The sequence below is a fragment of the Suncus etruscus genome, chromosome 1 (assembly GCF_024139225.1).
Source record: "Suncus etruscus isolate mSunEtr1 chromosome 1, mSunEtr1.pri.cur, whole genome shotgun sequence".
Classification (NCBI taxonomy): Eukaryota; Metazoa; Chordata; class Mammalia; order Eulipotyphla; family Soricidae; genus Suncus; species Suncus etruscus.
In genome coordinates this window covers 84,227,790-84,299,878 of record NC_064848.1, presented here as the reverse complement: position 1 = coordinate 84,299,878, position 72,089 = coordinate 84,227,790, and the positions used below count along the sequence as shown (strand labels likewise).

General features: G+C 40.6%; 1 protein-coding gene and 1 pseudogene across 2 annotated transcripts; both read right to left on the bottom strand.

Moving 5' to 3' along the window:
• Window positions 1-13,458: 13,458 nt before the first annotated feature.
• UGCG (UDP-glucose ceramide glucosyltransferase) lies at window positions 13,459-55,179 on the bottom strand. 2 transcript variants are annotated; one of them, XM_049784755.1, is made up of 9 exons: window positions 55,013-55,179; window positions 35,198-35,339; window positions 31,416-31,518; window positions 30,879-30,980; window positions 27,623-27,732; window positions 22,283-22,461; window positions 19,179-19,265; window positions 17,951-18,140; window positions 13,459-16,036 (listed from the first exon to the last, which is right to left on the bottom strand). In XM_049784755.1, the coding sequence occupies exons 1-9, from the start codon at window positions 55,108-55,110 to the stop codon at window positions 15,866-15,868; spliced, it is 1,182 nt and encodes a 393-aa protein (XP_049640712.1). In that variant the 5' UTR covers window positions 55,111-55,179; the 3' UTR covers window positions 13,459-15,865. The 2 variants fall into 2 exon arrangements, with proteins under 2 accessions (XP_049640712.1, XP_049640704.1); XM_049784747.1 differs by having other exon boundaries at window positions 27,623-27,735; window positions 55,013-55,176.
• Window positions 40,328-40,486, bottom strand: LOC126032641 (uncharacterized; annotated as a pseudogene).
• Window positions 55,180-72,089: the final 16,910 nt, after the last annotated feature.

Sequence of the window (72,089 nt, the reverse complement as noted above, 5' to 3'; positions counted from 1 at the left end):
TGACCACAGCCTAACCCTTGAAACATTACCATAACTCAAAACTTTTATTGGTACCTTGGTTTTTTTTTTTTTTTAATCTTAACCATTCCTTTTAATCCTTACATCAAACCTGAGAATGAGGGGCTGAAGTGGTGGCATAGCAGTGGGGTGTTTGCCTTGCACGAGGTTGACCTAGGAGAGACAGTGGTTCTTGATCCCCCAAGCCAGGAGAGATTTCTGAGCACATAGCCAGGAGTAACCCCTGAGTGTTACCAGGTGTGGCCCAAAAACCAAAAAACAAATAAACAAGCAGACAAACAAAAAGCCTGAGAATGAAATAACATCATTATCTACTGAGGCACAAAGACATAATCTAGAAAGCAAGTGTTGATTCTGGCAATAAAACTGACAACCCTGATTCCACTATCTGCACCCTTAACCCGTCTTTAATTGGCAGTGGATATACTCAGACATGTTTGTTTGCTCATTAATTAACTCAGTAAAATGGATTTCATGTCCTAAGTTAAGTGCTTGGGGCACAAAGTCAAGTATGGTGACTGGCCCTCTCTGCCTTTGGCATTCCTAATCTAATGATGATCCCAAACAATTAAAAGGACAATTAAACAATTAGTCTTATGTACTAGGCAGAATGGAAGTGGAGACATAGACTTGGGGTGTGGGGTATATGAGCTTGGGAAACCAAGTCACAAAGGAAATGAATCTGGTCAAAGTCCCAATGGCAGAGTCGCTGTTAGTTACAAGAATTCAGTTGAAGAAGCAACAGGTGTGAAGGCCCCAGAGCAGGAAAGAGAAGACACAGGAGAATTGCAGGTGTTTGTCAGGAGGAATGCTTTTAAGTAGGCTAGGACAGAGGTAAATGCCGAGAGGCCGACAGGGTTCTGGCTAAAGTAGCCTTTCTAGCATAGGAGATGTTCAGGCTTCCTCTTTTCTTTTTTCTTTTCTTTTCTTTTGTTTTGTTTTCTTTCTTTTGTTTTCTTTTCTTTCTTCCCTCCCTCCCTCCCTCCATCCCTCCCTCCCTCCCTCCCTTCCTACCTTCCTTCCTTCCTCCCTCCCTCCCTTCCTTCCTTCCTTCCTTCCTTCCTTCCTTCCTTCCTTCCTTCCTTCCTTCCTTCCTTCCTTCCTCCCTCCCTCCCTCCTTTCCTACCTTCCTCCCTCCCTCCTTTCCTACCTTCCTCCCTCCCTCCCTCCCTCCCTCCCTCCCTCCCTCCCTCCTCTTCCTCCTTCCTTCCTTCCTTCCTTCCTTCCTTCCTTCCTTCCTTCCTTCCTTCCTTCCTTCCTTCCTTCCTTCCTTCCTTCCTTCCTTCCTTCTTCCTTCGTCATATCCAGAGTACTCAGGGCTCACTCCTGGCTCTGGATTCAGGATTACTTCTGACAGGCTCAGAAGACCTAAAGCAGAGCTATGAATTGAACCTACGTCATCTGCGTTCAAAGCAATCACACTACCTCTTGTACTGTCTCTCTGACTCCAAGGCTCAGAATTTAGGGGGGTATTAAAGACGAGTTTTCTTTCTAAAAGAAAGAGACTGGTGGTCACTGACAGGATGGCCTTGACTGCAGCATTTATAATAAGATCACAGATCAATTCACACAGGGCCTGCAAATGTCCTTTCCAACATCATATGTAGCCACAAAGTTTAAAAAGCAGTATGAAAATACTACGTGCATGTCTATGGTGTAGATGACTATGCTGAATTAAAAATTGTAGATATTTTTTAACTAGTTTGTATCAGTGAAATCAAAAGAACTGCGGCTCAGGTGAACAAATATTTTCAAGCCATCAAAGAATAAATAGTTCTTAGTTAAATTAAAAAAAAATTAACTGGAGCAAAAGCAAAAAGGAGAAAAGTAACCTCATTGCTGGTATACCCTCACTCTAATGCCAACTCTCATAAAATATTAGCAAATGAAGTTCAGAAATGTATGGAAGAATACATAAAGGCCAATTAAGCTTTTACTGTAGAGGTGAGAATGGAGTTAAATGCTGAAACTACTTCAAAGTTAAAAATGATTCTGCTTTAAAAAATACAGCAGGTAACTCACATTTGGGAAGACTACTCTTTAATCTGGAGACTTGCATTTAGCTTCTAAAGGCCATTTAGTCAGATGCTATCAGTTATTTCTATTCCTATCTCTTGGTCTTGGAGAAACACCCTAAATACAAAGGTTTTAGCAGTGTTCTGTTTGGTATGAAATTAGTTTCTGATGGTTCAAAGAAGATATGAAATAAACAATAAGAAAGCATTAAAATGGGGGCCGGCGAGATAGCATGGAGGTAAGGCGTTTGCCTTCCATGCAGAAGGACAGTGGTTCAAATCCCGGTATTCCATATGGTCCCCCATGCCTGCCAGGGGCGATTTCTGAGCATAAAGCCAGGGTAATCCCTGAGTGTGCTGGGTGTGACCCAAAAACAAAAAACAAAAAAAAAAAAAAACAAAAAAAAAAAAGAAAGCATTAAAATGGTTAAGAAAGGAAGAAATTTCAGAGAGAAAGCTCAGGGTCAGTCAGGAGGACATTTCCTTTTTCCTTTTTGTTTGTTTTTTAAAAAAAATACTACAAGTCCAGAGCTTGTAGTTGGTATGCTTCAAGGGTGGAGGCACCCTGTATCTCTTAGGCCAAGGGAATTTCCTTTATAATTTCTCCAATATTAACTATGCCTGTGCAAACAAAAACAAAAACAAAACCCTTGCCTCACTAGCCACCCCACCTTTTTTCTTTTTCTTTCTTTTTTTCTTCTTTTAGATTTATATTTATAGCTTCTAGACAGGGGTTCCCTCTCACTTTCTTCTTCTTCTTCTTCTTCTTCTTCTTCTTCTTCTTCTTCTTCTTCTTCTTCTTCTTCTTCTTCTTCTTCTTCTTCTTCTTCTTCCTTTTTTTAACAGAACAATAGAACATAAATCATTTTATTCAGCCTCATATTTCTATGTTTTCCTATAAATCGAGAAAAATAGAATGGTACCAGGGAAAAGCATCTCATGAGTATTGAGTGGAAATAAAAAATTATCAGACCTGTGGCCGGAGAGATAGCATGGAGGTAGGGCATTTGCCTTGCATGCAGAAGGACAGTGGTTTGAATCCCGGCACCCCATATGGTCCCCCCCCCGCCCCCCAGCCTGCCAGGAGCAATTTCTAAGCATAGAGCCAGGAGTAACCCCTAAACACTGCCGGGTCTGTCCCAAACTCCCCCCACCCCAAATGATCAGACCTAAATACCCAACCCAAAATCAAGAACAATAGAATCAAGAGGCCCAAACTAGGGGCTGGAGAGATAGCATGGAGGTAAGGTGTTTGCCTTTCATGCAGGAGGTCATCGGTTCGGATCCCAGCGCCCCATATGGTCCCCTGTGCCTGCCAGGAGCAATTTCTGAGCCTGGAGCCAGAAATAACCCCTGAGCACTGCCGGGTGTGACCCAAAAACCACAAAAAAAAAAAAAAAAAAAAAAAAAAGAGGCCCAAACTACGACAAAATATACACAAAAGGGACTTGTTACACTAGCAATCCAGGGGGCTAAGGAGTGGAGGTATGGAATGCATGCTGGGAACAATGTCAGAGGAAGGTCAAAACTGGTGGTGGGAATTGCCCTAATTCACTGTCACTATGTACCTTAAATATAACCGTCAAAGACTTGTAAAAAATATTTTTAATTGAATTACCATGAGAGACAGTTACAAAGTTGTTCATGGTTGAGTTTCATACTATATCCAAAACCCAGCTCTTCACTAGTGCACATTTCCTGCCACCAATGTCCTATTTTCCTCCCACCCTCCCCCTGCCTGCCTCTGTGACAGATGTTTTTTGTCCCCACTCCCTTCTTTTTTTCCCTTTTGGACCCTGTGGTTTGAGATACTGTTACTGCAGAGGCATCATGCATACCACTTTATCTCTTTTTGTCATCCAGTTCTTGTCCAGAGTGACCATGTTCAACTATCATTGTCATAGTGGCCTCTTCTCTGCCCTAATTTAATTGCATGTCTCCACTATTTGTAGCAAGCTTCCCAACATACTATCTTGTTTTCTTACATCCTCCAAATGAATGGAGTGCATGTCTTAGATTCACATGACCTTGAGTTCAGTCTCACATATTGTAGGTATTGTATGTTCCCCTGAACATATTGATTCATGGCCTACTGCTGATGAGAGCAACACTGTAGCACCAGGTTTAAAGCATTAATCTATTCAGTCCTGAGCACTGCTTAGTAACACACACACACACACACACACACACACACACACACACACACACACACTCTCTCACACTCACACCAGTTTGGGGTGCTAAGAGATTAGAATAAAGGGGAATCTGTCTAACACACACCCTTAGCAAAATCTACACCAGTGAATACAGAACCCGACCTAAGTTTTACTAGAGTGTAAGTGGATCTGAATTCACCCTGGGGAGGAGCTGTGTGGTGGGAGAGCAGGTAGCAGAAATGAGAAGTACCTTTGGCACAGACCTTTGGCAGGCTGAGAACAGACGTCATTTATGGGCTTCTAAGATACTAAAGAGCAAGGAGGAAGTGGTGTGCTGAGTACACAAGTTCTCCATAACTCCAGTTTTGTTTTCCCTTTAACTGAATAAGGAAGCAAAAGATTAGATGCTGCCAGGAATCTGCATGAGGGGAGTCATTCTTGCTCTGCCTATATGGCTAGAAGAAGTCCTTCTCATCAGGATAGCAATTGTTCAAGAGCTCTGGCTGAGACTTGCTTGGCCAAACCAACCGACTCAGCTCTGCCCAGTCCACCATGGTGGGTTTGTAAGCAGATCAGGCCTCCCAAAGCAGAGAGCAAGAGACCTATGTCTAAACCTGTGACCAGGCTTATACCCAAGCTCTGGTGTAGAGATCTTCAATGTATCACTCAGAATTTCCCAGTATTTTTGACTGGAAGCTTATTTTCACAAGATGGTTGGGTCACTGCTATCCTTGGCCTCACACAAGCCTGATTTTTCTGGTCATTTCTGCCCAGTCTTCAAAACTAGTGAAAATAAATCTAGCTGCCCAGGAAAACTGTTCAGACTTGACACAGACCCTTCATAGGGTGGCAGGAATGTGTCCTCTTGATCATCTTTCAGACCTGCTTACAGGTAGGACTCAAGTATATAGGGGCACACATAAGTTGGCTTGTCGACAATAGAGACCCACTTGATCTTGGTGCCATAGATTTAGCCAAACAATTGAAGCATCACCTCATGCACTGGTCACTATCTAGGTCTGCTAACTTTGGCTCTCTACTTAGAAATAAGCCACTGCATCCCCATTGGTACCTACAAAGAACATCTTGTTGAACAGCTGACCAGGTACCACATAGTCACACTTCTCAGTTGCAACTCAAGCTGTTTAAGACTTTGCCTCCAAATCAGTTATCAAATATCAGCAAGTGTAAACCCTGGGTCAGAGCCCAGGCTAGCTAACCCTCAGATTTTTAGCAGCTACAGGGCACATGAGACCACAGATCTCCAACAGACACATTTAGAGTCACAAACACCATCCTGATTTTGTAGGCATAAGCCCTTGACTGTTTATACCTCGATTGGATCTTTACCTCAGTCTTCAAGTAGCAACAGCATAATGACAAAATGGATGAATTCACCACAACAAAGAATGGGAATAAAAGCCCAGAAAGGTTTTTAAACATAACAGAATTTCCTAAACCTTTCAAGGAAAACTGCAAAGCAACAATCTTATTACTGTTTAATGACCTGAGGAAATCATTGTTATGAGACCATCAATAAGTTCAGAGCCCACTGGTTGCTCTGAATAATCGTCTGTTATTCCCATCCATGTCCTGCTCTTAGTGCTTTAGAGTAGACTCTGTGCAAGCTTCTTCAGTTGCTATGGACTCTGGCTAACCTTCATCAGTCCCTCCCAACTTTTGTTTTTCTTTAATTTATTGCATCAGATCACTGGCATGCTCCATTAAGTCAGACACAGTTGGACACAGATCCCAAAATTACCAACAAGGGCAGTAAATTGAAAAAGTGGGAGAATGGAAGAGATGTCTCCGCTAATAGTAAGAGTGATTAAAGAAAATGGGAGCTGGAGGCAGACAAAGTGGTAGATGAAGAAGAGGAACAAGGCAGGGAAATAAAGAGGAGGAAGAAGATGATGATGAAAAAGAAGAAATAGAATGAAGATGACACAAAGAGGCAGAGACAGTTATGGGAAGCTCTAGGTAATGAAAATGTTGATGTGAGCACCAGGAAGCAAAAAAGATCCATGAGGATGACCAGACAGCAAAGAAAGGAGAAGTCACTCTTAAAAAGCCACTCCAGGCCACTGTAGTTTGGATCTTTGCATAGATCGTCATTCACCCTACCCCCACCCACACACCCAGATCAGCTTCACCACATGGAGTGCCACTAGGTACCACTCACCCAACCAAAACCACATGGGAATTTGCAACAGGGGAGGGAAAAAAGGGCCAAGGCTCTGCTTTATTTTTCCCCCTTAAATGTACTTTAATTTTGTGGGTAATACATTTTTTAAAACATTTAATTATTACCATTTGGGTTACATGTTGACAATAATGTTAATACTTATGTTTTTGAGGTATGTGTAACTGTGCTACCTCACTTTACCAGCAACATGCCCAAGACCCTGTACCACTTAAGTCCAAATGATCTTCAGTTCACCTCATCATTCCACTTACAGCACTCTCCACCTTACTTGGCACGCTTAGTACTGCAGTGCAGGACCAAGGCTTTTTTTGACATTTAACACCTTCCATTTCCTTGCCTGGTTTCTCTATCTACCACAAATAAGTGAGATCATCTAGTATTTGCTTTTCTTCCTCTGACTTACTCCACTTAACATGGTACCTTCTAGTTCCATCCATGCTACAATGAATTGCATTTACTTTTTTGTGACTGCAAGTATTCCCTTGTGTAAATAAGTTATTCATTCATGTCTCATGGTACAATTTGGTTGTTTTCATATCCTGACTATTGTACTAAGTCCTACAATAAACAAAGGTACACACATGCTTGTGTGCATCTTTTTTTGTTGTTTCTTTGGGGTGAGACAGCAGTGCTTAGGGTTTACTCCTGGCTCTGTGCTGAGATCAACTCTGGTGGTGTTTGGGGCCTCATATGGGAGAAAAGAAGATTGAACTCAGGTCAACGTCTTGCAAGGGAGGCCCCGTCTATTGTACTCTTTCATATACATTTTTGAGTCATATTTTATATATATAAATATAATATATATTATATATCACTCCAGTTCCTGGAGGGGCCAGAGTGATAGCACAGCATAAAGGTGTTTGCCTTGCATGTAGCTGACCCAGGATGGACCGTGGTTTGATCGCCGGCATCCCATATGGTCCCCCAAGCCAGGAGTGATTTCTGTGCACATAGCCAGGAGTAACCCCTGAGCGTCACCTGGTGTGGCCCCAAAACCAAAAAAAAAAAAACCAAACAAACAAAAAAAGAAGTCGCTATTGGCTTGGGGGGGCACTATGGGATGCCGGGGGGATCGAACCATGGTCTGTCCTAGGCTGGCATGGGCAAGGCAGATGTCTTACCGTGTGTGCCACTGCTCTGGCCCACCTTTTCTAATTTTTTTCTTAGAATTATTTTCTTATTGCTGAGCTTTGTGAGTGATTCATATATTTTGGATCTTAGTCCATCATCTAATGCATTGTGTGCAAGTATCTTTTCCCATTCAGAAGGATCTCCTCTGAATTTAGCCTCAGTTTTTTTTTTTTTTTTTTTTTTTATGGGGGTAAGGGTTGCTTTTGGACCATGCCTGGTGGTATTCAGGGCTAATTCTCTCTCTCTCTCTCTCTCTCTCTCTCTCTCTCTCTCTCTCTCTCTCTCTCTCTCTCTCTCTCTCTCTCGTAATCAAATCTTTTATCAAAGAATAATTGACCTATACAATGGGGTTTGTCACTAGATAATCTATCCTGACCAAATAGTCTGTAAGTCTATCTTTGTTCCCAGTACCATGCTGTTTTGATCACTATGGCTTTGTAGTAGAGCTTCAAATTAGGTAATGAAATGCCTCCCAGTTTCTTGCTTTTTCAGTTTTCATTTGGCTATCCGAGGTCTTTTATGGTTCAAAAAAACTTTATAATTGATTTTTCTAAGTCCTTAAAGAATTTTGTCTGAATTTGCATAGGGACTGCATTGAATCTATATAGTTTAGGTAAGATGGTCATTTAATAATATTGATTCTTCCAATCCTTGAAAATGGAATGCGCTTCCATTTCCTTGTCTTCTTCAATTTTTTTAAGTGTTTTGAAGTTTTTGTGCTATAGGTTTCTCACCTTCCTTGTTAGGTTGATTCCTGATAGATTTGGACACTATTTTAAATGGAATAGATTTTTTGATCTTTCTCCTCTGAGTTGTTATTTATATAAAAGAATGCATCTGTCTTTTTAATCCAACTTTTTATGCAACTTTGTATCCAGCCACTTTGTTATATTGGTTTATTGTTGCTAGGAGCTTTTCTGTGGACTCTTTAGGGTCTTTGATGTATATCATGTCATCTGCAAATATAGTTTGGCTTCCTCTTTTTCAATTTGGATTTCTTTGATTTCCTTCTCTTACCTGATTGCTATTGCTAGAACTTCTACTACTATGTTGAATAGGGCTTATTCTTGACTCTGAGCTCAGGAATGATGGGCTCAAAGGACTACATGGAATGCTGGGGATTGAACCTGGATAATCAAATGCAAGGTAAGAGTCTTACCAACTGCACTATATCATTCTGGCTCCAGAATGTTTTTTTTTTATTTTAACTATGTAAAAATTTTTTTTTTTTTTTTGGTTTTTGGGCCACACCCTGTGATGCTCAGGGATTACTCCTGGCTATGTGCTCAGAAGTTGCTCCTGGCTTCTTGGGGGACCATATGGGACGCCGGGGGATCGAACCGTGGTCCGTCCTAGGCTAGCGCAGGCAAGGCAGGCACCTTACCTCCAGCGCCACCGCCCGGCCCCTATGTAAAATATTTTTAATTTGATGTAATTCAATTTATTTTTTGCAAATGGAGTCAAGTCATTGACACCTCTGAGGTCCATATACTATACATGTCTGCCTATATTTTCTCAGTGTGTCTTATGTATTCTAATCTAATCTTAAGCAGAGAGAAATGTTCCACCTTATTTTCTTGGTTCTATCATGCCTTCTTGGCACTCAAGAAATTAGGAAGAATCTGAAAAGAAGAAAACAATTAAAAACAGGCAAGAGTATTTGTATTTGGCCAGAGAGATAGCACAGCGGTAGGGCCTTGGCCTTGCAAGCGGCCAACCAGGACCTATGTTGGTTAGAATCCCAGCATCCCATATGGTCCTTGGTGCTTGCCAGGAACAATTTCTGAGCACAGAGCCAGGAGTAACCCGAGTGGCGCCAGGTGTGATCCAAAAACCAAAAAAAAAAAAAAAAAAAAAAAAGAAAGAAAGAAAGAAAACAAAAGAAACAAACAAAGAAAGACAGAAAGAAATAAAGAAATAAACTACGATAGTAAGAAAGATATATAGAAAGATAGAAAGAAAGAAAGAAAGAAAGAAAGAGAGAAAGAGAGAAAAAGAAAGAAAGAAAGAAAGAAAGAAAAGAAAGAAAGAAAGAAAGGAGTTCAAGGACTGGCTTTTTAACATGTAAGTCCTCACTTGTTTTTTATATAGCTCACAAGCTGAGAGGAGTCTTTCTTTTCTTTTCTTTTCTTTTCTTTTCTTTTCTTTTCTTTTCTTTCTTCTCTTCTCTTCTTCCTCCTCCTCCTTCTTCCTCTTTTTCTGGGTCACACCTGGTAATGCTCAGAGGTTACTCCTGGCTCTGCGCTCAGAAATCACTCCTGGCTTGGGGGACCATATGGGATGTTGGGGATCAAATTTGCACCCATCTGGATCAGCCACATGCAAGACAAACGCCCTATTACTGTGCTATCACTTCGCCCCTGAGAGCAGTCTTTCTAAATTAACATTTCCAATCAATTTGATGGTAAGGAACATTCACTTACTATCCTTACTAAGCACAATAATATTACAAAAATAATTTTATTTTTCATTAGTATACTTGTATTACGTTTTTAACTTTCATTATAAATTTAAGTTTTATAAAAAGTAACTTTAAAAGTAAATTTTGCTTGTATTTTTATTTTACACATATTGGTAGCAGCAACTATTTTTAATAATCTTGGATTGCCAAGCCAAACATCAGAGCATTCTACTCTGACCACAAAAAATTTCAAAAGAAAAAAAAATGACTAAAAAAAGGGAAAAATAGGGCTAGAAATAGTACAATGATAGCACAGGGTAGAACTTTTGCCTTGCATGAGGTCAATCTGGGGTTCGATCCCTGGAATCCCATATGGTCCCCTAAGCCTGCCAGGAATGATTTCTGAGCACAGAGCCAGAGAATAACCCCTGAGCACAGATATGCATGTCCCCCAAACTAATCATCATCATCATCATCATCAAGTGCTTAGGGCTAAGTAAATATAAAAATAAAGATAGTAAAAGAAGTAAAGCACTTGCTTGTATATGGGCCAACCCTGGTTCTATCCCTGGCAATGCATATGATCCCCAAACACTACTAGCAAGTGACCCCTGAGCATGGTAAGCATAGCTAAGTATGACCCAAAATACCCCAACCCCAAATAAAAAAATATGACTCTGAGCACTTTAATAACTTTCTTTGGTCTGTGCTTAGTTGAGCTATAAGCAGCTGGCTTGTATGAAATGGCTAAAAAGGTAAAAACAAAACAAACAAAAAACCCGGAGAATTATTTTCCTGTTTTAACTATAAAGTTGCTAGGCTTTTTTTTTTTTCCTTTTTGAGGTATATGTGAAACATGTTGTCAAGAGTAAACACAAATTCTATTTTGCTGAGTTGCTCTAAGGAAAAAATACAAAAGTTCAGGGAAAATATAAATAACCTACAAACTGAAATTTATTAGCTGAACACCCACTGCTTCTTTCTTGAAAGTAGAGACTTTCCCTATACTTGGTATGCATAACTTCATTTTCCTAGTCTACACCTAAGTGCTTTAACAGTTCGTTATACAGGGCAGCAAATAGGCTTGAACAGATAAGGAACCCAAACACCACCCCACACCAGGCCCCATCCCAGAAAGATTGTCTGACCTTGGATTTGGCAGCCTTTTTTCTTGTTTTCCTCTCATGACATCTCTAAAGTGGTTCCTCCCCCCTCCCCCCCAATGCCCCAAAGATGGGTTCTTATTTCTCATCTATCCATTGGCAATGGCCAGAGTGTCAGATTCACTATCATCAATGATGGATATGATTCTTATGCCTGCACTTCAGAGCCTTCATCACATGGTCCAGAGTGGTCACAGTGTACTTATTCCTCCCACATCCTGTCAAGGTCCTTTGACTGGCCTGGTGTTTTTCAGTCATGAGATGACAGAAATCCCCAAGGAGGGTAGTACTGATATTTCCAGTCTTGGGTTAAATAGAAATTATACTTTTAAATAATCTGAATAATTACAGGTCCATACTGGTAGCAGAGATGTCTTGATGACTAATAGTCTAAAGTGCACAACCGCATTAAACCACTCCACAGACAACAGAAATCTCTGCCCATGTTTCAGAACTGAGGACAGAGTCAGACAAAGTTTAACACATTTTTTGGTTCTTGGGCTGCTTAAGAAGAGTTTTGTGAGAGGAAACAATTCTTTTAAGGATTGAGCGTCAAATTAACTATGTTTTTTGTTGTTTTTTTGTTTTGGGGTCACTCATGATACTCAGGGGTTACTACTGGCTATGCACTCAGAAATTGCTCCTGGTTTGGGGGACCTATGAGATGCTGGGGATAGAACCTGTCTTGGGTCAGCCCCATGCAAAGCAAATGCCCGACCATTGTGCTGTCACTCTGGCTTCAAATTAACAATGTTTTATAACGATGATCCGAGTACCAGGAACCTTAATGTTATATATTTGTGTGTGTGTGTGGGAGGGAGGGGTGGTTCCCCAGGCCTTTAAAAAGGTTCAAACGTTTTTATGAAGGCCTGGTGGCAGTATTTGGGAGAACATGTGGTGCTGTAAATCGAACCAGGGCTAGAAGTATGCAAGGAATGCTGTTTGTCTCTTTTTTAAGCTTTCTTTCTTTCATTCACATCATCATTTTCAGCCCCCAAGTCATACATATTTATTTTTTGACAATTGTAAATGTTAATTTTTAAATTTAAAACAACTTAATTTATCATTTAATAATTTTCAAATAAACATATTACGTCTTAAGTTACTAAATGTTTTTAAGTTTACATGATTCCCCATAAAAAATGTAACTGAATTTTGTTATGTTTATCTTGAATCCTGTGACCTTGTACTCAACTCACTTAAGCTCTTAAGATTTTTTTCTAGATTTCTTGTGAAGTTATATGCAGATAATATACAGAACAAGATTTAAAGCTATTCTAGAAAGAACTGTAAACAAGATGAAGAAAACAAGGCTCGATGTGATTTATCCTGTTGTGGGGCCAGTCCAGGCTCTGCCAGTCACCTAGCTAACCTGTGTGCTCAGTATTGACTGTGTGCTTTGTGTGTATGTGTGCGTGCGTGCACACAGTGCTTTACTTCAAGTCAGAAGGACTCTTCAAAGTTTGCCTAGCTATAAAATTCTACAACATACAATTCACCATTTAGTTAATCATTTCTGAAAACACTGGGGCTAGAAATCTCTTTGACAAACTAGGAGTAATGAGCTTGTTTTGGAGAGAAATTGTTAGTGGAAGTAACCTCTAGTGGGCCCTGGTCAGAACCACTTCCTACATTTATCTCATCCCCACCCCTTTAGGATCTCCCTCCCCTGGACCTGATCTGCAAACAAAAGCAAGATTCTGCTCTTATTGCCTGGCAATAAAACAGGTGTGTGTCTTGAGATGGGGAGGAGTTTGGTCCTGGACTTTGTATGGGTGCAGCTTAGTCTGGTTCCCAATGATCTCTCACAGCAAAATCATTCCATTCTTTATCTTGGAGCAGACTTCCTAGCCACTGCAGTGTTAAGATCTTGAAGATTGGGATATGGTGACGAAATGAGTCTCATTCTAAATGCTATTAATGGACAGTGCTTCTCAGGAGGGCCTCAGAGAACAATGGTTAGTTTAGACCCCACTACAGAATAAACCAGAATTTCTGTATCTGTGCAGAGTTTTGTATTTTCTAAAAAAGCCCAATACTAAGTGTAAAACTGATCTGCAGCAGAGGTCAAAGGGAACATTTCAAAACTAACACCTCATGGAATTCTTTTTTTTTGTGTGTGTGGTTTTTGGGTCACACCCGGCAGTGCTCAGGGGTTATTCCTGGCTCCATGCTCAGAAATCGCTCCTGGCAGGCACGGGGGGACCATATGGGACCCCGGGATTCAAACTGATGACCTCCTGCATGAAAGGCAAACACCTTACCTCCAGGCTATCTCTCCAGCCCCCATGGAATTCTTTTAATTGGGATATTAATGATGGGTTGTAAGAACATATACAAACACATTAAAGCACACAAAAAATTTGGCTGATGCTTTGATTGTATTCAAACTTTTATTTCTTTGAACAAAAACTTAAAACAATGATTTTAAATAATAAAAACATAATATCATCTAGACACATTTTTTTCTATACAGTATATTAAATTTGGACTTCTACAATTCTGTTGTGATGCTTTCTTCAACACGTATATTATTTCTTACTATTTTTTGTTTAAACTTGTAAACAAAGGCTCATTCTGACGACTTAAATGAGGCATCACTTCAAGGAAATATTCCACACTAACAGATAAAACACGTGTACAGAACATATCTTCTATTTACAAAGCACAAGAAGTCTGTTCAGCCATTTTGGTTTTGCTGTTACATTGCCCATATAGAAACCAGCGAGAAGCTAACAATAAACAAGGTTTCACTTCAGCAGCACTAAGAATGGCATCAACCCAACTTCAAAAACAAACTAACAAAATTACAAATTAGGTGAGCAAAATTTCAATGGGGGTAATAGTGAGTTAACAATAAATATGGAGTGGGTCACAACTAGACTGGTTTTCACTGTGCAACTTTCCTCAGGGAAAATACTCTTCATTTCACATACACAGGAATATTCATTAAAGCCTTTGTTCTTGAAGAAAATAATGCCCTTCAAATAAATTTATCATAAGGCAACAAAACAAAATAAAACAAAACACACAAAAAAGCAGTTTGGCCCAGAGAAGAAGCTTCACAATATGCACATACAAAGTATATACATATTCTTCGATATACTGCCATTTAAACCAAGTATGTAAGTCAATAGACAATCAAGTAAATTGGCTCAGTAAAGTGAAAATGTATTCATTTTCTATAGATGTTATTGCTAATATGCTATTCATTATGCTTGGACATGGAGACTGTCATCACTTAGAAATTAGAGCTGCCATATTGTCAGGTCAGCCTTGTAGCAGGCATTCATATGGACAACATGCCATCCAATCCTGGAAGGAAAGCAAAAACTCTACTACACAGAAAAGGAAGAACCAAAAAATAAGGGTAGGGGAGGCTTATGCACTGTTTCTTACATTTTTGCATATTTAAAAACAAACAAAAACAAAACAAGTCCAGTTCACCACAAGTTAATAAGCACAACCTGACAAGCAAGTTTAGCGGCACATGGGGTAGAGCAAAGTGAAATTCAGCATGCATTTATAACTAGCACTGCAGTCTACTTTGTCATACAAACTGGAATACAAAAATCCAATTTAAATAGGACTAGACTAACTGTAATAGTAAAAACACACACACACACACACACACGCGCGCGCGCGCGCGCACACACACACACACACACACACACACACACAGTAGACTTAGTTCTATACTGATTCTTTTCAAGGGTTAACCATATCCTGTCCCCTCTTAATACTCTTCACTGCAATCTATTTATTGATGGCTAGAATATTTACTTACTTAAAAAAGATATTAAATACCTGTATCATGAAAGTACATTCTTTTTAACAAGAAGACACACTGTAAGAAAATAGCTCATGTGTGAAATGTGTCTGAAATGCATTTTCCCCCCTCACAACTATCAAAACATCCATACACACAGAAATAAAAAGCACCCCTCCACCCCCTCAAAAAAGGCAAGGGAAGATGGGGTGGGTCCGGAGAGGAGCAGGGAAGGAAAGGTTTAACAGCACAGTGATTGATTAATAATGGTTCCAGACAGAACCGAGAAGTGTTGGTCACAAAGATGCCTTTAGTATGTGGCTACAATTAAAAACCAAACTCAGCCACTTTTGGTTCATTGCAGTGAGACCAAAAACATCTCTCTCACAGATTTATATAAATACTAGACTCCAGCTCTTTTTATTAAAGTTTTTTCATGTGTTTTTGCAAGGCCTAGCTATCTTATTACAGTTTGTATTTGCTCTGCAACAACTATAAGAGGTAGGCATAAAGCATGAAAAAGTTTCTCAGTTAGTACCTCAAATACAGCTGTTCAGAACCTAACACCACTCGATATAGATACGCAAAGGGATTACCACCTAGTTGTTTCCAAATTGTCAAACCAAGCTGCCACAGTCCCTTAAATGTTCTAAGAGTCTTCTCAAGAAATAAGAAACTTTCTTCACTGAAGGATACTGTCAGAGTGTTTGTTGCAGAGCATTTATATATACTATCTACCTGTATTTAATTCTAAAAAATAAAACTCAGACCCAGGTTCCTAGAACCAATTCTCTTGATTCTCTACTTCCACAAAATAAAATGTACCTTTTGGCCAAGACTACGGATGTGTTTTGTTGTCCACAGATGCACGTGCCATGCAAAAATAAGTTAAAGAACAAGATACCAAAATGTATGTGTGATAAAACTACTAAAGGTAGATCTTGAAAAGCATTTCTATAAACATAATTTATAATACTTTTCTTTCTTTCTGTACACAAAGCTGTAGTTATACATCTAGGATTTCCTCAGCTGTGCCTCCACAGCGCAACCTGTAGCGACCAGTTCTCCAGCTAATCGTTGGGTCCCATAGTGCAGACAAGAAAATGTATATTGTCATGGATTCCCGGATGAACCAAGCTACAGCATAATCAAGTTTTGAAAAACACAGCGTGCCACCCTAGGGATGGAAAAAAGAAAAAAGTTGTCTCATTTACCAAGCACAAGACTAAAGAAAAATACACCTAAACAATTTCTCCAATTTCATTCTTTTTAGTAAAAGTCAAGTTTGTTTCTTTTGGCTCCTTTAACTTCCTTTGAGATACTGATGAAGAATGTGTTAATTGTGAGGTGAAGCAGTATTCAAATAACTGCTAGGGCTGGAGAAAGTTCAAGAGAGTAGATAGACACTTGCAGGATAGACACTTGCCTTGCAAATTGCTGACTGGAGTTTGACCCCTGATACATGGTTATAGTACCCCATGCCCTGCTGGAGTGATCCCTGAGAGCAGAGATAGGAATAAGCCCTGAGCAGTGTGAAATGTGGCCTAATTAAACTCTCCGAAAAGAGAAAACCCACTTGCTTTTAAAATACTGCTATCCAAACACACTCCAGAAGCTTAATAAAAATGACTGTAATTACTTTGTCTTCTTGGGATATTTGGAAGGCAGGGTAGCATCCAGGATTAAACCAAGGATCTCACATGTGAAAGATTTTATCACTGAGCCATGTTCCCAGCTATACAACCAGAGTTAAAAATCAAATTATTAATAAAATCATGCCAGGGTAGGAGATGAGAAAAAAAAAAACAAAATAAAATCACGCCAATCTGCAGCAACATGAATAGAAGGGAAGATTTTTATGTTACCGTATTTTCCAGCGTATAAGACGACTTTTGAAACAAAAAAAAGTCAACCGAAAATCAGGGGTTGTCTTATAAGCCGAGTATATCCCGAAAAATGTTTCAATATGCCACTAAACAAAAATTGAATATTGCCACAAAACGAATTTTCCAACTCAATCCTGCACCAATCACTACAAGGCTGCTCGGACCGCCTCTCTAACTCAGCCAATCCAAGCAGGCTTTTGATGCATGCAAATTAGAAAATGTTCTGTACCGAATCTACATTGTAAAAAGCCTGCTCAGCTTGTCCAGTGTCAGAGAGGAAGTCTATGACAGTATAATCTTTGAACCTTTGCTTGTTGTGATTGGCTCACTGTGGTACATACAGTTGCAGCACAGGAACGTTCTGTCTGATACAGTGAATATTGGCCTAAACCTATGTTTTAACTGCAAAATTAGGGGGTCGTCTTATATGCCCAGTAGTCTTATACGCCGGCAAATACGGTAACTGAAGTCAGAGGGTAAAGCCAAACACTGGATAGTCTCACTAATCTCTGATACACAGACTAACCAACACTGTGAATGGCAGGTACCAAAACAAAAGATGAGCAAAACACTAGTTCTAGATTATAGAAACAATAATGCCAAAAAAAGAAATGGAGTGGGGAAGCAAGAAAAAGAGATCTAGAGGTAACTGGGAGCAAGCATCAGGGACCCCTCTAATAAAATGAAATCAAGGAGTTAAGTTCTGCGGTGGGGAAGTGAAGTTGGGACATTGCATGCCTGAAAACCCCACTGGAAATAGCAATATACTCAGTGTCTAAATAAATGGAGAAAAAATGAAAAAAAAAAAAAAACAAAAAACCCACAAAACCCTCGTTATGTGATTGCCAAGCTGTGTGGGGATGTGGTGGGAGGAATGAAGAAATGAATAAGAAGTAATACAAGGACAGGGACAGAGGATCTTGGGCACTTTGGTGGCTGGGGAGCTACAGTAACGGTATATATATACATCAAAACCGTAATTCTTAATACCTATTGAAGCTGCAGAATCTAAACTACAATAGCAATAAATAAATCTTACATCAACTTTATGTTCACATACCACTCTGGGAAGTAATGTTTAAACCTCATATTAACTTTTAATGGGAAACTAAACAATGGTTTCGATCAATCTTCTTTAACCACCCATAAATTAAAATAGTTGTAGTTCCAAGTGACTACCAGCCTTTTCACGCCTAGCCACATACCTGGACACCCCTGAGTTGAATGTAGTCAAATATAAACCATGCCAGGCAGTGACACATGAAAAATACCATAATATCCCATCTGAAAACATGATGGGCTGCCCATCCAATTATTAGACTGGCCACAAAGCATTCTGATATTGGCTCACAAATTATTGTAGCAGGAAGCATGTTGATTCGCAACTTCGTCCACCTTAAAAAAAGAAATTAAGGTTTACTTTAACAGCCTGTTTTCAAGACTAATCTATTTTTCTTAAAATCATCACCACTCTCCACACTGTAACATAAGGATTTCTCGCTCCATAATGTAATTAATGAAAGCTTCCCAAACTTATTTCATAGAAAAGTCTATAAATTTCTTTGAATGAAAGAGACCTTGATAAATAAAAGATTACAAAATTCAAAAAATAGAAAGTTAGAAAACAAAGGGGCCAGAGCGGTGGTGCAAGTGGTAAGGCATCTGCCTTGCTAGCCTAGGACAGACTGCAGTTCGATCCATGGGCATCCCATGTGGTTCCCCAAGCCAAGAGAAATTTCTGAGTGCATAGCCAGGAGTAAAAGGTGTGGCCCAAAAAGTGGGGGGAAAAAAGAAAAGTTAGAAAACAGAGACTGGGGGCCGGCGAGGTGGCACTAGAGGTAAGGTGTCTGCCTTGCAAGCGCTAGCCAAGGAAAGATTGCGACTGCGGTTTGATCCCCGGAGTCCCATATGGTCCTCCCAAGCCAGGGGTAATTTCTGAGTGCTTAGCCAGGAGTAACCCCTGACCATCAAACGGGTGTGGCCCCCCCCAAAAAAAAAAAAAGAAAACAGAGACTGGCATACAAAAGATAAACCTAAGGGCCGGAGCAATAGCACAGCAGCAAGGCATTTGCCTTGCATGCTGCTGACCTGGGTTGGATCCTGGTATTCCATATGGTCTCCCAAGAGTGTGAGGAGTGATTTCTGAGTATGGAGCCAAGAGAAACCCCTGAGCACCGCCGGGTGTGGCCCCAAAACAGAAACAAAACAAAACAGAAAGATAATCTAAAGTCTCAACATTTCTGTATGAATGGATCAGTATTATATAGCCAAGAAAATGAGATATTATACTATTTAAACATAGTGGTCACTCTATTTGCTGGAACAAAATAAAAAAATAACTAACCATATTTTTTAATGTTAAAATACCATAAAAATTACCAATGCCTTCCTTCTAACAAAGTATTAAAAAAAAAAAAAAAGCCAGCTGATTACCTGATCATTCTGGACTGAAACTGAGAAATTGAGTAAGAGCCAGAATTTTGCATGGCAACTTGAGTAGACATTGCAAACCTCCAACCTCTGAAAAGGAAGATAATAATAAAATGAGCTCTGGACTATGAACACATACAAGCCTGACTGGTTATGCATTTACTTATCATTAAAAAGAGTAACCAACCTCCCATGTTCTGGGCACGCCTGGTTCTCAGGATTAGCACCTGTCTCGTACTGAAAGATGTTTTAGCAATTACACAGACCTACATAGTATCGTCTAAGAGCTAGAAAAAACTGTGATCTAAGGTTCAAGAAACCTAAAATATGGGCCCGGAGAGATAGCACAGCGGCGTTTGCCTTGCAAGCAGCCGATCCAGGACCAAAGGTGGTTGGTTTGAATCCCGGTGTCCCATATGGTCCCCCGTGCCTACCAGGAGCTATTTCTGAGCAGACAGCCAGGAGTAACCCCTGAGCATCGCTGGGTGTGGCCCAAAAAAAAAAAAAAAAAAAAAAAAAGAAACCTAAAATATATATCTGAGAATATCAATTGCAGAGAAGGCTCTGCTGAACAATTACCTCTGATCACGACTAATTAAAAGTAGTGTCTCTGATCACTAATTAGAAAAGGAAAAAAGTAGAAAAGGATTGGAATATACTAACAAATTCAAGAAAATGGAAAAGATTGCATTATGCACTCCTCTCCTGGGAGACAGTATGATACTATGAATTTCATGAGCACAATCATAAGAAAATTTTAAAAGCATACTTAATTTTTAAAATCTTATCTTTAGCAAATCATCACATGAGGCAATGATCCCTTCTACAAAAACAAATTATCATTTTGGGATAGAGAAATGTTGATAGTCAATCATGGGTATGAGAAAATCATTAGGTGAAGTCCTGGCAGAGCATGAAATTTCAATTTAGAAATCATATTCTTGTTTACAATAGTCAGACTCTGGAAACAACCAAGATGCCCTTCAACAGATGAATGGCTAAAGAAACTGTGGTACATATACACAATAGAATATTAGGCAGCTATCAGGAGAGATGAAGTCATGAAATTTTCCTATACATGGATGTACATGGAATATATTATGCTGAGTGAAATAAGTCAGAGGGAGAGAGATAGATGCAGAATAGTCTCACTCATCTATGGGTTTTAAGAAAAATAAAAGACATTTTTGGAATAATTCTCAGAGACAAAAGAGAGGAGGGCTGGAAGGTCCAGCTCAGGACCACAAAGACTGATGAGTGCAGTTAGAGAAATAACTACACTGAGACCTATCATAGCAATGTGAATGAATGAGGGAAGTAGAAAGCCTGTCTAGAGTACAGGTGGGGGTGTGGTGGGGAGGAGGGAGATTTGGGACACTGGTGATGGGAATGTTGCACTGGTGAAGGGGAGTGTTCTTTACATGACTGAAACCCAACTACAATCATGTTTGTAATCAAGGTGTTTAAATAAAGATATTAATTATAAAAAAATCATATTCTTTAAGTTCTCTCCTCTTGGCTTATGAGTGAATTTTATTTTATTTATTTATTTATTTTTATTTTTTATTTATTTATTTTTTTTGGTTTTTGGGCCACACCCGGCATTGCTCAGGGGTGACTCCTGGCTGTCTGCTCAGAAATAGCTCCTGGCAGGCACGGGGGACCGTATGGGACACCGGGATTCAAACCAACCACCTTTGGTCCTGGATCAGCTGCTTGCAAGGCAAACACCACTGTGCTATCTCTCCGGGCCCATGAGTGAATTTTAAAAATGGGTCCACACCCCTTTAAAAATAGGATCCACCCCTATTGTTGGGCTGGAATCCATGTCTGGGGACACTCAGTCTGGCAGTGCAGACCTGCTGACTTATTGCAGGGTGGGAATGTGGTGATGACACTGGAATTCAAGACCAAGAGTATGGTAAGCACATATACTGATTTTTTTTTAAATTCTAACAGAAAGTTAAATCCATAATAGTGCAAATTCACAACCACAGGGTAATTTCCCTTTAATCACTTCAAATGGCATTCATTTGAAGACTTTGGGTCATTAGAAGACTTAATTTGCTTCATTAGGAAACATCAATGAAATAACTGGAATTACTTAAAAAAATTTAACCCATTTGGGGGCCGGAGAGATAGCATGGAGGTAAGGCATTTGCCATTCATGCAGAAGGTCATTGGTTTGAATCCCGGTATCCCATATGATCCCCCGAGTCTGCCAGAAGCGTTTTCTGAGCATAGAGCCAGGACTAACCCCTGAGTGCTGCTAGGTGTGACCCAAAAACCAAAAATAAATAAATAAGTAAAAATAAAATTTAATCCACTTGTACTTACTAGCTCAAAATAAAAATAGTTCGTAGGGGCCAGAGTGATAACATAGCAGTAGGCCATTTGCCTTGCATGCGGCCAACACAGGATGGACCCTGATTCAAATCTAGGCATCCCATATGGTCCACCGAGTCTGCTAGAAGCAAATTCTGAACAAAGAGTCAAGAGTAACTCCTGAGTGCCACCAGGTGTGACCCAAAAACCAAAAAAAAAAAAAAAAAAAAAAAAGCTGTGAGCTTAACAAAGTGAAACTATTTAAAGTTAGGTACTAAAAAAGTTAATAAGACCAGAGAGATAGTATAGTCAGCAGGGCACTTGCCTTGCATGCAGCCAACCCAAGTCTGATCTCTGGCATCCTATATGGTTCCCCCAACTACCACCACAGTAATTCCATGGTGTTAAACATTGCCTCTGAGCATTGCCAAATGTGGCCCTAAAACAAAACCAAGCAAAAAACTACTACAGCCCTGGGGGGAGGGCTGTAGAAGGCTTAGTGGTAGAACCTGTCTTGCTCATTTGAAGCCCTAAGTTCAACCCCCAAATTCACTCCCAGAACTGCCTTATGTGCTAAATTAGATCCTAGAGGCATTGCTGTTCATTATGCTCAGCACAACAGAGTACAACCTGCAGTGCATTGTAACCAGGGTTAGTTGTGTAACAAACTAAACGGAGACTGCCGGGGAATGCTAAGGCTAAGTGTATGCAAGAGCAGTCACTGTTCAACAATAAAGGGAAGGTGTGTTTGTGTGTTGTTGTTGTTGCTGTTGTTGTCTTACCGATCAGCTATGGCTTTGGCCATAAAGTAATCTTCAGCAATATACTGAGCAAATGCGATCAGCCCTCCTGCTTGATCTAACACATCTTTTCTCATTAAACAGGACATTCCTGTCACACATTTGAAACCAGTTACATTGGCAGAGATATAGGATCTTGGATGGGAAGTTCCAAAATATACCTGCCAAGACAAAAACATAAAGTGAACAATTAAAATTCAATGATAAATGTTTAATTTTTAGGACTTTTACATAATGAATTTCCTTTAAGCATAAATGAGGATATATAAACATGAAGGACATATTTATACATGAATAAGTATGTGATTCTTAGAGAAATTACTTACAAAAATTGGTGGAAAATAGCATTTACATACAGAAGTCAGTAATTTATTTGGTTGACTATCCATTTATTATCCCCATGACAAACGAAATATTTGTCCAGAAATAAACATTTCTAGGGAGGAGAAGACAATTCTATTTTGAAATAAATTCTTTTGTTCCTAACCTGCAAAATTATAAGATTTATCCAAACAGATTTTAATTTGAATAGAAAGTAAGACAAGTAGGGCGCTAGAGGTAAGGTGTCTGCCTTGCAAGTGCTAGCCAAGGAAGGACCACGGTTCGATCACCCGGCATCCCATATGGTTCCCCTCAAGCCAGGGGCAATTTCTGAGTGCTTAGCCAGGAGTAAACCCTGAGCATCAAACGGGTGTGGCCAAAAAAACCAAAAAAAAAAAAAAAAAAAAGTAAGACAGGTAAAATGACCAATTATAAAAACATTACCAATAATGTTCACTGGGATCACTCACACCCAGTAGGCCTCAGGGCCACCAGTGCTAAACCTGGTAATGCTGGGGACTGAATGCAGAGTCTTACACATGTCAAACATGGGTTTTTACTACTATGCCTGCTTAGAATGTTCATATAAATGAACAAAGGGCACATGGCATGATATATACACACACAAGCCACCTGCGGGTAGCAGACAACCTACAGGAGAAACCTTTCTTAACTATTTCAGAGCTATTACTTACTGCCTGCCTGTGAGTTACCCAATTTTGTTCCAATGCTTCCGATTTTATTTTCCAGTATATTTTTTCACAGGCAAGATAGATATTAAAATTCTCCTATTTTCCTGTCCTTTTCCTAGATATGCTTAAAAGTTGTGAGCTATTACACAGGAAGTCACTGCACTTACTACACTAATGAAACTAGGTCACATTTTAGATACGAAGTATTTTCTAATTAGCTTGAACAGTGATCTTTCTCAATGCCAAGGGTTACACCCAAGATTTGGAATGAGGGCCCGGAGAGATACCACAGCAGTGTTTGCCTTGCAAGCAGCCGATCCAGGACCCAGGTGGTTGATTCGAATTTCAGTGTCCCATATGGTCCCCCATGCCTGCCAGGAGCTATTTCTGAGCAGACAGCCAGGAGTAACTCCTGAGCACCGCCAGGTGTGGCTCAAAAAACAAAAACAAAACAAAACAAAACAAAAAAAAGATTTGGAAAGAGAATATTATAATGGGCATTTAAAAATATAATTCTGGGGCCCGGAGAGATAGCACAGCGGTGTTTGCCTTGCAAGCAGCCGATCCAGGACCAAAGGTGGTTGGTTCAAATCCCGGTGTCCCATATGGTCCCCCGTGCCTGCCAGGAGCTATTTCTGAGCAGATAGCCAGGAGTAACCCCTGAGCACCGCCGGGTGTGGCCCAAAAACCAAAAAAAAAAAAAAAAATTTTATATATATATATATATATATATATATATATATAATTCTGACTGACTACTTTAATATCAATAAATAAAAAGCAGAAAACAATCCCTGAAGTTTTGAAGTTGATTTGAATCTGACTTCTAAGACCAGAAGCATACATTTTAATTCCTTAAGCATTTATTGGTTAGGTGATATCTTAGGAAGGTTGTCACAGGCCAGGGATTAGGGGTCATGAAAAGGAGTTCCTGCACAGACTAAAATAATTCCTCTAACTTCTTTCCAGTCACTCAAAGTAAGATAACATTGTCCTCTAAAAATTAAAGCTAAGTCTCTGGGAGAAAGTTTATCATGAACACCTGTAACAAAAACGCAAGGTGAAAAGGCATGCAAGAATCAAAAGTACTTTATTTAAAGTCACCTACCTAAAATTTCTAGATAAAACTGCTAATTAAGACTTCTGCTTTTGTATAGTAGGAGAAATATATTTAGAAGCACTATTAAGTACTTATGGTTTACATTGCAGCAGTAAATGCCAAGTTTCCAAAATGTATTTTTACCCCCTCTGTGGCAATCATAAGATAATTAATTTCAAGAATGATTAATGCATATATTCTAAAAGCAATCTGCTATATTTAAAGGCTGAAACAGTAAATCCCTCCCTTATAGTATTATGACAAATCATTCCTTCTAAATGAGGAACAGTGTAAGATTAGTCCAAACAAGTGTAGACATCCAGACATAAAAATTACTTTGGAGCCCAAAGAGATACCTTAGTAGGCTAGCCTGGCATTCACAAGCCTCAAGTTTAGTTCCCAGTCCAGCATCACATACCCCTGGGGATTGAACCCAAGTTAACCTCCAAGTTAACCACCAAGCAGCCATGGTGGCTCCAAGCATTGCAGGCCTGAGCAGTACCAGATTGCTGAGTTTGAGCATTGAACTGACAAACCTGTACAATGGGTATGGGACCCTTGATCACTATTTAAGGTAACATACTCCCCAAATTACTTTTAGGAGAAATTACTATTATTACTAAAAAAGAAAGCTTAAAAAGTAAAAAAAAAAATTAGTATACAAATTGTTTTCTTTTTATATATTTTATTTAACTTTACTTATTGATTGATTGATTGGTTTTTGGGTAACATCCAGCCGCACTCAGGGGCTACTCCTTACTCTGCACACAAAAATCACTCCTGGCAGGCTGGGGTACCATCTGGGGTGCTGGGAATCAAACCAGGTCCCTCCAGGATCGGCAGCCTAAAAGGCAAATGCCCTACCGCTCTGGCCCCACAAATTGTTTTTTAGAGTACTATTTTTATTTTTGTTTAAGTACACAGAGTAAGAGAATTCAAAGTAAAAAGAGGGCTGGTGAGATAGTTAAGGCACTTGCCTGACATGAGGTCAACTTGAGTTCAATCCCCAGTATCTTATATGGTGTCTCATGCCAGGTCAAGAGTAATTCCGGAGCATAGACCAGGAGCAACCCCTGAGCACTGCTGAGTGTGGACCAAAAACCAAAAACAAACAAACAAAAAAACCCCAACAACAACAACAAAAAAATAAAGTATATATACATCACAAATCTTTTTGGATACTGCTTAAACCAGAAATTTTCATGATACATAAACCTTTAATTGGTTTTTTTTTTTTTTGGTTTTTGGGCCATACTCAGTGGTGCTCAGGGGCTACTCCTGGCTGTCTGCTCAGAAATAGCTCCTGGCAGGCACGGGGGACCATATGGGACACCGGGATTCGAACCAACCACCTTTGGTCCTGGATCGGCTGCTTGCAAGGCAAACGCCACTGTGCTATCTCTCCGGGCCCCAAACCTTTAATGTGTTTATTTATTTTTATTTAAACACAGTAGTTAAAGGTTGTTCATAATACAATTTTTCCCCAGATAAAGTTGCTCATGATTGAATTATAGTCATACAATGTACAACCCTCACCAGTGCACTTTCTGCTACCAAAGTCGCCAGTTTCCTTCCTACGCTAATTCTTCTGCCTAAGAGGCATTTTACTTCTCTCTCTCCTTTTTTTGACACTTGTGGTTTGCACTATTGCTAATAATGCAGTATCATGCATATCACTTTATCCCCATTTAGCATCAAGTTCTTGTCCAGAGTGATCAATTCCAACCAACACTGTCAGGGTAGACCACTGACATTCACCACTCTTTGAGGATATACAAATATTTAAAAATAAAAAACTTAAAAAAATAAAAATAAAAATAAAAACTTCCTCTCATTGATATGATTGAAGACTTTTTTCTTGCTTATGGTTCTCCATAATTTAGTTTCCTATAAACAAAGTTGTTTCTCAGATAGATTGAAAAGAAACGAAAAGTAAAAATTTCAGTTTTTTAGCAATGCCTTAAGTCCTACCACTCTGATCCCAAGGGGGAATAAATTTTTCTTGGAAAAAAATAAATGGTATCACAAGTAGATCAAATCCATAATGGTAAACCCCAAAGCTGACTTACAGTGAAGTCACAGTACAGAGGGTAATGTGCTTGCCTTGCATGTAACCTAGCTGGGTTCAATTCCCAGCATCTCATATGGTTCCCTAAGCACTGCCAGAAGTAATTTTTGAGTACAGAGCCAGGAGTAAGACCTGAGCAGCACTAGGTGTGACCCAAAAGCAAAACAAATCAACAACCTCTCCCCCAAAATAATCCAAAATATTAAGGTCTGGATCCCATCCCACCCTTCTCATGGGGTCCATGAAGGTCACACTCTTCATGGGTGTGGTTTGGCCCCCACTTATGTTATTAGGAATAGTAGAAAAGTTCTGAAGGGCTTTAAAAGCTCCCCAGGTGACTCAAATAAGAAGGGAAATTTGAGACTCTCTGGTCCAGAACAAAATATCAAAAGAGCTTAGTGCTCTTAGGAGAATTTTGAGATGTTTATCAGATCCACAGATGCTTCCTGTGCACATGACTTGCTGCTAACACACAACAAGTTCAGTGGCGAGTGACCCAGGGCCCAGAAATGTGCTTACAAAAGAAAATACTCAGACTAGAATGAAGCACAAGAGATAAGGTGCTTGCTTTGCATGCAGAAGACCCAGTTCAAAACTGAGTTCTATTAGGATTCATTCCTGAGTACAGACAGAGCCAGGAACAGTCCCTGTTGTTCCCCTACAGCAAGGGTCTCAAACTCAATTTATCTGGGGGCCGCAGGAGGCAAAGTCAGGGTCACATAAGGGATTTCGCTTACCAAATATTCGCAATAAAAAATCGCACTAGTAAGAAAAAAATCGCAAAAAATTGCATTAAACATTTGCATACCCCGAACGGAACTGCTCGGGGTATGCGAACGTTTAATGCGATTTTTATTGTGATTATTCGGTAAGCGTATAATCGCGAATACTGCGCTATTTGAAGGCCGGCCGCGGGCCACAAAATGTTGTACAGAGGGCCGCAAACGGCCCTCGGGCCGCGAGTTTGAGACTTCTGCCCTACAGGGAACAGTCCTTACAGTCCACACTGCAGATATGGCTCCAAGAAAAGTTAACTCTCAATTTGGACTCTAAGACTCACAGCAGTGGTGGTGGGGGATTGGGGGGTGGAAAGTTAGGAAGCTGGTGATTTTAAAAGTGTAATTCAGGAATATCACACTTACCTGTTCTAAAGTGGCAGCAAAGCCCTGTCTGTCAGCCACATAAGGCAGCCCGTGTACCAAGCCTACTTTCTCTGTCATCTGATTAACCATGTCAGTGAGTGTGTCTGGAACTACTACAATAAAAAAAGGGCGGGGGGAGAAAACAATTATTTTAGTCAAAGAGCCACGAATGCACATTATTTTGTGAAATACGAACTACTGAGAACATTTATTTTAACATTTGGATCTAATAATGTCCATCTCATTTTTCTGAGCAGAACATGAAATTTCAAAAAGGCTTTGTTTAAGATAAGCAAACACGCTCTCTACCTGTCCAGGTTCATTTATATCTCCATCCCAGTAGAACATACTTTGAAAATGTGCCCTGTACCCCTACATCAGATTTTCCAAAGTGGAATCATGGACTCTGTGTCCTAGTGGAGAAGGCACAAAGCAGACAAGTCAGTGCACCTGACTTTCAGATTGGCTCCCCCATTTCCTAACCACAGGAAATGAGCATTTACTTTCTCAAGGGTCTGAGATAACTTACCTTACACAACTGGATTCAAAGGAGATTATGCTTGACAGAGCTTTATACATTAAAAATTTAACCTCTGTGTGACAGAAAAGAATCCAAGAGCAAATATGAGAATGAACAGTCTCTGATCATGAGCTCACCGAAGTGTAATGACGCTGATTAATAACAAGGGCTATACCTCTGCTAATTTTTTAATGTTAAATTCTGAAAATAGTTAAAAAAAAAAACAAAACAGAAACAACCACTGTACATTTTCAAAGCAAACATCTCATATCATTTCATGTGATGACTACATTTTGACTTCCTTCAAGGCTTTAAGCATTCAATCTATTGTATAAAAAAAACAAAGTGGAGGGCCTGGAGAGATAGCACAGCTGTGTTTGCCTTGCAAGCAGCCGATCCAGGACCAAAGGTGGTTGGTTTGAATCCCGGTGTCCCATGTCCTCCTGCCAGGAGCTATTTCTGAGCAGACAGCCAGAAGTAACCCCTGAGCAACACCGGGTGTGGCCCAAAAACCAAAAAAATAAAAAAAACAATGTAGATTTTGTTTGTTTTTTGGGGGGGTCATACCCTGCAGTGCTCAGGGGTTACTCCTGGCAGGCTCAAGGGATCATCTGGGATGTGGATTATTTTAAAAACCTCAAATAATATGCCTATCATTCTACAACAATGGTCCCCAATTGCTGCTTAAAGGGGCAGTAGGGAGCGACATTTTCAGGTTGTCATGGTGGAGTGGCATGCTATTGGCATTAAATAGGCCGAGGCCACCCTGCAGGTTACCCCACAAAAAAAAGTATCCAATGCCAAACAGCAATAGAATTGGGATGGTCAAAAATGGAGATAATTACACATAAGAAGAGTATTATAGAACACAAAAATAATTAAGAACATAACATTTAAAAATGCAAGTTATACAGGTTGAAGCAGGTTACAGGATTAACTACTGTGATAGAATAGCTAGGAGGGCACTTATCCTTGCACATGGCCATTCTGGGTTTGATCCCCAGACCACATATAGATCTCTGAGCAGAGTCAGGAGTAAGCCCTAAACATTGCCAGTGTGCCCCAAACGACCCCCAGAAGTAAAAATGTAAATTATAATTTCAGCATATAAAAGGTTTCTATTTGATACTAAAATTATCTTCAGTAAAAAGCCCAAATTCTCATTATTGTACATATTCTTCTAAAATATTCACTTATTTATTTTTGTCTTTTCTTTATGTGAGAAAGTGTAGTAAGAGTACCACAGATCAAAATTAAAAAAATTTATGCCAACAGGGGAAGACTACAATATTAAGTTGGTAAACTTTATGAGACATGATTTTGATTTGTTTTATTGTCACACTGAGAAGTGCTCAAGGTTATTCCTGGCTCTGTACTCATGACACCATATAGGATGTCGGGGATTGAACCAAGTCTTACCTCCTACTACAATGTCTCTCCGGCCCCTCCCTGTGCCCTGACTCATGACTTTTTTTTTTTTTTTTTTTGCAGGGAGAGCCCTACTTAGAAGTGCTCAATCCTCAGAGATCACTCCTGGCTGGTGGTGTTAGGGAAACCAGATGCAGTGTCAAGAGTCAAATTAGGGTCAACTGCATACAAGACCAGCACCTTAAACCCTGTATTATATATATATATATATATATATATATATATATATATATATATATATATATATATATATATATATTTATTTATTTATTTATTTCTGGCCATGACCAGTTTCTTTGGTTTGCTTTTTTTGGGGGGGGCCACACCCATTTGATGCTCAGGGGTTACTCCTGGCTATGCGCTCAGAAATTGCCCCTGGCTTGGGGGACCCTATGGAACACCGGGGGATCGAACCGTGGTCCGTCCTAGGTCCGTCCTAGATCCGTCCTATGCTAGCGCTTGCAAGGCAGGCACCTTACCTCTAGCGCCACCTTCCAACCCCCATGACCAGCTTCTTTTTTTTTTTTTTTTTTTTTGGTTTTTGGGCCACACCCGGTAACGCTCAGGGGTTACTCCTGGCTATGCGCTCAGAAGTTGCTCCTGGCTTGGGGGACCATATGGGACACCGGGGAATCGAACCGCGGTCCGTCCAAGGATAGCGCAGGCAAGGCAGGCACCTTACCTTTAGCGCCACCGCCCGGCCCCTTTCCTTTCTTTTTTTTTTTTTCTTTTTTTTTTTATGACCAGTTTCTTTTTTTTTTTTTTTTTTTTTTTTTTTTTTTTTGTGGTTTTTGGGTCACACCCGGCAGTGCTCAGGGGTTACTCCTGGCTCCATGCTCAGAAATTGCTCCTGGCAGGCACGGGGGACCATATGGGACGCCGGGATTCGAACCGATGACCTTCTGCATGAAAGGCAAACGCCTTACCTCCATGCTATCTCTCCGGCCCCTATGACCAGTTTCTTAATGGTTGAGATTTTCTAATGAAAATGGAAACAAGATTGGGAGGAGGAGTCACACCTGATGGCACTCAAGGGTTACTCCTGGCTCTATATTCAGAAATTGCTCCAGGAAGGCTCAGGGGAACTAGGAATTAAACCTGGGTTGGCCACGTGCAAGGCAAATGCCTTACCTACTGTGCTATATAGCTCTGACCCCAGAAAATAAAAATATTCTTATACATGTAATTTTCTAAGTTAGCATAAAAAATTTAAACCATAGTAAGCATAATTTAATATATCACCATTAAACAATGACAAAATAAACAATTTTATTAGCAAACAGTTTCAAGCAATAAATATGACCTCACCTCTTATTCCACTATCACAAATCCAAATAAGATCATATTTTGCAACTTCATATCCAGGCATCAAATTATTAATTTTTGGGTTAATGCCAACTTTTTTGCCACCTGAGAAGTTAAAGATTCAGAGTTGATACATTGTGAAAGTAATACAACAATAAAGATAGTTTATATTATACAGACACATGACTGAGATAAATGGAAGGTAAAAGCATATTTAGTATTTAAGGTGACAAAATTTTAATAGTATTTATACTTTCTTTATTAATCATGCTAACACATTCAGAAAAATAAGTTTTCTTTCTCAAAAAGAACACCAACTATTTTTAGAAATTCATTAGTTCCTGTAATCTAATTTTTACTTTTTTACATTAGTAAAAAAAAAAAAAAAGAATGAATGTGACAAAAATACCCTTACAAGTCTTTAGAATAAAGTACATGTGCTCATCATTTCAATGGATTAAGCTAATACATTAGAGTTTAATGCAAGGTTACAAACTATATTATTATAGCAAAATTCTTAGTGTAGAACTTGTTACATACCTATAAACAATCTAGCATCAACATTTGGATATTTTCCCAAAAGCTTCTTACATACATCAATGGCTGGATCATCATGATCTTGTACACAAAGAAGTACTTCATACTAGTCAAAGAACATATTTCTTTAGGTTAAACTTAAAAATAAAACCACTTATTATTAGCATTCATGATTGTTTGATTTGAATACACTAAGTCAAAACAAGCAACTGTACAAAGTTTAAAAGTGATGAGAAGATGAAGAGAGAGAGTTAAATGGTCTGGAGTTCAGGGAGAAGCCCCCCTGCAGCACCAGGACTGACCTACAGTAGAGCCTGCATTAGTTCCTGTATGACCTCTATCTCCTCTAACTAAACACATAAAAGTGAAGCAAGAATTCAGAATGGGTACAAATACCTAGGACAGTCCTTGCTTTATTCGCAAGTAACTTCCTCAGACAAAAGATTGTTTGCAAGTGGAAGGAAAATGAAGATATTGCCTGTGCCCATAGCTGAAGTCTTGCCATTCATTCCCAGAGAGGCCTGGTCTAACAATGAAAATTCCATCTAAGCTTCTCCATGGCTTTCATCATAGAGGATTTGCTAAGTGCAGTGTAAAAGCTGCAGGGGTGGAGTGCTTAGCCACACCAGGCTGTGTACTAGGCTTACTCCTGGCTCTGTGCTCAGAGTTCACTCTTGACAAGGCTTGGGGACCATATGTGGTTCTTGGGCTCAAATGCTGGTTGACTGCATGCAAGTGCTTTAACTGCTGTACAATCTCTCTATTCCTCAGGTTTCATTCCCGAACACTTCTGAGTGTATTCCCTAACCCCCTCCTCAAATTAACTGGGTGGGAGGGCACAAAAGAGCCAGCGAAATAATATTAAAGTTAAGACACTTATCTTGCAGAAGAAGGTGACTCCAGTTCAATCCCTGACACCTGCTTATTAAGACTCCATTGCAATTTTGTTTTGGGGCTGTACCCAATAGTCCTCAGGGCTTACTGCTTGCTTTGTGCTCAGGGATTATTCCTGGTTGGCCTTAGGGGACTATATATAGTGCAGAGGTTGAACCCAGGTCAGGCACAGGCAAAGCAAGTGCCTTACCTATTCCTGTTTCTCTGGTCCATCATTAAATTTTTGTAACCAGAATTTCTGAGGCTTCAGATACAGCCATGTTAATTAGTAATCTGTTTTTCTTCAGGGAGGGGAAATGATCATGCTCAGAGGCTAATCTCAGCTCTGTGCTCAAGGGTTGCTGGAGTCTGGGGCCGGAGAGATAACATGGAGATAAGGCGTTTGCCTTTCATGCAGAAGGATTATGGTTCGAATCCTGGCACCCATTAAGGTCCCCTGTGCCTGCTGGGGGCAATTTCTGAGCATAGAGCCAGGAGTAACTTCTGAGCGCTGCCAGGTGTGACCCAAAAACCAAAAACCGAAAACCAAAAAAAAAAAAAGGATTCCTGGACCATGTTACCAGTTAGTGAACTACAATATTTTTTTAGAGTTCCTGCTTTAATAAATGAAGCTATTACATTATTATTTTCTGGAATGAGAAAAAAATTTACAAGAGGTAGGGAGTTCATACTGACTTAATTGCTTGAGTATTTTTGCTTTATAGGACCCACCTGGCAGTGCTCAGTGAGGCGACCATATGGGATTCCGAGAATCAGACACAAAAAAGATCAGGCAAAAATAGTGCCCTATTCCTGTACCACTGCTATAGCCTAGAGGATTGAACATTTTTAACGTTTTTAAGTAAAGGAGGAAGTTTAATTATGTTTTTGAACATTTACACAAAGCTATTACTTTTCTGATTTAAAAAAAATAAAGGTATTTTAATTTTGTTTTGTTTTTTTTTTTTGGTCACACCCTGCAGCGCTCAGGGGTTATTCCTGGTTCTGTGCTCAGAAAATTGCCCCTGGCAGGCACGGGGGGGGGGGGGGGGGGGGGGGGGGGGGGGGGAGGGGGGGGGGGGGGGGGGGGGGTGGGGGGGATGGGGGGATGGGGGTGCATATGGGATGCAGGGATTTGAACCACTGTCCTTCTGCATGAAAGGCGAACACCTTACCTCCATGCTATCTCTCTGGCCCCCAAAAATAAAATGATCCAAGGTCACAACTTTCTAAATGATTAGCATGCAGGGACTAATTCAGGCAAAAGGAAGGCCAGTTTAATCATTTCCATTGATAAACACTTCAGAAAGAAATGGGAAAAAGAAATAAAATATTTACAATGTCTTCGAGCACAATAATTAATTATCATTTGCTTTATATATATTTTATCAGCAAAAACTGGCAGTAAGAGAAGTGAGTGGTTCAGCATATAAGGTCCAAACAGACCTAAGATCAATAAAGGATAAACTAACAGATTTTTTTTCTTCAAGTGAAAAACCAACCAACCACATTTTGTCAATAATTCTGAGGATGAAAGGGTACTGTGCTTTCCTCCTACATTTTTCCTACCTCCTGTTATATTTGTGCTAACTTTTTTTTTTTTTTTTTGGTTTTTGGGCCACATCCAGCAGTGCTCAGGGGTTACTCCTGGCTATCTGCTCAAAAATAGTTCCTGGCAGGCACGGGGGACCATATGGGACGCCAGGGTTCGAACCAACCACCTTAGGTCCTCAGTCGGCTGCTTGCAAGGCAAATGCCGCAGTGCTATCTCTCCAGCCCCATATTTGTGCTAATTTCTACCTTTAATGACTGACAGACCAGAACTGGCAAACAAAAGATAATGAAATTATTAAGCAACCCATCTCCAGGGACCAGATAAAAATCTTAGTCTTGTAGAACATCTCTCCTTTTGGATAACCCTGAAATTTCCTAGTTATCGGCTCTAAGTCTATATAACCTCCAGCCTTCTCCAAACTTGACTTTCAAAACATTGTTCTGTGCAGCTGCTAAAAAAGACAATGAACTTAACTATGAAGATTAAAAAGGTTTTAGAAGATGAAAGTAACAATTAGCTTTCCTACTATACTAAGCAGCTGGGCCAGGCTTGCTCTAAACAGTTGGCTTACCAACCATATCCAAGCTTTCTTAAACTTTCATAATATAGACTATTTCTCAGCTCTGAATATAAATAATGAAAGAAAAATTTCAAAGAATTTAATTCCATAAAATGTAACTTAAAAAAAATCTTAGCTTTAAGTCCTTATTAAGAAAAAATACACTAAAGTATACACAAAAGTGCTGAGGTGGGGAGAGCTAGGTCAGAGCAAAATTTTTTGGGAATAAGTAGTGTTAGTGTTAAATAGGAAATAGATTGTTCAAATGCAAAGTTTAAGTTACTTTTTATTGATAACATTTCTTAAATTTAATTTCAAATGAAAAACAAATACCTTCAGATTAGCTAGTGTTAAAATGAAACAGTGTTATCTTAAATATGTATACACATAATAAACTGATAACTTCTAGTTGTTTCTGGTATCAAAAACCATATCAAAACTGGATACATGGTCCAAATCTTCTTGAGTAAACTTTAAGTTTCAACTGCACAGGGCAGAGCAATAATATAGTGGGTAGGGTGTTTGCCTTGCATACAGCTAAGTGCATTTCTATCCTCAGTATCCCAGAAAGTCCCTCCAGCACCACCAGGAATAATTCCTTAGTCCAGAGCCAGAGTCCCCAAAACATTACCAGGTGTGGTCCGAAAACCACCTAAAAATATAAATAAATAAATAAACAAACTTCCCAGGACATTCCCTGGTGATGAATGCTTGGGTGGGGGCAGGGAATCAAGCATATACCTTAATTTACCAGAGGAAAAAAGAAAAACAAACAAAAAACTTAAACGCATTACTTACTTTGGGATAATCCAATTCAAAGAAAGTCTCTAAATTGTTGATTAGGTTAGGATCCACTCCTTTCAGTGGTTTCAGAAGAGACACTCCTGGGAGCTTGCTATAAGGCTGTTTATCTGTTGCTTTCTTGTTGAGGTGTAGCCAACTGAAAACAAAGGACACAAACATGACTTCTCAAAGATCCAACAGTGCCAACTCAGTATAAAATACTATAGACTATCAATGTTTACAGTGAGATTCCAGGGAGGTAGTGCAAGATGTAAAAAGCACATGTGCAAAACCTCAAGTTCTCGACCTTAACCCCCCCAAAACACTGCATCACTCCAAGTTCCAGAAGAAACCATAAGGCTTGATGGGTTGTGCAAAGTAGTGCCAGAGGTAGCCTCTAGAATAAACAATCATATTTAAGCTTGAGAGCTTTTGAAAGGGATACCTGAAAATGGAAGAAAATAAAACAAGAGACTAAGAACTAAGCAGAAAGAATGGTCCAATAAAGGCTGAAAAAACTATTGAGACTTTTCTTGCTAAATGCCTTGGATGATGCCAGGAAATCATCTAATATATGGTGGAGAAGTAAACAACAGTTTAGTCCACCATTAGTCAAAGAACTAGAAAGTGTAGGTTATATGGGAGGGCTAGATAATATTAAAATTTTCTATAAGTAACAGTCCAGAAGGAACAGCAAACTAGTGGCCTGGTAAGTAAAAAACAACAACAACAAGAACAACAACAACAAGACAGAACTGCCAATATCCACAAACTCGGGCTGGCAATAGTGGAAAAGAGGGATACTGAAGGTTAAGAACAACAACAACAAAATCTTAAGAATGAGAAAACAGTAGAAATACTGTCAATGATACCAGATAATTCAGGAGTGTCACCAATACATAAGAAAGTTGGCCCAGATTTTCTGCTCTCATATACACTAAATATACTACAACACAGGCTCTCAATGAAAGAAGTCAAGTCCATCAGAGAAGCCAGACTGCCCCCAGTTAAGGCTCTAACAAAACAAAACAAAACAAAAAACCAAACTATTAATCCTTGAAGCCAGAGTACAATACAGTGGGCAGGATGCATGCCTAGCCATGTGGCAGACCCGGGTTTGATTCCCAGCTTCCCATGGTCCCCAGAGCACTATCAGGAGTAATTCTTGAGCACAGAGCCAGGACTGAGCCCTGAGCAATGCTGGGTACAGCCCTAAAACAAACAAAAAAGTTGCTTTCAGCAGATAGGGTAAACATTTAATTATAAAGGAAAGCACCCAATAGTTTTCTCTTGGTGTGAAAAATCTGTCATGCATTTCATGTATAAACATGAACGTCAGGAATGGAGCTTTGTTGGTAGAGCCCAAGGTTCGATCCAGGTGCCAAAAACCAAAAGGTTAGACTAGCAGCATGGTTCTCACATCTGGAACACTCCTGTTCACCGTTCAAACCTTGTGAACACCTCTGTAATGTATCCAGATATAAACCATATAAAATAGTGCGAGAGCAAAAAAAAAGAAGCCTGTGTGCCTTTCTTTTTTTTTTCCTTTTTCTCATCTTTCCTCTCTCCGGCCCCCTTGGTGCCTTTCTTAAGAGGTTAATCTTTCTTAAAACTTTTTCTATTCCAAGTGTGATCTGACTAGCAGCACTGGGCACCTTTTGAACCTTGCTAGAAATTCAGCACCTCAAGTTCCACCCCCAGACCTACTAAACCAGGATCTGCTTTTTAACAAGCTCTCATGATTCATAGGCCCATTCAAGTCTGCGAAGCAATGCTTTAAGACTTAACTCTGCTATACACTCTTTCTTGATATCACAGACACAGATAACAAAAAGTGTAGTTTATCCTACAGGCAAGAAATAATCAAGAAAGGTTATGATGAAGCAACATAGTTGTTGTTTTTTTTTTTTTTTAATTTAGAAATTAGAATAGAGGCAGGGAAGATGAAAGACAAGGGGACATATTATAAGGCTCCCAAAGCAAATGTGTGTAGTTAAAGAAGGAGAAAAAAAGGGGGGGGAAACAAGAAGTAGAAAGAATTCAGAATTCATGGGTCTTAGCTTATGGGCAGTAAGGGGTCAGGAGTGGAGACAATGAGAAACAATGGGAATTGACCACTACTGAATTCCAGTTTTACGTCTAGTTAACTAGTAGCATCATTCATAATATCTGGAACATGTGGACAATATAAGAGATGGTGATCACACTGACTTCAGTATTCTTCATTCTCATTCTCTCTCTCTTTCTCTCTTTCTCTCTCTCTCTCTCTCTCTCTCTCTCTCTCTCTCTCTCTCTCTCTCACACACACACACACACAACACACACACACACACATATTGGGGCCACATACACCAGCGTTTGGGAATTACTCCTAGCTCTGAATTTAGGAATCACTCTTGCTGGCCTCAGGGAACCATATAAGATGCCAGGGATCAAACACAGGCCTTGTGCAAGGCAAGCGCCCTACCCACTGTACTGGCTCTCTGGCCCCAATCAATGTTACTCTTATATGTCCTATCAACATCTCTTATCCAGCAGTAGTGTTTTTCAACATTTAGTATGCAAATGCTGTGGGGAATCTAGGATGGAACTCAATGGTAAATGATAGTCTTTATATTTATTTACAAGGCTCTGAATTCAATCCTATACTCCTCTCCCCCCGCAGCACACTCACGCGCATGCATGCACACACGCATGCATGCACACGCATGCACGCACACACACACGCGCACACACACACACACACACACACACACACACACACACACACACTGAACCTAGGTAGAAAATCATAACTGAAAGAACCAGCTGCAGAGAAAGGAATCTGATTTTGAGGGGGCTAAAGCTAGTGATTCTGGGGGAACCTATAGTGACTATAGGGAACCCATGACTCCTACATGCAAAACTTGGCATTGGCTTGGAACACTGAATTATCTCTTCGGCCCTGGAATTTTGCATTTTTTGGTAAGAATTCTGAACAACTGAGGTAGATCAGTAAGTCGCACTTGCAGACAATATAGGAGACAAGTTCTCCTGGGCTGAACAAAATAATGCTGTTAGCAATGCCAAATAAATACAGAAACCAGAAGAGACTGCCTTTCATGAAAAGAATGCTCCACATCACTAATCATCAGGGACATGAAAATCAAAACAACAATGAGGTATCATCTCATGCCACAGGGACTCGTACACATCACAAAGAACAAGAACAATCAGTGTTGGTGGGGAAGTGGGGAGAAAGGAAACTCTGTTTACTGTTGATTTGGAATGCTGTCTAGGTCCAGCCTTTATGGAAAACTAAATATAGAGATTCCTCAAAAAACTGGAAATTAAGCTCCATATGATCCAATTATACTACTCTTAGGGATATACCCATAGGAACACAAAATTACAATACAAAAATGCCTTCTGCACACCTACATTCACTGCAGCACTATTTACAATAGCCAAAATCTGGAAACAACTCAGATGCCCAACAAAAGATGAGTGGCTAAAAAAACTGTGGTACATATACACAATGAAATACTATGCAGCCATCAGAAAAAAATGAAGTCATGAAATTTTCTTATAAATAGATGGACATGGAAACTATTATGCTAAGTGAAATAAGTCAGAGGAAAAGAGACACAGAATAGTCTCACTCATCTATACGATTTAAGAAAAATAAAAGAGTATTGTATCTCTTCCAGAGAAGTATCTCTTCCAGAGATGAGGGCTGGAAGAACTGGCCCATGATATGAAGCTTACCACAAAGAGTGGTGAGTGCAGTTAGAGAAATAACTACATACATGACAACTATCATGACAATGGTAGTGAGAGAAATAGAATGCCTGTCTGGAATACAGGCAGGGGTTGGGGAAGGAAGGAGATGGGAGCACTGGTAGTGGGAAGGTTGCACTAGTGAAGGGGGGGGTGTTCTTTTTTTTATAACTGAAACCCAACTACAAACATGTCTGTAATTATGGTGCTTAAACAAAGATATAAAAATAATCTAGGGGGGGGGCCGGAGAGATAGCATGGAGGTAAGGCATTTGCCTTTCATGCTGGAGGTCATCGGTTCGAATCCCCGTCGCCCCATATGGTCCCCTGTGCCTGCCAGGAGCAATTTCTGAGCATGGAGCCAGGAAAAACCCCTGAGCACTGCTGGGTGTGACCCAAAAACCACAAAAAAAAAAAAAAAATAATCTAGGGGCCAGTGAGGTGGCGCTAGAGGTAAGGTGTCTACCTTGCAAGCACTAGCCAAGGAAGGACCGAGGTTCGATCCCCCAGCGTCCCATAAGGTCCCCCCAAGCCAGGGCAATTTCTGAGCCCTTAGCCAGGAGTAACCCCTGAGCATCTAACGGGTGTGGCCCAAAAAAAAATCTAGAGATAATAAATTGGGGGGCAAAGTCCAAGGGATCTTACGGTGTCAAGGCATTTGCCTTTAATACAGCTTGACATCAGAGTCATCTGAACTACAGCCAGAAGTGTGCCCTGAGCACAGAGCCAGAAGTAGTCCTGAGCACAGCTAAGTGTAGCCCAAAAACCAAATAAAAATTTAAAAAGACAGCTAGGAAGAAAGTCAAAGTCACTGAAGAGTTTATTTGGCATGATTTTTTTTTTCTAAAAGGATTCGAGAAAGTAGAACCATAGAGTTAAGGATAGCTCAAGACAAGAACAGAAATGTCCACTAGACTGTGTATGGATGACCTCAGAGCACTCTGGACAGGGGACAAGAGATAAAAACAGGTTAGAAAGGAAATGAATGGGAGGGAGATGTAGTCACAGAGAATAAACACTACTTTCTCCTGAAACCTGAGAGTGAGTAAAAGGGTGAAAGTGACTCAATGCAGAAGGGTTTTATATATGTTAAGGGGATAGAATGATTAATGAGAATATTTTTACTTTTACAACTTCTGTAGTCTTCCACATAAAGCTCAGTTCCACATGGTTGTTGCTTTGTTATTTTTTTGCTTTTTTTTTTTAAAAAAATTTATTTAAGCCATGATTACAAACATGATTATATTTGGGTTTCAGTCACAGAGCAGCTCTCTTCAACAGTGCAACATTCCCACCCCCAATGCCCTCCCTCCCTCTTTCCCATCCCCTGCCTGTATTCGAGACAGGTATTCTACTAGTTATTTTATTTTATTTTATTTTATTTTATTTTGTCTTCCAATTCATAATACAGACCAGGCAAAGTGCCTGGGTTGAGGTGTATATGGGGTGCATTTACTGTACCTCCTCTTTCCATTGCTTTGTTATTTTTTAGATAGGCATACTTTAAATTTCCAACTCAATACAAATTTTAATTAAAAGGCGAATCAACTGGGTAGATGTAAAAGAAAACAATGTCATGATAGGATCTGCAACATGAAACAAATCTGCAGCAAATCTAATCAGAATGAAAAGAACAGTTGAGATTTCAAAGTGATTCAGTCAAGAATGGGTGACAGAGTTTGAGAGTGAAACTAAAAACTTGAGGTATCACTGTGGGCTGAGCTGAGATTTGAGAATGTGGAGGAACACTAATCACAAAATCAGCCTCTGATTACCCCTGTGGTAAATTATGAGATGGAATAGGGCTATCAGGGCAGAATAGAAGGTTGGACCAAGGGCAGGATAATGAATTGCCTGAATATCTTGGGCCAGTTGGAGAAGTAAATGAGGAAGTAGCAGGTGGAGGCCAAGATTATGCTCCTAGCCTAGGGCAGTTGTTTTCAACACTGGGCGATTACCACCTAGGGAATTTTCAAAATTCCAGAGGCTCACCTCAAAGAATCAGAAACTCTAGGAGTAAGACCCAGGCAGCAGGGGCTGCTGAACTGTGTTTAAGCCCTTTTAAAGATTCCAAGTGCAATCAAAGTTGAAAAGTGAGATTATTCTAAGAATAGAAGAGGGCTAGGGTAGTTAATTTAGCAAATTCAGCAGTTGTGGGATGAATCACAAGGATACAAGCAAGAGGAGTTTTTGGAGGAGTGAGCTTGGGGAAAAAACTGTAGTCGGGGGAAGGGTCTCACTAATCGCAGTGTTGATAATGCCAAAAATTTGAGATTCAGAGCAACTGGAAAATTTCCCATTGGATAATGTAGCCCAGTGGATTATTTAAAAGGTTATTTTTAGGTTCAAGGTCCTAGAGCACACACTAAGCAGGAGGCAGAGTAAGAGGGGAATGCTTGGATTTCTTTACCCAGGGCACATTACCTGAAATTTTGTGCCATATTTCTTTTTGAAAGTATGGACAATTCCATCTACCTAATAAAGAAGTTGTTTGAAATAAAAAGATTAAAATTAAGCTAAAGATGATATTATTAGTATTGGTATTATTTGGTATTATTGGTGACTATAACTGCTAAATATTCCTCCCTCAATTATCACATTTCTGATCTTAGAAAGATCAGCATTGACGAGTTAAAGCATCAAAGTGGAACTAGATTTTCCTACATTTAAATATTTATCCATTCTGTGACTAAAAACAAAAATAACCAACTAGCGATTGAAGATTAAGAGGAGAAATAAAAATCAAAGGCTTGAGTCATGTCTAAAGTACAGTAAGTCAAAACATGGCAAAAAATAAAATCCATTAATGCCAATGTTAAATTATAATCCAATATTTAGGCTAAAGTTATAGTCTAGTCTAAAGTTAAGGTCTAGTCAACTTCAAGCTAAATGGTGAACATCCAACAGTGTTAAAATAAAGCAAAAACAAATTTATATCACGTGATAATGACCTGCCATTGCTCTGTAGCTGAGTTTTCCGGTCAAACTATTAGATGTGTCCTCTGAGCTGGAGCTGTTTAGTTTTCCTGGCTTCTCTAAGCCTCCTGACTCACATGCTGGGTTACACTGTGTCCCAGAATTCCTCTTACTTGACTGCCAAAAGGCATCCATTAATCAATACCACAACCACAGGTACAAACCAATGTATCTAGAACAGGGGTCTCAAACTCAATTTACCTGGGGGCCGCAGGAGGCAAAGTCGGGGTGAGGCAGGGCCGCATAAGGGATTTCGCTTACCGAATCATCGCAATAAAAAAATCGCATTAGTAAGAAAAATATCGCATTAAACATTTGCATACCCCGGACGGAACTGCTCGGGGTATGCGAATGTTTAATGCGATTTTTTTCTTACTAATGCGATTTTTTATTGCGATTATTCGATGAGCGAATAATCGCGAATACTGCGATATTTGAAGGAAGGCCGGCCTCGGGCCACGAGTTTGAGACCCCTGTCCTATATGGTCCTCCAAACCTTACAAAGAGTCATTCGTGAGTACAGTCAAGAATAAATCCTGAGAACCACTGCTGTGCGTGACCAAAATAACAAAACCAACAGAACTTCCCTCTTCTAACAAGAATGCCTATTAGATTTTCAGAAATTCGATTGCATCACTTGCCCACCTGGGAGTGTCAATGGAAAATAATTCTTATATAAGTGATTAGTCAATGTTTAGATTTGTTTCATTTTTCTATAATGATTAGAAAATATCTTAGTAGGAAAGGTAAAGGAAATCTAGAAAGCACAAAAACAACACATGACTTTTTCTGAGGAATTATTTTCACACTTAATTTTAAATAAGTCTCCCCCTCCACCTCATCCCACCCTGGTCAAAGCAGAAAAAAAAAGACCGGGGCCGGCGAGATAGCATGGAGGTAAGGTGTCTGCCTTCCATGCAGAAGGACGGTGGTTTGAATCCCAGCATCCCATATGGTCCCTCCCCCATCCCCCACCCTCGTGCCTGCCGGGGGCGATTTCTGAGCGTAGAGCCAAGAGTAACCCCTAAGCACTGCCCGGTGTGACCCAAAAACAAAAAATAAACAAACAAACAAAAAGACCTTGAACTCTTTAGGTCAATCATTTGGTCAAGGATGTAGAGGGGAGGCTCTTCTAGAAGCAGTGGGGCTGCACCAATAGAGGGAACAGGGGACAGAAATACAGCCTCATCAAGGTGCTTTTTCAGAGCAAGTGAGGGAAGGATCTGAAAGGTGAAGCGGCATTTTATGGTCCCCTGAATAGCTTTTGGAGCAACCCCAAAGCACACCTAGAAGAAGCCCCAGCAAGTTTGGGTGTGGCCCAATACCCCAGGACCCCAAAGATATTCAGGGGCAGGGAGGTCTTGGCAGTGTTTTCAACTTGCTGACCTTTAATTTCCTCTCTGCTCAAGGATTTTTCAACATCAAAGTTGATGGGATGTATTTTTTTATTTATCCTAGTTGATTTATATTATATATTTTAAAAATATGATTAAGTGTGCACATCTAAGAGTAGTAGAGTTTGTATAGTAGGTAGGGAGCTTGCCTTAATGTGCCTGGACCTGGTTGGATCGCTGACACTCCATAAGGCCAAAAATGATCCCATGATACAAAGTTAGGTAGGAGTCAAGCTCTGAGCACAGCCAGGTGTAACGCAAAACCAACCAAACCCACCCCACAATTTTATTGGTGCACAAACTTATGGATCTCCCCACCACACATCACAGAATGATATGCCAAAAGATCATCTATGCACTTTATTTGGTGACATCTCGGGCCCTAAAATTGTTCCTGTTTTTCCTTTGAAAGAACTCTTTCATCCTTTTCATCGTCTCTCTTGCTGTTTCTGTTTCTTCAATTTAATGGTTTCTATCACCTTAAATAAGTTTCTAAGAGAGCTCCCCATTTCCAGGGGGGGGCAGCATTAGATCCTCCCTCAAAATTTCTAAGAAAAATAAAAATTCCTTGAGGGGAAAGTGTACCTTGCCTCCAGCAGCTTTTTTTGTTTTGTTTTGTTTTTTGTTTTTGGGTCACACCCGGCAGTGCTCAGGGGTTATTCCTGGCTCCAGGCTCAGAAATTGCTCCTGGCAGGTACGGCGGGGGACACACACACACACACACACACACACACACACACACACACACACACACACACACACACACACACACACACACACACACACACCGACCATATGTGTCGCCAGGATTCGAACTGATGACCTCTTGCATGAAAGGCAAACGCCTTACCTCCATACTATCTCTCCGGCACCCCCAGCAGCTATTTTCATAGCTCAGAAGTATGATTTAGCGGGCAACCAAATTATCAGACTCCCAGGAATTTATCTCCTCTGCTCCATTACCAAGCCTGCTAATATTTCATTTAGGAAGAGTGTTAGATCAGCAGTTCTCCACTTTATCTAGCTAGGTCATGCCAGCACTTTCCAAAGATGACAGTTTCTGTTGTGTTCCTGAAAATTGTGCTCAGGAAGGGATTCTGTATGCTTCCTAGCCAGCCTTGAAACACATGTGTTTCTTCTAGAGATCACTCACAGCAGCAAATCTAGACAAAGGGGCCCGGAGAGATAGCACAGCGGTGTTTGCCTTGCAAGCAGCCCATCCAGGACCAAAGGTAGTTGGTTCGAATCCCGGTGTCCCATATGGCCCCCCGTGCCTGCCAGGAGCTATTTCTGAGCAGACAGCCAGGAGTAACTCCTGAGCACAGCCGGGTGTGACCCAAAAACCAAAAAAAAAAAAAAAAAAATCTAGACTAAGTATACCTTCTCCAGCAACCCAGTCCTGAAGGATTGCACCAAAATGCCAAATTGCCCAGAGTTCGCTTTACAGGAAATAAACTACTTACATACCACTGGATAACAAAAGATTCCATCACCATAACAAACACGTTGAGATCTTTATTACTTCTGTGTATATCCCTACTCACCTACTCACACACACATACACCCAAGCAAACTAGCTAACCTTTGAATGACAACAATTAGCCCTAGGGAGTATGTAAATGGTAAGCAAGGTATTTTGCAGAATAATAAGACAGAAACACATCCAGCACACTATGCTGTCCCTGCAGGTACTAGGCAAACAAAAACACCTTACAAGAGACCTTCAAACAAGCTACAATTCAAAAAACATACTCTTCATATTCAGGGCTTTCCTTAACAGTTCCCAACGGGTTGCCTTTGAAAAGCTGAATATAATAGCTTAAGCTATTTTGAGTATAAAATAAAATTCTGGGATGAAGAGGATGTGGGGAATACTTTTTAGAATTTGCAATGTTAACCATTCAAGAACAGCCCTGGGCTCTGTGGCTCCACCTTTCCTGATGGACAGAGCTAAGCACAAGATGGGCACACCTAGTCACTTGGGAAGAATTCATGCTCAACAAATACTATATAGTTCTGTTTCTCTTACTGCAATTAGAAAAGGTCCAACCATGTCATTGAAGTCTACAGCAAGTAACAGTATCCTGAATTCTGATCATCCAACCTCAAATCACAATGACCAAATGCAGTGACCATTTAACATTTAACTGAGTTAACCACCACCACTACTGGAAAAACTTCAAAGGCCATTTAATGAGCAACAGGTAAGTGCCGAGACTATACTAGTAAAGGACAAGCTATCATTAACATGAAATGCCTCTAATCTAACTGATAAAAAAAAAGACATTTCCTATTTAAATGGGTACATACAAGGACAGAATTGGGGTAATCTAATCCAATAAGCAGTTAAAGTCTAAAACAACTTGAATGAGTTCAACAAAATGGTAGACTGAGATAGAATCTTAAAGAAGGAAGAAAGAGAACTAGTAAGACTTTGCAAACTTGTTTTTCACTTGTTTTTTCTCCTTTCATGACTCTTGCCTGTCTCTGCTTTTGCCACCTTGGAGAAGCCCAGGTTCTCTCTAGAACATGATCTCACTCCCTCTCTTTATTTCTCCTCACATCTTTTTTTGTTTTGTTTTTTTTGTTTTTGTTTTTTTTGGGGTTTTTTTTGTTTTTTGTTTTGGTTTTTGGGTCACACCCGGCGGTGCTCAGGGGTTACTCCTGGCTGTCTGCTCAGAATTAGCTCCTGGAAGGCACGGGGGACCATGTGGGACACCGGGATTCGAACCAATCACCTTTGGTCCTGGATTGGCTGCTTGCAAGGCAAACGCCGCTGTGCTCTCTCCCGGCCCTCTCACATCTTTTTAAATCAATTCCATTCAATAAAAATTACCTTTCCTTGCTTCACCTTAAAAAAAAAAAAAAAACAAAATACATCACATTGAGGGTATGCCAGCAATTCAATATTGCTAATAAAATTCTAAAGTCAAAAAAGAACTATGCATAAGGCTTCTTTAAGAACTATGCATGCATATCTTGCAAAAATAAAAAGCTTTCAACCTGAAGGCAAAGAAGAAGCCTTGTATAATTTTAAGCATTTGATCTAAGATTAGTGTTACTAATCTTAGGATAAAACAACAATAAGAAAAATCGAGTAGAAAGGGAACAAGAATGCAGGTAGAGATACCATTGAATAAAGCTTGAATAATCCAAGGTGAAGATAAAAGCACTAAATCAGTGTTTGTCCACCTCTTTCCTACTTTGTCCTCTTTTTGACCTTGTTTCCTCCCAGAAGTATCTGTGTCTTTGGGCCAGGCCCCTGGACTGAGCTATGCATCCTCCCACCCCCACCCCACAATGTGATTTTCACCATTCAATATCCTTAAGGTTCAAGGGGCCATATAGCCCATGGTTGAACAAGGCTGCAATAAATTAATGTAGGAAAAGGATGAAATAATTAAATGAACAGGAACATTGCTGGACATTAAAACTCAATTACAACATTCATTTTGCTCTTTAAATCTTTCACATTAGAGTCCAGTCCTGTCGCTTTCCAGGCTTACATTAACAAGGCTCAACTGTCTCATTCATTCAGCCGAAGTGGTTCTGGCAGCAAAGAAAGGGCTGGTGAGCAAAAGCAAACACATGTAAGCAAAGCCCAAGCGCATGCACGCTCTGGACTAAACCTGGGGCAAAAGTGCTTGCTAAATTCCTATTCCCCCTGAGGCTCAGAATGCCAGCATATAAAGACCTGTAAGCAAAACAAAAAACTAAACAACCTCCAATCCACATTTTCTAAAAGTATTATTTGAAAAGGTAAAACATTAAAAGCTGGGTTCTCCGGCTGGAGAGATAGCACAGCGGGCGTTTGCCTTGCAAGCAACAGATCCAGGACCAAAGGTGGTTGGTTCGAATCCCGGTGTCCCATATGGTATCCCGTTGCCTGCCAGGAGCTATTTCTGAGCACACAGCCAGGAGTAACTCCTGAGCACCGCTGGGTGTGACCCAAACCCACCCACCCCCCCCAAAATAAAAATAAAATAAAATAAAATAAAAGCTGGGTTCTCAAAACTAGTTTTTGCTTGTTTGGGGGCCATATTCGGCCATGCTTAGGGGTAGCTGCTGGCTCTGCACTCAGAAGTAGCTCCTTGTAGGCTCCGGGAAGATATGGGATGCCGGGGATTGAGCTCGGGTCTGTCCCAGGACTGCAGCATGTGCCTGTCCCACTGTCCCAGGTTGACAGCATGCAAGGCAAATGTCTTACCGATGTGCTATCACTATGGCCCCTCTCAAAACTAGTTTTATGCTTACTATGACACAGAGAGTACTGCCATGATTTAAGAGTTTCTAATTAGAAAAAAAATGTTCTAAGAAATCAGGATTAACTTGGAAAAATTATCTTCTGAGAAAGGACCTCTGCTTTACTAAAGAGAGAATCATTCATATTTATGGAACCTAAAAGCATTCTCACACTAGCCTGGCCATCTCTAGTCAAAATAATCTCTAGTTAAAAATTAGAAAAATATTAATCCAAACATGAAAATTAGGAATGTCATGTCTTAGGGTAAAATAGCCCAAAGATAGATGGGGAGGAAAAAGGAAGAGTTAGAAAAGGAGATAAGAAAGGAATGAACAAATGGGCAAGACTGCTTTGATACTCTCAGCAACCAGCAATATGATTTCTAAAAACTAAACATAAAAGAAAACAAATATCTCTGGACTTTTCTATAGTTTTACTGCAGCCCACAACTGTAAAACCATACTAATTCTCAAAACAAGAAAAGAAAGAAGTAAAAAACCAACACCTATAAATATTACTTAACTACCTACTGAGGATTTATTATTTTTAGAAAATGAAAAACCTTGGGGAAAAGATTCCTGTATTTCAAAAGCTTTGATCTACATGTGATCTTTACGTCTTTATATCTATAACATTAACAAAATGGATGTGGCGCTGCTGGCATCCTGACCTACTAAGAACACCTAACTTACCCTAGCAGTGCTCAGGGGGCCTCCAGAGCTGCACAGAAAGATGTTGGGGTACCATGTGGTATTAGGAATCAGACCTAGGTGAATGACATGCACCCTAAGCACTATATTATCTCCTAGTCCTTCTGTTCCAATTTTAAATACAGATCAATACTTAATTCTTTATATAGTTTTAAAAAGATAAATACACTAAGTCATTGAACCTAAAAATTACCTACTGTATCTAGTTTCCTCACTAAATAACTAAATTCCTTCCTTCCTTCCTTTCCTTCCTTCCTTCCTTCCTTCCTCCCTCCCTCCCTCCCTCCCTCCCTCCCTCCCTTCCTTCCTTCCTTCCTTCCTTCCTTCCTTCCTTCCTTCCTTCCTTCCTTCCTTCCTTCCTTTCATTTCTTATGATTTTCCTCAGCTATTTTTGTTTGTTTGTTTGTTTGTTTTGCCACACCCAGCAGTTGTCGCTCAGGGGTTTGGCTCTGGGCTCAGAAATCACTTTTGGCAGGCTTGGGATGCCATGGATCAAACCTAGGCCTGTCCTGGGTCAGCTGTGTGCAAGACAAATGCCCTACCACTGTGCTATCACTCTAGCCTCTTTCTCCGCACTTTAACTACAATAGTTTTATTACTTAATAAACATATTTAGCAAGTAAAGAGTCTACAGATTATGCTCGCTGATATACAACTCTGCCCACTTTGTTCCTACTTTGGCCCCCTTTTGATCTTGTTTCCTTCTAGAAGTGTCTCTGTTCTAGGGCTAGGTTCCTTGTCTGAGCTATGCAACCTCCCACTCACAATATGATTTTCACCATACAGTATCCTGAAGGTTCACAGGGGCCATATGGACCAAGGCTGAAAAAGGCTTGATTTAAGCACTTGATCTAAATATATATCTAAACATATGGTTCTAGGACATAGGTTTTATTTATATAATCTACAAACTATTTCTACAAACACAGGGTTTTATCATAATAGATCAATAAGCAAGTCAACATCTTCCTTATTTTTTATTTTTATTTATTTATTTTTTTTGGTTTTTGGGCCACACCCAGTGATGCTCAGGGGTTACTCCTGGCTCAGAAATGGCTCCTGGCTCAGGGAATCCATATGGTATGCTGGAGAAAGAACAGAGGTTCGTCCAGGGTCAGCCTCGTGAAAGGCTGTTTATTTATTTTTTTTGGGCCACACCCTGTGACGCTCAGGGGTTACTCCTGGCTATGCGCTCAGAAGTTGCTCCTGGCTTCTTGGGGGACCATATGGGACGCCGGGGGATCGAACCGCGGTCCGTCCTAGGTTAGCGCAGGCAAGGCAGGCACCTTACCTCCAGCGCCACTGCCCGGCCCCAGGCTGTTTATTTTAACTTACTACTTATACTTTACTTTATTTCAAGAAAGGACTTGAGAGAATGTAGAACATGTATTCAGATAATAATCCTACTCTTCAATTAAATACAGAATGTTTAACATAGTATTTTCATCAAGATATTATTGCCAATATTCTAACCTTCACTGCCAAAATGTTGATATATCAAATTTATAATTTTACTAAAAATAGGAGAGGGAGATACAAAAGCTTAGTTATCTGCCTAAAAGCAACTCTTGTTATATTGTGAAGTGCCTGTACCAAAGAATAGAGTCAAATCAGGGGCCAGAGAGATAGCATGGAAGTGAGGCATTTGCCTTGCATGCAGAAGGACGGTGGTTCGAATCCTGGCATCCCATATGGTCCCCTGAGCCTGCCAGGAGCGATTTCTGAGCGTAGAGTCAGGAGTAACCCCTGAGCGCTGTTGGGTGTGACCCAAACCCCCCCCCCCAAAAAAAAGAGAGACTCAAATCAAACACATAATTATGAAATTGAGACCAAAAGGGAAGTTTCAAAATAAGGTAATAAATTAAGCTGCTGGTTATTTGTTTTATATTTCAACATCCATTTCAGAAAGACATTCTAGGAATCTCTAGGAATTAATTCTAGGAATTAACTAGCCATTCTAACTTGCTATAAATTGCATTTCTTTTATTTCATTTTCTAAGTTTTCCATAGTCCATTACTGTCAATAGAGGTTAATTTTAAGGATTATTAGGAAATAAGCCAAAACCTTTCTACCTTTCTACAATCTCAAATTGAAATATATTTTCTGTGTTGGAAGGGTTGTTTGCTCGCTTGGGTTTTTTGTTGTTGTTATTTTTGGCCCTTCCAAGTGTACTCAGTACTTGCTCCAGGCTCTGTACTCAGAGATCACTCATGATAGTGCTCAGAGGACCATATATTGGACTAGGAATTGAACCTGAGTTGGGCAGAACAAGCAAAGCAAGTGACTTAACCCCTGTATACTTCTGCAGACCTCTATAGTTCTCACAAAACTAAAATATATATATATATATTATATTGTATATATAACCCTAACCCTATATACATATTATATTTATATATTATATATACATACATACATATATATTGTATTTTTGGACCACACCTAGTAGTGTGGTACTCCTGGCTGTGCACTCAGAAATCACGCCCGGCAGGCTCAGAGGACCATATGGGATGCCTGGGATCAAACATGGGATGGCCACATGCAAGGCAAATGCCCTACCAGCTGTGCTATCTATCACTCTGGCCCCTAAAAATATTTTCTAAAAATTCTGCTTCTAAAGTTGTTTCAAGTTTAAGAGTATAAACATTCTCCCAATTTGGCTGCCTGGAATCTTAAGATTATATCATTATTACTTTTTACTAAGGAAGCATACCTTAATTATTTAATATATTATAGAAAAGGGGGTGGATACCAAATGATCCTACCTGAAAAGAAGCAAATTTTCTCCAAATCATGCTATAAATGTAATCCTTACAACTAAAAAATAATTTAGGGCTAAAGAAATAGTACAAGAAATAGTACGTGAAAAATTTCTTGTACTACATATGATCAGTCCCCTGACAAACACCAGGGTTTACTCCTGAGCAGAGGGTTAGGAATAGTCCCTAATATTGATAGACTTAGCCCAATACAGAAAAACATTTACAATTTTTACAATAATTTACAATCATTACAATTAAATGATTTAGACTTTGGAAGGAAGATGCTAAAGTTTATCTTTAAGTCTATAAAAATGCCCATAAGAGCCAAAAGTCTTTGAAAGGATAAGGAGATGATTTCCTTACCAGTAACAGTGTAACAGAAAAGAACTATATTATAATTGTCCCTAAGAGTCCCCATGAACACAAAAATCAACTGATGCTCAGATCTTTTATATAAATTGGCACTTTTTAAAAATTATACAATCTTTGTTTTTAATCAAGACAGTTTATGCATACATTAAAACTCTAATTTTGGGCTAGAGAGATAGCACAGCAGTAAGGCAAGCCTGAGACAGACCAGGGTTCAATCCCTGGCATCCCATATGGTCTCCTGAGCCTGCCAGGAGCGATTTCTGAGCGTGGAGCCAGAAGTTTTTGGGTGTGGCCCAAAAACAAAACAAACCAAACCTTCTATGTATACACAAAGTAAATATTGTGTCAGTCGCTATACTGTGTAATTTGTGGAATAGTGTTATTAAGTCTGTTTATGTACAGAAGCATAAACATCATTTGCATGGTTAAATTGTGAATGAGGACCCCTCAGCTATGAAATTCAAACAGCAGTTACTGATAAGAACTGATAGACTAACAACATGGGGTACCATGAAACACATCCACCAAGGGGAGAGGGTAAGTCTATATTAAATGATTGTATTTCAAAACTATAGTATAATTGAATAAACCCCAATGAATGATTTGGAGACAAGTGACTAGATGTAATTAAAATTAAGACCCCTAAATCTCAACAAGTAACACTAAAATAATGAGCAAAAAAAAGTTGAATAAATTCAAAATACTAAAAGAAAACATACCACATAGACTCGCAGGGGTCTCAAACTCGCAGGGGTCACAAACGGCCCTCCATACAACATTTTGTGGCCCTGCCCTAGAGGAATATTTTGTTTTGTTTTGTTTTGTTTTGTTTTGTTTTAGTTGTTTGGGTCACACACCCCCAATGTTCAAAGCTTACTACTGACTTTGCACTCAAGGATCACCCCGACTTTGCCTTCTGCGGCCTGCAGGTAAACTGAGTTTGAGGAATGGAGAAGAGATTAAAATTATATCAAAAAACTTTTTTTTGTTGTTCTTGGGCCATACCTAGTGATGCTCAGGGGTCATTCCTGTCTCAGACTCAGAAATTTCTCCTGGCTATGCTGCTCAGAGAATTATGAGATGATGACCAGGTTCAAGGCAAATGCTCTATATGAGCAGTCTCTAGCACCATAAAATATCTAGAAAAAAACCTGAAAGATGACAGATGCACTTCTATCTAATATACTTCTGTCTAATGTACAAAGTTTAAAGTCAAAAAATAGAGTAGAAAAGAAATGGTATCACATCTAACTGCTTATTAAAAAGAGCACTGTCAGAATGGATTGCTGCACAGAGAAACGCAAATATTTATCAGTACATGTAAACTATCCTGGAACTCATTAGTTTAGGAAGAATAGAAAAAGCCTGAGAGTCTGGAGAAGTGCCTATGATACCATGTTACCACTACTATGAAAATGATACAACCTTCCTAGAGGGCAGGTTTGTAACACAGTTATTTCATCTGACCTCCTTAAAATAATATACGTTTACAGACCATTTCTCAAAGGTATCTAAGAATTTCAGTGTCATTGGTAATCGTAGTAAATGAAAAACAGGGGCCGGAGAGATAGCATGGAGGTAAAGGCATTTGCCTTGCATGCAGAAGGTCATTGGTTCGAATCCTGGCATCCCATATGGTCCCCTGAGCCTGCCAGGAGCGATTTCTGAGCGTGGAGCCAGGAGTAGCCCGAGTGCTGCCGGGTGTGACCCAACAACAACAACAAGAGAAAGAAAGAAAAGATGTAGCAATCAATCATACAATTATTGACATGAACAAAAATATTTCAATGTAATACTTCTTTGACATGGAAGCACCACATGAACAGAACTCCTTTCTTATGTTCAACCCTATTTCCAGCACCTAGAACACTGTCTTATAGAACAGTCACCCAGAAAGTGTTTATCAAGTAGGTTATTTTTTTCATATTTTAATTTTAATTTTTAATTCAAGTAGATTAATTTTTAAAGTTGGTTACAAACAACAATTATACGTCTTTCTGAAAAGTTATCATAATACTCCTGCTCTCTTTCTCAGAAACACACCACACACCACACACACACACACACACACACACACACACACACACACACACACACACACAAGAACTGTCAGTTCCTCACAAAATAAGGTTTTGTCATGTGTTTAACTTTATTCCTCTGTATTATTTAAATTATATGACATACTATATAATTTTATGACTAGGATAAAAAAAAAAAAAAGAAAAAGAAACAAGGAGTTCTCAAGAAGTCATGCAGAAGATGAAGTCCAGGTCATCATGATCAGACTACATTCAACTGCAAAGTCTTAGATCAAGAATAATAGCCTAGTGGCGAGTCTTCTTTCATCTTCAAAGTGCAAGGGTATGTCTTGTACAGTGGACATCCTTCTCCAGCACCAGGAAATGCCACACTCAACCAATAAAATGCAGCATTTCCAGAAGGAAATGCCCTTTCCTCTCGTCTATCAACTTCTTCCCCAGCCTCCTCTACCCACCCAATTCTAAGTGGAGGTTCAGATGTACAATTATGGACACACACCCTCACCCCCTTTCAGACAAAAACACTAATGCGGTGGGGTCGTAGCTCAATGGTAGAGAGTGCTTGCTTTCCATGTGTGATGCCCTGGGTTCCATCTCTGGCACCAGAAAACCAAAACCAAAACCCCAATGAACCCACATGAGTAGCAGGCCTAAATTCAGTATTTTCACTTTCCAAAGGCGCATTTAGTTTTCAACACACTTCAACTATTCAAACAAGCCACATCTTTGTTCAATTCACCCCAGTACCTAATTTGATTTCGGTCGCAGGCGTTATCACTGTGAGAAATGTTATTCAAGGGGCATAATCTCTACTTGAAATAATACTGGATTTTTAGTCTCTTCCTTCCAGAATGTTATAGCTCTCTGAGGACAGAAATCCTGCTCTGGTCAGCACTGTGCCCCCAAGTGAATGACATCTGGTAGACCTCAAGAATTTGTTAAATAAATGATGAAAAGATGGGGGGAGGGGGAAGGTTTGACACATTTAAACAAGACAGCCAGAAGGAACGGGGGTGCGGGGGTGGGGTGGTGGTGGTGGTGGTCTGATCCCCTTGAAACGTACAAACTGCCAGTGCTCAAGGCTCTAAAATAAAAGCCAGCTGGGAGGTGTGATAGGTATTTGTCAAGGTGCTTCACACCTGCCGGTAAGGGCCCAGAGCTCTTCCCAGAAGCCAAATCCAGGGAGGTCTCCTGGAAGCAAAGCAGCTTCCACTCCCAGCGGAGTGGAAACGATCGTTCCCCCCATCGCAGAAATGCAGTCCAGACCGAGAGCCAGAGAAAAACAATACCCCGACCAGCTCGGCCCAGGTGCCCACGAAGGCCAGCACCATCCGGCCAGCACGCTCCAGCCCGGGCTCTGGCCGCCAGCCTCATCCCCTCACCCGCCACCGTCTTTCCCTTCCCGAGGACCCCCGCCCGCACCAGCTGGACCAAAGGGAGAGAGAGACATCAAGGGCACCTCCCAAGACCCCGCTCTCCCCTCTCTCCAGGGCGCCATCCGTCGCGGCCACCTCCATCCCCGATGGCGAGGGCCTCCCCACCCGCCGCGCGCGCCCCATTGGCCCCCCACTCACGTGTAGACGATGGCGATGAAATGCATCAGCCACAGCACCAAGAAGAGGACGAAGCCGAAGACGGCCATTCCCTCCAGGGCCAGGTCCAGCAGCGCCATCCCCCGGCCCGGCCCGGCCCGGCCCGCTGCGGCCGCCGAGAAGAGCGCGCCCGCCCGCCGGAGGTGCACAGGATGGGCGCCCGGCCTCGGGGGGCGCAGGAGGGGAGAGGCAGAAGGGGCGAGAGAGGAAGGGGCGGAGGAGGGTGCGGACGGAAGGGGCGGGCAGGGCCTGCGCGTCGCCGGCCGCGCGCTCTAGCCCGTGCGCTCTTGCCCCGGAGCGCGCTCGCCGCTGCGGGCGCTGCGGGGGCCGGGCTCCGTGGTCCAGGCGGCCGCGGCCCCGCGCCCTGGCGTGGCCAGTCCAGTCGAGTCTCGCCTCGCGGCCTGCGGGCCCGCTCCGCGCCCTCCTTCTCCCTCCTCCTTTCCTCCTGCCTTCGCCGCCGCCGCGCCGCGCCCCGCACAGCTCCGCGTCCTGCTCGGCCGCCGCAGCTCCGCGCTCTAGTCCCAAGCCAGCCGCGGGAGCCGGACTCCCCGGCGCGCCCCGCCCCGCCTCGCCTCCCCTCCGCCCTCCGGGGCCCCGGCGGCGCCGCCTCCGCCCCCGAGTGGGTGCGGGCGGAGGGGCTCGCCCCGCCCGCGCCCGTGCGTCACCGAGGCCCGCGCGCTCGGGGGCTGGAGCCTGCGCGACCCGAGCTGGCTGGGCTGCTCCGGCCTCATCAGGTGCGGGCGCCCCGGGCGGCCAGATGGCATCTGGGGACCCTGTGTCCGGCGCGCTGCTGGCTCAGTGTCTGGACTGCGGGCCAGTCCAGGCAGCTTCCCCGAATGGGTCCTCCATGCTGCGCCCGGCCCTGGATCGAGAGATTCGGGGCCACCTTTCCTGCACCCCGGTGTCCGCTGGCCTCCCAGCGCGCCGTTTGGAAAACCCAGGTCACAGCGGAGTAAATAAAATGCCGCTTCGTCCCAGACCCCTAAGCACCTTAGGGAGCGCATGCCAAGACGAGAAATCAGACTCAGAACGGAGGGAATCCAGTCATAGGAAAGTTACAGGACACTGGTGGCTGGCGGGATTGAAGGACTGTGGACAGCTGGCAGAGCTCAGGGATCCGTCCGGGCGGTGTCAGGGGTGGGTGGGTCTGACCCGCGTTGGCCACATGCAAGGTGGATTGGACACTACGGGGCCCCAAGAGGCTAGCATTAAGGAAGATGTGGCTAGGCCGCGCTGAGAGGTACTTCCATATGTTAGAGGCCTCGGAACAACTCTAGTCAATTTGATACAGGTTGGGACAATGTTTTTAGACGGATTTAGGTGACGCCAATGATTAAATTGACTTCATTTGGCTGACTTCATTTCGAAGGGGGTTTACTGCTAGAAAAATTTTTCATGACTCCTGAGAAGCTCTGCTGAAAAGGGGTGATAGTTTGCTTATTTAGGTAGATTCGTATTTATATTAATTTAAAATTGGTCCATGAAGGGCCAAAGCGAAAGCACAGCGGATAAGACGCTTACCTTACATACACGATCAACCTAGGTTTGATCCACGACATCCCATATAGTTTTTGAGCTGGCCAGGAATGATTTCTGAGCACAGAATCAGGAGTAACACCTGAGCACATCCGGGTGTGGTCACAAAACCAAAATGAAAAAAAAAAAAAATCAGCCCAGCAGATGTTTCAGTTAGGTACGAAGGTGGTTGTTTCTTTAACCTAGAATATTAGTTCTCGTTTATTAATTCAAGTGATTTCTTTTTAAAAAATCCTTGACCTTTCTGGAGAAAGAGAAGAGATGAATTTATTTGGAAAAGTTTGTCTTATCATTGATTGCTTATTATAGTTAATATTGAGTGAATGAGCTACCTCAATCTAGAAATAAATGGCACTCTATATTCAGAATAATGTTTTTATTATGATCCAGTCATGAAAATCTGAGAGAAAGAGACACTTAGAAACCAAATTATCATTTTTGAAACTATAAAACTAATGTTTTAGCAGGGTAGTAAGTAGTAAGCTAAAATCAAAATAAAATGTCACTTATATCGCGCCAGAACAACAGCTTGCAAGTGGTCGACTGGGGTTGAATCCCTGACATGATGACCCTCCCTAATCTGCCCAGAGAGATCCCCTAATTATTGCAGGTTTGACCCAAAATAAAAAAATCACTGATCTATTCTAAGGTACACACACACACACACACACACACACTCATATACTCATATTTTGCTTTTGGGGCCACACCTGATGATGCTCAGGGGTTACTCCTGGCTATGCTCTTGGAAATTGCTCCTGGCTCGGGGAAATAGATGGGACACAGAGAAATAGAACTGTGCTCCCTCTTAGGTTAGCATGTGCAAGGCAAACGCCCTACTGCTTGTGCCACCGCTCCGGCCCAACTAAGATATATATATATATATATATATATATATATATATATATATATATATATACACACACACACACCATATATATATATATATACCATATATATACCATATAGATATATATAAAACCAATATATATATTGGTTTTTGGGTCACACTTGGCAGCACTTAGGGGTCACTCCTAGCTCTACACTCAGAAACCGCTCCTGGCAGGCTCGGGGATCATACGGGATGCCGGGATTCGGACCACAGACCTGCATGCAAGGCAAATGCCCTACCTCCATGCTATCTCTCCGCCCCCCTAAGGTATATTTTTAAAAATAGTTCTAACTTTAACTTATCTGAAATGGAATTACATCACAGTCAATGGAATTTTATGAGTTGCTAGGACTTTTTTGTTCATTGTCTATAAAATAATGATGTGTCTTGCAAGTAAAACCCTCTACATTTAAATAACTACATAAGAGTTAGCTTAAGCTTAAGTCTTAAGTTAACTTTTAAGCCTTCATTTCCCAAATATGCTCTCTGAAACTTACAACAAAGAATCTTACGCTTGATTGGTCGAGTCTGGAGACAGCTCAGGAAGCTGATTCCATGCTTTGCATGCAGGAAGTCTGGGTCAGATTTCTGCTGTGGTCCCCTGAACATTCTCAGAGTGACCCCAAGCACAAAGTCAGGAGTATCTCCCTAGTACTACAGGATGTGGCCCCCAAATCACAAGAAATGAGAAATGAAAAAACAGTATGATGAGCCTCTATGGGTAATATTAAGGAGTGTGTGTTGGGCCATATGGTAAAGATATATTTAGCTTTGTAAATAACTGTCAAAATATTTTTCAAAATGACAGACATATAACAAAAATAAATTTAAAAATCTACATTTTCGGGGCTGACGAGATGGCACTAGAGGTAAGGTGTCTGCCTTACAAGCGCTAGCCAAGGAAAGATCGAGACCGCGGTTCGATCCCCCAGCGTCCCATATGGTCCCCCCAAGCCAGGGGCAATTTCTGAGCGCTTAGCCAGGAGTAACCCCTGAGCATCAAACGGTGTGGCCCAAAAAACCAAAAAAAAAAAAAAAAAAAAAAAAGGGCCCGGAGATAGCACAGCGGCGTTTGCCTTGCAAGCATCCAGTCTAGGACCAAAGGTGGTTGGTTCGAATCCCGCTGTCCCATATGGTCCCCTGTGCCTGCCAGGAGCTATTTCTGAGCAGACAGCCAGGAGTAACCCCTGAGCACCGCCGGGTGTGGCCCAAAAACCAAAAATAAAATAAAATCTACATTTTCTATCACTGATGAACTAACTGCTTTAAAAAATAGAGAAAAAGATTTATTTTTCTTTATTGAAAGTCACTAATATCAAAAGCCGTTTAAAAAAAACAAAACTGCACTTCCCAATCTGGAGAAATAGTGGTCTATTGAGTACAGTGGTCTGCAACTACCAACCTGTGGATTGGTGCCAGTCTACAGGTGTTAAAAGGTTGGAATACCCTGCTTTGCCAGCACAAGGGACTACATTCAGATTCCGGCGTCCTGTACATAGAGCTATGTCTGCGCTGCTCTGCAGTCCGTAATCCCTAAAGTCACTAACAATTCCCAGCTGCACTCGAGCCAGTTGTATGCAAATACTACAAAAAGATGTGATACCCCCCCACAGTCCCCCCAATACCAAAAATAAAAAATGTTCAATTGCCACAGCCTGAAGTGCACTCCTAGTAGGTACATATGTAAGCACTGCAACCAAAACAAATTAGTGTTGGTCAATTAGTTCCTCAACTAATTGTGTGAGCCCCAGTGAGCACAACTAAAGTATAAGCCTATGTGAGTACCATCGCCAAGTGTGTTAGCACCACAACTGATGAGGAACCCTCTTCCAGCCCCACTGCTGAAAGAGAGCACCATGATTCCCCTTAATTAACAATATTAACAACAGTATCTAAAAGATAAACTGAGTGGGAGAAGAAAATGTCTGCCATAGAGGCAGCCAGGGGAGAAGGCAGGAAAGGAAAGGAAACAGGTGGCAAGAAATGTACACTGGTAAAGGGGTGGGTGTTGGACATTTATGACTGAAGCTCAATCATGAACAACTTTGTAACTAAAAAGAAAAAGAGGGGCCGGAGAGATAGCATGGAGGTAAGGCGTTTGCCTTTCATGCAGAAGGTCATCGGTTCAAATCCCAGCGTCCCATATGGTCCCCCGTGCCTGCCAGGACCAATTTCTGAGCAGACAGCCAGGAGTAACCCCTGAGCACTGCCGGGTGTGACCCAAAAACCACGGAAGAAAGGGAGGGAGGGAGGGAGGGAGGGAGGGAGGGAGGGAGGGAGGGAGGGAGGGAGGGAGGGAGGGAGGGAGGGAGGGAGAGAGAGAGAGAAAAGAGACAATTTTACTTTTTTTATTATTTTTTAGCTGATGACAATTTTTCTTTTTTCTTTTTTTTTTTTTTTGGCTTTTGGGTCACACCCGGCGGTGCACAGGGGTTACTCCTGGCTGTCTGCTCAGAAATAGCTCCTGGCAAGCACGGGGGACCATATGGGACACAGGGATTCGAACCAACCACCTTAGGTTCTGGATCGGCTGCTTGCAAAGCAAACACTGCTGTGCTATCTCTCCGGGCCCAAAAGTAAAATGTTTTAAAAATTAAATAAAACATGAGACCAGAGAGATAGCATAGCGGTAGGGTGTTTGCCTTGCATGCAGAAGGACAGTGGTTCGAATCCCGGCATCCCATATGGTCCCCTGAGCCTGCCAGGAGCGATTTCTGAGTGTAGAGCCAGGAGTAACCCCTGAACACTGCTGGGTGTGACCCAAAAACCAATAAATAAATAAATAAATAAATAAATAAATAAACAAACAAACCAGGGACCAGAAGGATAGCACAGCTGTAAGGTGTTTGCCTTTCACGCAGCCAACACAGGATGGACCCTGGCTCGAATCCTGGCATCCCATATGGTCCCCGAGCCTACCAGGAGTAACTTCTGAACGCAGAGCCTGGAGTAACTCCTGAACGTTGCCGGGTGTTACTCAAAAACAAAAACAAAGAATTAAACATTTTTTATTTCACAAAGACACTTGCATTTCCCAAACACATGTATTTGTCTTGTATTTTTCATATGCTCCCCTCTCTCCAGAGTATATCTTGTTTTTTTGTTTTTGTTTTGTTTTGTTTTGTGGCACAGACCACATCCTGTGGTCCCATGATGATTCCTGCCTCTGCGCTCAGGATTGCTCCTGGCAGGCTTGAGGGACCATTTTGTGATGCCAGGGATTGAACTCGGATCCCTCCGTGTGTAAGTCAAGCATCCTACCCACTGTACTATCTCTATGACCCAATGTCACTCTTTGTTTTGTTTTGGGGCCACACCCAGTGATGCTGAGGGGTTACTGCTCCTGGCTTTGCACTCAGGAAACACATCTAGCAGTGTTCGGGAAACCATATAAAATGCCTGGGATTGAATCCAGAGCGATCACTTACAAATCAAATACCTATTGTATTATCTATCTCTCTGGCCCCCAGTGTCACTTTTTAAGGTCTACCTAAAAAAATCTCACCAAAGTTCATGAGTTTTGAGTCAAGATGTAATTCAAGTCAAGCAATCCTCTTGCTGAAAATATGATCTTTTAAAAATGTAACACAAAAAATTTTTAATAATTTTTATTGTGATCAAAGTGAATTACAAGTTTTTCACAGCAGTATCTAAGATACATAGTGACAATGAATAAGGGCCATTCCCACCACCAGTGTTGTCCTCCCTCCACCGCTGTTCCCAGCATGCATTCCATACCTCCCCCCTTTGCCCCATGGACTACTAGTTTAACAAGTCTCCTTTGTGTATAGCTTGTTGTAGATTGGGTATCGATTCTGGTGTCGTTGACTTTGGGTTTGGTGCTTAAGTCTGATAATTTTTTATTTCCACTCAATGTTCATACGACTGATTACTATCCATTCCCCCCCCCCTTCAATTTATGAGGGAGAACAAGATAATTCAAGTTCTGTGGTTCTGAAGAAGAAGAAGAAGAAGAAGAAGAAGAAGAAGAAGAAGAAGAAGAAGAAGAAGAAGAAGAAGAAGAAGAAGAAGAAGAAGAAGAAGAAGAAGAAGAAGAAACAAAGCGAAACAAAGCAATGACAAAAACACAACAGCAATAACAACAACAACAACAAATCACCAAAACAACAACCCCAAGAAAGAAAAGAAAAAAAGAAGGGCTGATGTGGCCAGGCGTTGTGGGGTTTTTGTTTGTTTGTTTTGTTTTTGTTTTTGCTTTTTGCATAGGCACAATAAGTATTGGGTAAGTTAGAAAGGGAATTCCCTGGGCCTAGGAGATACAGAGTTTCTCTATCCTTGAAACATACTGTCATGGGAGCAACTACTCACAGGCTTGGTCATTCCCGGTCATTCTCGAAATCCAAGATCTTTTCATGATGTTAGAAAACTTTCTCCTCAGTTGTGAATGAAAAAATCAGTCCTTTGTAGCTAGAGATCTTGGTATTTCAACGAGTCATCCCTGACAACATCTAGAATCTTTCACTATGGTTAAGTGATCTGTAACACAAAATTTAAAACAAAGGCATGCAGAGCAACAAAAAGTATCAGTTTGTCAAAGTGCAATTGTTTCTCTGCAGTAATTTGTATATGAGAGTTCTTTCCCCGCACCAGTCCCCCACCCCCACCAGCCTGAGTTCGGAGTTCTATGAGCCTTCTATTCTTACCTTTTTTAAGATTTAGGATTTGAATCATTGCAGTTTTATTTCAGTTATGGCTTGATAGCTGCTGTTGTTACTTTATTTAGGTTTGGGTTTTGTTCAAGACAAATATGTGTCTTCACCAACTGCTTGGTTTGAACTTGTCCAGTTTGAACAGACACTTAGAAGACTTTTCTTTTTCAGGTTTTACAAACTAAATTCTAATGTCTACAGCCATCAAATGATGGCCAAATTTAGATTTTATTTGCTTATTAAAACATATCTCGGGCCTGGAGAGATAGCACAGCGGCATTTGCCTTGCAAGCAGCCGATCCAGGACCAAAGATGGTTGGTTCGAATCCCAGTGTCCCATATGGTCCCCCGTGCCTGCCAGGAGCTATTTCTGAGCAGACAGCCAGGAGTAACCCCTGAGCACCGCTGGGTGTGGCCCCAAAATAAAAAAAAACACACACACACAAAATAAAAAACATATCTCCTTAAAAATGAATGAATTCTGGAGCCGGAGAGATAGCATGGAGGTAAGGCATTTGCCTTGCATGCAGATGGACGGTGGTTCAAATCCCGGCATCCCATATGGTCCCCCGTGCTTGCCAGGAGCGATTTCTGAGTGTAGAGCGCCGTCAGGTGTGACCAAACAACAACAACAACAACAAAGAAGTATGAATTCTAATATATACTAAATGTTAGTGGACCAAAAGCCCTGAATTTGGTGGAATTGATTTTTAAAAAAGAAGAATCCTAGATAACCAAATAGTATTAACTACCAAAAATGTTATCAGTGGCCAGGGTCTGTTGCACTACAAGAAACTTAGACTTTACAGTATCTAAAATTACAGTATCTAATATTAATAAGCCTGCTTTAAAACCAGGCTTGTACAAATGCAATTTAACTAGGATCATTTACACTTAACTAAACAGATTACTTATCTAATTATATTGAATTAGAGCAAATATGTCAATTCTTCAAATTGTCTGGCCTTTCTTGGGTCTCTTATTCCATATTCTTGAACATACAGAGTCCTGCACATGGATATTTACAGAAGTTTTACTGCCCAAACTGGAAAACAACCAAAAAGTCCTTCAGTAGATTAATGGCAAAATTAACTGTGACATATCAAACAATGAACTATCATTTGGTACCTAGAAATGGGCTATCAAAGCATAAAAAAACATAGAGGAAGCCTAAAGGCATATTACTAAATGAACAAAGTCAGTATGAAAGAAAGATTACATGCTAAATTATTCCGGTTATAGAACATTCTGGAAAAGGCAACAACATGATCCAGATAGAATAAAGATAATTGGTTTTCAAGTGAATGAGGAGAGGGAGCAATAAACATGCAGATAAGAGGGGATTTTCAAATCAATGAAACTATGCTATAGTTTCTATATATATAAAATAATTATAAATATTATAAATATATATTATAAAATAATATATAATAATATATTTATATATACTATATACTACATTTACTATACTATAGTGGTGGATACATGTACTGTACATTCATCAAAATCTATAGCAAGTATAAAACCAGCTATGAGCCCTAATGTCAACTTTGGATTTCGGTGATAATAATGTATTGATGTAGGTTTATGAGCTTTAACAAATATCTTTTGCAAGATATTGATAGTGAGCCAAGTTGTCTCCATATCGAGGCAGGGGTATATGGAAAATTTCTGTATAGTTTGCTCAATTTTGCTGTGAATTTAAAACTGATCTTAAATCATCTTTATAAAGTTAGTGCATACTCCATTCAGAAATTATTGGAAAGATTAAATGTCTGCATACATGAGATACATTAATGTGACTTCATATCCTAGGGCTTTGCACCCGCAGGTGCTAATTTAAATTTAAATAAATGTATTGATCAAATTAATGTAAAATGTCCAGTGAGAGATTTGTTCAACTTATTGCTTTGCTTGTAAATATATTTTATATTATTTTTTGTGTGTAACAAAGTACCCATGAATTATATCATATTTCCTCTCTCCTGCACTACACAGATTAGTTAAGAGAGTATGTATTGGGGGCCAGAGAGATAGCACAGCGGCGTTTGCCTTGCAAGCAGCCAGTCTGGGACCTAAGGTGCTTGGTTCGAATTCCGGCATCCCATATGGTCCCCTGTGCCTGCCAGGAGCTATTTCTGAGCAGACAGCCAGGAGTAACCCCTGAGCAATGCTGGGTGTGGCTCAAAAACCAAAAAAAAAAAAAAAAAGAAAAGAAAAGAAAAAAAAAGAAAGTGAAAAGAGAGTATGTATTGGTTCTCCTAATCATAATTGGAGATCCGTTCCAAAGTCTATATACTCTGACATGCTCACTATGTGATTATTGGGCATATTTTTATCTTTACAGTTATAGTGTTACATATAAAGTTTTAAAGATCAGAGTTCACTTCCATGTGGTTGGTACATTGTTATTTTTTAAAGATAGGTAGGCTTCATGGGGCTAGTGTGATAATACAGTGGGTAGGGTGCTTGCCTTTCATGCAATGAACTTATGTTCAATCCCTGGCAGCCCAGATTGTCTCCAGGGGCATCTGCCAGGAGAGAATCCTGAGCGCAGAGCCAGGAGTAACTAACCCCTGAGCACTGCCAGGTGTAGCCTCAAAACAACAACAAACGGTAGGTATACTTTTTTTTAAATTTTTTTCATTAAAAGTAAATGGATTAGATAGATGTGAAGTTTTGAAAAAAAAAATATGATCTGAAAAAGAAGCAATTTTACTTCTTGTCTTTTTCCCAGAGTTTAAAGTTATTTTTTTTTGAAAAAAAGCACTTTTAAATAATCAACATAGAGACTTAATTTATAATGGTTTGCTACCCATGAAGTGGTAACTGTAAGTCTCTGATCCTAAAATATTCTGTCATTGTGAGGAGCCTTGAAATGATACAAAGTCTCTAGGTTAATTGTCAGTTCAGAGCCTCGATAAACCTCTGGGTAGAGTATGTATATGTGTGGGTGTACGCGGTCCAGGGGAGTGTCTTAAGTTCACTAGAGTTCATTTCTTTCTCAGCTATTTGCTAACTCATATCCAAATGATTAATTACAATGTTTTGTGCCCTAGTCATTCTTCTTTTGAAATTTCACATTTGATCTTGTTTTTTAATCCAGTTTGCTAGGTTGAAGCGCTAGTATTTGTTCTTAAAAGAAGTTAAATGGAAAAGATTGCCAGAGTGTCATGGAAATAATAAATTCTTTTAAAGGTGTTTTTGAAATTGTGCTTTCAGCTAGATAGTTGTGACTTAATTCAACTTATTGAAAATTATAATATTCAAACCTTCATCTGTACTCCATAAATAAATTTGGCTAGTGTATTAAAAGAAAAGTTTAAACCTTCATCTGTACTCTATGTGTGTATGCAAACAAAGTTAGTTTATTAAAAAGAGAGACTAAAATATAATTTTTTTTGTTTTGGCCTTTGGGCAGTGCTCAGGGGTTACTCCTGGCTCTATGCTCAGAACTCGCTCCTGGCAGGCTCAGGGGACCATATGGGATGCCGGGATTTGAGCCACCATCCTTCTGCATGCAAGACAAATGCCCTACCTACATGCTATCTCTCTGGCCCCTAAAATATAATTTCTAATATTAATTGAACACAATAACATAGATTATATACCAGATAAAATGTAAAAATATTACCTTGATTTTCATAGTCATAAAATGTTCACTGGAAGTAAAGGAGATGTTTATGTCCCAGATGATATACTGAAAAAGCAAGGGAGTCTGTCGATGTTTTTTTTTTTATAAGCAAACACAGTACTGAGTTGATTTGATTAATTATAAATAACCAATTTTTAAAGTTCACACTGCAAAGTAGATTTTGGCTTAGTTATTTTCTCTGGTTACCAATGTCATGTTAAGGTTGTTTCCACTTTCTAAAACTTAAGGAAGTATTATTTTATTTATTTATTTATTTATTTATTTATTTATTTATTTATTTATTTTTGGTCATTGGGCCACAGCCAGTGACACTCAGGGGTTACTCCTGGCTAGGCACTCAGAAATCACTCCTGGGTTGGCGGACTATATGGGACGCTGGGAATCAAACCTCAGTCCCTCCTAGGTTAGTGCATACAAGGCAGATGCCCTACCGTTTGCACCACTGCTCAGGCCCCAGAAAGTATTATTTTAGATCATTGTTTTCCTGTTAAGGTACACTAGCAATTTAAAAAGTTTGCTTTTTTCATCACATCTTTCTACTTCAATTAAAAGAAATTTCACTAAACTATTTCAGAACAATTCATCTAAGAAAATAAACAAGAACCTTTGAAGTCCCCTTTCATAACTGATTTCTCCTCAAATAGTTTAGGAAAATATCAATGAGATCTGTCCATTATAGTATTAGCTTATTATATTGCCAGCTATATCATTAAAATATGAAATGACTGGAACAGAGTCATAGGACAATGTGTAGGAAGCTTACCTTGCATGTGGCCGAACTGGATTTGATTCCAGGCACCACATATGATTTCCTGAGTGATTCACTAGCATAGAATCAGGAGTAGCCCTGAACTCTATTAGGTATGCACCAAAGCAAAAACAAAACAAAAAAACCTTTTTCTTTTTGCTTTTTTTGTTTTGTTTTGTTTTGCTCTGTGTCCAGTGGTGTTCAGAGTTTATTCCTTGTTCTGTGCTCAGAGATCATTTTAGCAGCCTCGGGGCAGTATATGGAGCCTGGGATAGAAAAGGGTCTTCTCTACCTCTGTACTAACTCCCACCCCTATGAATTAATTTTTTTAAGAGCAATGACCGTTGAGAGAAACTATATCTCTTGAGTTTATGATATGACCAAAAATGCCTTCTACCTTCAAGCTTCTTTTAGGAAACACAGGGCAACAGTCAAACACAGGCACAGAGAAAATAAAAGTTGAATCCCAGTTCTACCATTTCTTATTATATGATCTAAATTTGCTTCATCTCTCTTCCCTTCACTTTGTTGTGGATTATGGCCTGGGGACATTACTCAGTTGATTCTGGTCAAGTGCCAGACCTTGTTGTGTTCAGCCCCTAGCACTACATTCACTCCCTCCCACGCTGCCAGGGTGGCCTAGTGAACCCCAGAACTTTCAGGCACAATCCCCACATTACAGGGCTAAACAATGAGCCCCTGAACCTGCTGCAGGACTGAACATCACCAGGAGTGACTGTGACTACCCCCAGCCTCCACACCAAGAACCACTAGGGGTTATCCACATAAAATAAGTGAATAAGAGTCAGGAGAGATTGTATGAAGATAAGTCATTTGCTTTGTAGTGTCTGACCCAGGTTAAATTCATAGCAACACATCTAAATGCCAAGCCCACAAGGAGTTATCATCTGAGTGCAAATCCAGGAGTAAACCTTGAGTACCACTGAGTGTGGCCACAAAGTCAAAATAATACTAATAACAATCCAATGAATGAGTGAATAAAATGGTAGCTGTGAGGACTGATAATATATGTCAAATGTGTAGAATAGTTTTAGACATAAGTAATTTCTTCTTTTTTTGGGGGGGTCACACCCGGCAGTGCTTAGGGGTTCCTCCTGGCTCTATGCTCAGACAGGCTCAGGGGATCATATGGGATGCCGGGATTCGAACCACCGTCCTTCTGCATGCAAGCAAACGCCCTACCTCCATGCTATCTCTCCGGCCCCCGACCCGAGTAATTTCAACAAAAGTTTTATTATTATCCTTCTTTAGAGAGAGATGTTTATTCTGATTTAATTTAGACCACTAACTATTTTCCAGTATCTTTTACTTTTAGTCTTTGGAATAATGAAGAGTAAAAGTAGCAATACATACAATGCTGTTTCTTGCTTATTTTGTTTTGTTTTGGCCCCCAGTGATGCACAAGGGTTACTCCCAGCTCTGTGCTCAAGGGAGTTAATCCCAGTGGAGTTCAGACTACCTGTGGTGCTGGAGACTAAACCCAGGCCTCCTTCATGCAGAGCATGCACTCAGCCCTTTGCATGTTTGTTCTAAACCTTAGACTTGTAATTTTTTTTTTTTAGGAATTTAGTCTTTCAAAATAAGCCTTATACCAGGGATGTGAGAAAGAATATACCTGGAATATGTGTGGCCCTGGATCAATACTCAGCACCCTATACACATGTTAATATTTTGGGGGAATAAATACCTTTCTTTTTTGGGGGGGGGGCCACACCCGGCGTTGCTCAGGGGTTACTCCTGGCTGTCTGCTCAGAAATAGCTCCTGGCAGGCACGGGGGACCATACGGGACACCGGGATTCGAACCAACCACCTTTGGTCCTGAATCGACTGCTTGCAGGGTAAACACCGCTGTGCTATCTCTCCGGGCCCATAAATACCTTTCAAATAAAAAACAACAGGCTTTCAAGATTAATACAAGATGATAATTCCAAAATTTATAATTTAAACTCAGAATTGGATTTTTTTTTTTTTGCTTTGTTTTGTTTATGGGTCACAAATGGCAGCGCTCAGGGGTTAAACCTATGCTTAGAAATTGCTCCTGGCAGGCTTGGGGAACCATATGGGATGGTGGGATTCAAACCACTGTTCTTCTGCATGCAAGGCAAACACCTGCCTCCATGCTATCTCTCTGACCCCAGAATTGGACTTTATAATGTTATATTTTCATGAATGAGTGCCAAGCTAACAATAATTTTGACAAGATAAATTTTCTATACAATCTAGTCATTTTATGGCTGGAACATCATTTTAAAATTTTTTAGCCTTGTTTCAGGCGGGTAAATATCCCAAGTGTTTTCTTGAGTGTTAAAAGACATGAATGAAACCTATTGTGCAGCTTGTGAAAATAAAACAAGCCTCAAGTTTATCCCTAAATTTAATTTTAAAATGATTTTAATATCAACTGGTCTTTGCAGTCCTCATTTTATGATGGAAAACATGAAAGAAAATCACTGAACATTCTAAGATGACAAAGTACACCAATGAATGGCTTTTCTATTTCCCTATCTCTTTTTCTTTATTTCCCCACAAACATGAAAAGAAACTATGTTCTAGGATCACATTGTTCTCATGCATTGAATACAAAGTTTGAAATGATGTAATTCTCGACAGAAGTTCAGAGTTGACTAGGAAAGACAAACATGTACAAAAAAAGTCATTGTTGTGCCCTTTCGTGGATTCTGACTCAGAGGTATGAGAAGAATTGTTAGGAAATTGGGAAAGAGTGCTATATCTAGGATTGTCTAGAGATACTAAATGGGGAAAGTCCTGAGTACTGAAAAGAGAGTGATTACCAGGCAAGCAGGGAGGGGGAAAAAGCAAGTTTTTAGTCCACAGCCTTTCTTGGTTACATTGTGAGTCAATGGATTTCTTTCTGGCTGTCTGCTCAGAAATAGCTCCTGGCAGGCACGGGGGAACATATGGGATACCGGGATTCGAACTAACCACCTTTGATCCTGGATCGACTGCTTGCAAGGGAAACGCCGCTGTGCTATTTCTTTGGGCCCGAGTCAATGGATTTCAAATGACTGAACAATTTGGGGGAGCAGGCTGGGAGACAATCAGGAAAGTCTGAAGGGACATGATTTGAGAAAAACAAAAAAAAAAAAAAAAAAAAAAAACAGTTGCTCCTAATAAACTGGTATATTTATTGATATGCCACTGAAAATCCAGCATAAGGAATGATGCTCTAGCGTTGATTGTTTTAAAACTGGACGCTATTGAGAAAGAAATGGGAGTTGGTAACAATAGGACTAAGAGAAGTGGTGTAAACTGAGACTGTCCCAGGTAAATTAGTCAGGTGGTCACACCCTATTTGAGGACACAGTGAGACTCATCAGGGCTCTTGCTCCATTTTCTCAGAATGAGGCTCTCTCCTCTTCCTTGTGTTGGTTTTGTTCTGAAGCTGACACCTGCCTGGATATGATGAAAAAGTCAATGGTTCCCTATGCAAATAGTGCTTTCTTTATGAGAGAGAGAGAGAGAGAGAGAGAGAGAGAGAGAGAGAGAGAGAGAGAGAGAGAGAGAGAGAGAGAGAGTTTTCAATCAGTGAACAAAAATACTGAGGGTTTTTTTTTTCCATCTTGTTATGGGGATCAGGTGATGAATAAAGGTTTGCTTCACACCAAGTAGTGCTAAGGAGATCATGTGTGATGCTGGGGGTCCAACAGGGGTTGATTATATGCAAAGCAAGTTTCTTAACATCTGTGCTATCTCTCGGGCCTTTTTTGAAATACCCATGAGGTCACCTGCTACCCTCCCTTAGCCTGTGACTGGAAAGAGGATAATAGTCATATCAAAGCCTCCTGAAGCTGGTATGGTAGGTAATAAGATTCCTCACATGGCAGTTGTGTATTGGATGGGGCAGAATCAAACTGGAGAGAGAATGAGAGTGCCCATCAGATTAAGCTTAAAAAACAAAACAAAACAAAGACACTGAAGGAATTAGAGAGTACAGTGGGGATGGCACTTACCTTGCACATGGATGAATAGGGTTCAGTCATTACATATGGTCCACGTAGCCTATAAGGAGTACAACCTAAATGCAGAGATTGAAGTCCTAAGCACACCTGGATGTGGCTCCAAATCCAGTAAAATAATTAATAATAATAATAAAATTTAAAACACTGGAAATTTTCTAAGATGGCTTAAATAGAAAAATAGCAGTTAACCTCTTTCAGCTTTTTCTTTTTTTTTTTTTTTTTTTTTTTTTTTTTTTTTTAGTTTGTCGGGCCACACCCGTTTGATTGATGCTCAGGGGTTGCTCCTGGCTAAGAGCTCAGAAATTGCCCATGGCTTGGGAGAACCATATGGGACACCGGGGGATCGAACCATGATCCTTCCTTGGCTAGTGCTTGCAAGGCAGACACCTTACCTCTAGCGCCACCTCGCTGGCCCCTTTTTCAGCTTTTTAAAATTTGTTTCAAGCTTAAAATATTTTTTAAGTTTTGGGGCCAGAGAAGTGGCGCAGCTATAGGGTGTTTGCCTTGCTTGCGGCTTACCTAAAATGGACCAGACCACGGTTCGATCCCCCAGCGTCCCATATGGTTCCCCAAGCCAGGAGTGATTTCTGAGCACATAGTCAGGAGTAATCCCTGAGTATCATTTGTGTGGCCCCAAAACAAAACAAAACAAAAATTTTTTTCTTTTTTTTATAATTATCTTTATTTAAACACCGTGGTTACAAACATGATTATAGTTGTATGATTACAGTCATGTAAAGAACACCCCCCTTCACCAGTGCAGGATTCCCATCACCAATTTCCCAGATCTCCCTCTTCCCCTCCCACCTACACCTGTACTCGAGACAGGCTTTCTACTTCCCTCATTCATTCACATTGTTATGATAGTTTTCAGTGTAGTCATCTCTCCAACTGCACTCATCACTCTATGTGATGAGCTTCATGTCATGAGCTGCACCTACCAGCCCTCATCTCTCTTGTCTCTGAGATACTGTTAAAAATGTCTTTCATTTTTCTTAAAGCCCATAGATGAGTGAAACCATTCTGCTTCTTTCTCTCTCCCTCTGACTTACTTCACTCAGCATAATAGATTCCATGTACATCCATGTATAGGAAAATTTCATGACTTCATCTCTCCTGATGGCTGCATAGTATTCCATTGTGTATATATACCACTGTTTCTTTAGCCACTCATCTGTTGAAGGGCATCTTGGTTGTTTCCAAAGTCTGGCTATTGTAAATAGCGCTGCAATGAATATAGGAGTAAGGAAGGGATTTTTGTATTGTATTTTTGTGTTCCTCAGGTATATTCCTAGGAGTGGTATAGCTGGATCGTATGGAAGCTCAATTTCCAGTTTGTGAAGGAATCACCATATCGCTTTCCATAAAGGTACTAGACAGCATTCCCACCAGCAGTGAAAAAGAGTTCCTTTCTCTCCACATCCCCACCAGCACTGCTTATTTTCCTTTTTTGTGATGTGTGCCCATCTCAGTGGCGTGAGGTGGTACCTCATAGTAGTTTTGATTTGCATCTCCCTGATGATTAGTGATGTTGAGCATCTTTTCATGTGCATTTT

Excerpts from the sequence above, each read along its gene's own strand:
- UGCG (XM_049784747.1), bottom strand. The coding sequence starts at position 55,110 with ATGGCGCTGCTGGACCTGGCCCTGGAGGGAATGGCCGTCTTCGGCTTC. Across the intron at positions 27,736-30,878 it reads TTGTGATAGTGGAATAAGAG|TAGTTCCAGACACACTCACT; the intron begins GTGAGGTCATAT and ends TTTTTATTGTAG. Across the intron at positions 18,141-19,178 it reads TTTCAGTCCAGAATGATCAG|GTGGACGAAGTTGCGAATCA; the intron begins GTAATCAGCTGG and ends TCTTTTTTTAAG.